Raw genomic sequence first — 67767 nt, forward strand, 5'->3', positions numbered from 1 at the left:
CAGGCCCGGAAATGGGACCTGTCCGATTTACACGTGGCGCCACAGACCCCCAGGAAAGGGGAAGGCCTTGCCGTGACCACCACCCACTGCTGGGCTGAAGATCTTTCTCCGGGAGGGGAGGGGAGAAGGGGAGAAGAGGGATTTCATCATCTCCACCCTCCCCCCGTCTGTGAGCAGGAGGCCCCCCCGACCTCCTCGCCCTCCACTCATGAGGTGAAGCTCTATCATGATTTCCAACCAACAGCCTCCCGGGCACAGGGCACAGCTCGTGCCAAGGCCCTGGGGCAGGACCTGCGTCGCACAGTGAGGAGGCCCACGGGGCTGGAGCGGAGTGAGCAGGGGGAGGGCGGGGAGGGGACGGAGCAGGTCGTGCGGAGCCTTGGGGACTCTAGGAAGAACTTGGGCTTTTACCCCCAGAGGGGCGGGAACCCTGGAGGGCCCCGGTTGGAGGAGGAGGTGTCACCGGACTGGGCGTTCACAGGCATCTCCTGGAGGCCGCTGGGAGAACGCACTGACCGGGCCGAGACCGGGCTCAGCTCTGTCCCGCTCGCTGTGTGTCCCCGGCAAGGGGATGCCCTCTCTGGGCTCAGTTCTCTTATCCAGTAAGGAAGGACCTAAGGCCGCCTTCCTCCCGACGCCAGGGCGGGAACCCTGAGACCGAGCTCGGACAGCGCTGTGGCCCCAGATGCCGGCCGGGCGTGGGAGCTGCTGAGTTCCTATTTTGTGGTGCCCGGATTCTGCTCACACCTCTTCCCCGAGGTGGGAGGATGAGGTCAGCCGCGCCTCAGCTCTGGCCCCGATGAAGTCACCGAGTCGGGGGCGGGGAGGGGGGGAGGTGCGGGGACAGCTGTGGAAATAGATTTGCCACCTGTGCCCTGCGGCTCCGGGAGAGGCAGGAGGAGCAGACCGTGGGGATGTCACATCTCGCTGGCGTCAGCCGCGATCCCCAGCACGCCCCGCGGCCCAGGAGCTCCCTCCTATAGGAAGCCCTCCCAGATTGCCTTGACCCTTTGGGGTTCTGCAGGAAGCAGTCCGGGGGAGGATCTCAGCGAGAGTGAGGACCCCAGGGAGGCTGGCCAGACCAGCCGTGAGAGGGAAAGATCGAGGGGCAGGGCAGTGGCCGGACGGCGAGGGAGCGTGCTGAGCGGGGCGGGAAGGCAGGCAGGCGTGGGGCTGAACTGCGGCTCAGACTCTCTCTCACCTGCTTTGTGTCCCCGGACGAGTCTTTTCTGGGCTCCACTTCCTCAGCCACAGAGTGGAGACTCAAGTCTCCTTAAGGTGCTAACAACCATCAGTAAGCCCCAGGGAGGGACCAGCCGTGAGCCAGGCCTCCGAGGCCAGAGCGGGGAGAGGGTCCTGTCATGGGTTTGTGAGAGTACTGGGGGTCATAGATTTGGGGACGGGCGCCTGGGGCTCTGAGGACCCCAGAGGAAAGAAGTCCTCCGACTGGGAAGCGACGGCCAGTCTGAGACAGACGGCAGAGCTGGGCCACAGGCGGGGAGTGAGTCCTGAGGCTCTTTGATCAAACTGTGCCTGAAACCCTCAGACTTTCAGCCTCTGGAATCCGACGTCTGGCAAGGGCATCTCCCTCACTGCCCTTCCCCTGCGGACGGTGTGGAGGCGGGGCTGTGAGTCAGGAAGGAAGCTGCCTCGCTCCAGGACCTTGGGACCTGCCTCGCTCGTAGTCCCTGTGTATCTTCATGCCCTAATGGCCCCTGCCCTGGGAGTGTCCAGCTTCGTGCTGCGAGATCAGGGACCCAGCATGACCTCGTCCTCCAGAGCTGGGCCTCGTGACCTTGGGGAAACAGAGCCCTACACAGATGCTGCCAGCCAAGGAAGGTTCCAGAGCTCAGGGAGCAGTTTATCTGTGAGGGTCCCAGGAAGCTTTGGGGAGGTGGGGCGTGGGGTTTTGATGGCTGGATAGGAGTTTTCCAGGAGAAACCAGATCGGCAAGGGGAAGGAGAGTGTTTCAGGAAGACGGAAAAGCTAAGGCTTGGACGTGTGAAAACAGCAGTTAGCTCATAATGCCTGGGTGGGTTGGAGCCAGTTGGGGGGGGGGTGGCCGCTGGCAAGAGATAGACTTTGAGTTACAGGGTCCACAGGGATTGTGAACATCAGGACCCGAGTCTTAATCCCAACACAAAAGGGAGCCACATAGGAGTTCTGGTGGGTGTAGACCCCTACTAGGAATCCGTAATCACTTCTTCATTCAGCGAGACTTTCCCAGTTGGCTTTGAATCCCTGCTCGGCTGGCAGCGAGCCTCTACACCAACCACTAGCTCTCTCTGAACCTCAACGTTGCCATCTGGAAGCTGAGCACCTACTGTGTGCCAGCCCTGCACTGGCTGGCGGGGCAGCTGAGGACGGTCCCTGCCCGCGGCAAGCTCCCGGCTGAGACATGGGGACACCGCTGTCTTGATGAATCCGCCTGGTGACCGAGTACCGTCGCATCCGAGGCTCTCTCCAGGTAGAACATTCCAGAACCCCGTCACCCCGAACTTCCCTCGCACCTTTCCAGTCACCTCCAGACCGCTGGCTGCGCGGGGCCTGCCCGCCCGCCCCTTTTCCTTACCGCTTTGCCCGGAGGTCTGTTCGCTCCCCAGGGGTCATGTTTAAACTGTTTTTAATGCTTATTTCTTTATTTTTGAGAGAGAAACAGAGTGAGAGTGGAGGAGGGGCAGAGAGAGAGGGAGACACAGAATCCGAAGCAGCTCCAGGCTCCGAGCTGTCAGCACAGAGCCCGATGCGGGGCTTGAACCCACGAACCAGGAGATCAGACGCTTCCCGACTGAGCCCCCAGGCGCCGCTGTGCCGGCTCTAAGATACGCCCACGAGTTCTGTGACGCCCCTCCGGGCTCGCCCTCCTTTGCGTGTGGGCGGGGCTGAGTGACCTGCTTCTAAGGGAACATGGTGGCAGCGCTGGAACCCGGAGGCACGTGGCTCCCTCTGCTCTCTCGTCCTCACCGCCCTTTCTGGGGCAAGCTGGCCACCGTGTGGGAAGGACACTCAAACAGACCGCGTGGCAAAGAACTGAGGTCCCCAACCAAGAGCCAGCACAGGACAGTGTGGACACGGGTCCACGCCCGCCAGCACCTGACACACCCACGTGGGACCCCGTGGCCACACCGGCCTCATGCTCGTGCCACAGCAGAGGAGGCTGAGACAGTCAACGACAGAAAGGACCCAGCATCAACGGCCCAGACCGGGGGCTGCGGGAGGTCTGCGGGTCCCAGAGGAGCGCCAGGGGGACCTCGTGGGGTTGGCCGTGGGGATAGAATAGCGTCCTTTCCCTGAGCCTCAAGAACAAGTTTTCTCTCCCATCCAGGTGCTCCCGCCTCCACCGCTCTGGCCTCCGTCGCCCAGGCCGCCGTCCCTCGGCCCAGGGGAATGCCAGGCCTGAGGAGGCTGGAGACCCCCACCCGGACGCCAACCGCTCCGGCCACACCAGCCTTCCTTGCGTTGGATCCTTGCACGCACCCTGCTCTGTGTCACCACAGGACCTTTGCATATGCTCTTTTCTGTCTGACCTTTCCTCCTGTTTCACCTCGCCTCACGGAAGCCCGCGTATCTGATGAGTCTCAGCTTTTGTTTTTTTAATGTTTATTTAGCTTGAGAGAGAGAGAGAGAGAGAGAGAGAGAGAGAGAGAATCGCAAGCAGTCTCCGTGCTGTCAGCGCAGGGCCCCACACAGGGTTCGACCTCACAAACTGTGAGATCTTGACCTGAGCCGAAATCAAGAGTCAGACACTTAACTGACCGAGCCACTCAGGCGCCCCGTGGACCTCAGCTTGGTCGCCGTCCCTGAACACCTGTCTGCGCGCCCCCAGCCCCGCCGGCCTCCCTGGCAACGGCACGCACGGTTCCTGGTTCTTCGCCTTTTCTCACTCTTTTGGCCTGATTTTCATTTACAGGAAAGTCACAGCGATGGCGCAAAGAGCTGTCCTCCGGGCCTGGCTCCCGCTGATGTCGGCAGCGTCCCCAAGCACAGCCCGGGGCCCGCTGGGATCGCTCCGTTCTCCCGCTAAAAGCCCTGGTATCTGTCCCGGGGTCCAGCTCAGGATCGTGCGTGGCCCCCGAGCTGTGGCTGCCGTGTTTAAGTGACCGCCCCCTTGCTGTGTCCTGTGTCCTGGGAGGTCCTGGGAGAGGCAGCTCCCTGCAGGTGGCGAGCTCCGTGTGTTGGTTCCCTGGTCCCCGCCGCCCAGGCTGGCGCGTGGTCTGAAGCACGCGGTCAGGAGGCCCCCGGGCTGGGAGAGGCCGCCGCCGCGGCTTCTCGGCCGGGTTCCCGGGACACCGGTGACCTTGCACTGCGGGTGGTAACGTGCATGCTGTTTGGCCCGGCCAGTCCCTGATCACCCACAGTTGAGCGAGGGAGGGCCATCGAGCCCAGCTGGCGTGGGGACACCGTCCTGCCGGGAAGCAGGTGAGCCGAGGGGACCCGCCTGTAGAGACAGGGCTGTGGGATCCCCGGAGCCCGGGGTGAGGAAGGAGGCGGGGAAGTCACAGCCAAGTTTGCCTCACACCTGCGTCCGGACTCTGACCTTGGCCCTTCTTTGCCCCCGCCTAGTCCTCAACGCCAGCCATCTCCCCGACAGCTGGTTTTCACATCTTGCCAGTGACTTCCTCAGCTGCCTCTGCCCCCACTACCACGGCCCGGCTCTGCCTGCGGCCTCTCTTCTCAGGACCCCAGCGCCTCCCCCTCCACCCTGTGGGGCTCGGTTCGGGCAGGGCATCACGGGACGCCCCCTCTCTTTCCCTGTACCTCCTCCTCCCTGGCTACCAGCCCCCGTCTTGCCCACTGCTGTCTGCCCCATGCTGGCGACTAGACGAGTTTCCCCATGCCCTAATCTCTCTCGGGCTCTAACACCCTCCATGGCTCCCTACCGCCCTCGCGGTGAAGTCTGGAATTTTATACCAGCCTTTGATGTCCCGAGGGTCCCTGTGGTCTGATCAGGACACACTGCCTCCTGTCAGCCTCCAGGACGTCCCGCCCTCTGTGCCCTTGCTCCTTTTCTGGAGTGCCTTTCCTTCAGCAACACCTCAGCCCTTCCCACAATGCCTCTGTGCCCCTGCTCACAGCCTGGGAGCTCTGGGCCCGGGAAAAACCCGCCTCAAGGACTAGCTCGTGCTGGGCACCCACAGCGGTGTAAGCACTTTCCTGCACCCCCCTGCCAATCTCTGCCACTGCGCCCAATGGTGGATATCGGGGGCCTGATTTACAGATGAGGAAGCAGAGGCTCAGGGAGGACCTATGGTTTGCCCATGGTCCGCATGCCAAGAATAAAAGGGGCACTCGTTCCTGCCTCCTCCCATGGCTGACTCCGGCTCTTCCTTAAAGTCTCAGCTCACTTGTCACCTCCCCCTGGAAGCCTTCCTGGATCTCCTGTCTGGGCTCCCAGGCTGCCTGTGTGTCCCCGTCACAGCCCAGGGGCTGCTGCCTGGCCTCTTGGGGAGGCAGTCAGTTTATTCCAGAGCGTGATGGGGAGGGGGTGGGTGGAGCCTCACGCCCCGCAGCAGCAGGTGGGGGCGTCCCCTTCTGAGCCACCCGCATCCATGTCTACACCCGCGGCTGGGCTCAGCACACGGCTGCTTCCCACACGTAGGCGACTGACACTTGTGTAAATAAGTCCTCCACGGCTCTGCAGTGGGGCGGCGGAGGCTGGGAACTGAAACCGGTTTGAGGACCTTCCCGCCCCACCTCCCTCTGCCTTCCGTTAGCGCCCTGTGACCCTGACCCGAGGCAACCCCGCCCGTGACCCGGGGTGAAGACAGCGCCCCCGCCTGCCCCCCCGCCCCCCGCCCCGCGCTCAGTGCGCGCGGAAAGGTGCCTGAGACCCCGGACCCGGCTGCCATGGGGGCAGCAGCAAGGCTCGCCCCCTCCTCCCGTGCGCCCCCGGGCCTGCCCACTGTCCTCCCCTCCGGAGGGGCCTTGGGAGGGGTCTTTCCGGGTAGGCGGGCGGGCTGGGGCACTGAGGGGTGGCGGCACGCGGGAGTTACCCCCGGGCTTGGGGCGCTGGGGGGTGCCCTGGCCCCCGAGTCGGTGTAAAAAGCGCCCGGGCGATGAGGGGAGCCTCCGGGAGGGCGCGGAGGGGCTCGGGGGTGCTTCTGGGAGCACCGCCTTCCCCAGCTCGTCCCCCACGTCCGGAGCCCTCGCTCTGGGTCACAGGCCCAGCGGGGTGTGAGGCCTGATTCCGGCGTGCAGGCGACGCTGGAGGCGTCTAGGGTGACTTGGCCGTGGGGACCCTACCCCTGCACGCAGTTCCCTCGCGCCCCGGCCGCCGCCGGGTCTGGGGAAGGGGAGGGCACCGAGGCTCGGGCTGCGCGCAGAACGCGCCCCCTGCCGGACGCGGCCAGAATCCGCGCAGCGACGACCCAGGCGCGCGGGACAGAGCCCCTGTTCCCGCTGAGCCCGCGTCCCTGTCCCCGCTGAGCCCGCGCTCCCGCTGGAGCCCCGAGCTCTGGGCTGAGCTCCGACACCCGCTGAGTGCCCCCTGACCCCAGCAGAGCCCGGCCCTGATAGAGCCCTTTATCCCGGGCTGAGCCCCCGTTCCGAATTGAGTCCCTGACCCCGGGTACAGCCCCTGGTCTTTTACTGTGTGCAGATACCCCCCTCCCAAGTTGGGGAGACCAGTGATATGGGGGCCACCCGGAGGATCTGTACACGTTACAGAGAATCGTACTGCCCCAAGTTTTGATCCGACTTTGGTCACGATCTGGGATGGGTCACTTGCTTCCTCTGAGCCTCCCTGTCATCGATCTGTGAAATGGGACGTTTGCAACCCAACGCAGGGTTGCTTTGAAGTTTTGGTGAGTTAATCTATGTCCAGCGATGAACTTTAAGCCAATCAGTGACTAGCACATAATAGGTGTTCAACAAAAACTAGTGTGAGGGGCGCCCTGGTGGCTCAGTCCGCTAAGTGTCTGACTTTGCCTCACGTCATGATCTCAAGGCTTATGAGTTCAAGCCCCGCTTCGGCTGGGAACCTGGAGCCTGCTTCAGATTCTATTTCCCTCTCTCTCTGCCCCTCTTCTGCTCACACTCTGTCTCTGTCTCTCTAAATCAACATTAAAAAATTAAAATAAAATATCCAATTCACTGGTTTTGGTATATTATTCGTTTTTTAAAATTGTGGTAAATAAATATATTATATACTATATATGTTATAAAGTGTATGATTATAACCATTTGTATGTGTATAGCTCAAGGGCATTAAGTGCACGAACACTGTTGTAGCGGCCATCTAACCACCGTCTTCAGGCTTCCCCAATACCCCCAACACGCTCTGTGTGCATTAAACACTGACCATTCTCTTCTCCCCATTCTCCTCCTCAGCTCAGCTCCACTCTCCGTCTCTACGGATTCGCCTATTCTAGGTCCCTCAAGAAAGTGGCATAAAGAGGCCTCTGGGTGGCTCAGTCGGCTCAGGTCATGATCTCACAGTTCCTGAGTTCGAACGCCATATGGGGCTCCGTGCTGACACCCTGGAGTCTGCCTGGGATCCTTTCTGTCTCCCCCTCTGTGCCCATCCCCTGCTCATGCTCCTGCCTCTCTCTCAAAATAAATTCACATTAAAAAAATTTTAAGCAGAGGCATCTGGGTGGTTCAGGCAGTTAAGCCTCCGACTTCGGCTCAGGTCATGATCTTACAGTTCATGGGTTCGAGCCCCACGTCAGGCTCTGTGCTGACAGCTCAGAGCCTGGACCCTGCTTTGGATCCTGTGTCTCCCTCTCTCTCTGCTCCTGCCTCGCTTACACTCTGTCTCTCTCTCTCTCTCAAAAATAAACCTTAAAAAATATTTAATAAAAATTTTTTTTCAGATAAAAAAAAGAGGTCATACAATACTGAAGTCCTATACCTAGCATCTTAAACTTCTGTTTAAGGTTCATTCGTGTTGTGTGTGAATCAGAACTTCCTTCCTTTTATGGCTGACTAGTATTCCAGGGTGTGTTTGGACCATGTTTTGTTTACCTGTTAATCCGCTGATGGACATCTGGGTTGTTTCCACCTTTTGGCTATTGTGAATAGCGCTGCTCGGAACATTCGTGTGATTCTCTGTTTGAGCCCCTGCTTTCCACTTCGTTGGGGAGACACCTAGGAGGGGGTCTCCTGGATCAGATGGTAATTTCGCTCCGTGAGGACCCACCAGACTTCTCCACTGCGTCTGCACCATTCTTACATTCCCGCCCACAATGTAGGAATGGTCTAATTCCTTCACGTCCCTGTGGCCACGTTTTCTTGGTGCTCATTGAAGGGCCTGGAGCCCTTCTTACTCCCACATCCCGGATTGGGAAAAACAATGCCCTGAGGGGTCAACTCGTACAGGCAGACTGTGAAAAAGCCGAGTTTGCACCTGCCTTGGTCACACTCCACCCATGCCCACCCCGGACTCACGGACACGGTTTGCTGCTGTTCTTGGATCTGCCTCTGTGGTCTCATGAGCCGCTCTGATGAAAGAAGGGGTCTCCACCGTTTGGGGCCTGGGCTTGAAGAGCGGGGGCTCCGGCGGTGGGTCTCGGCTGGAGCAATTCTGCCCTCTAGGGGCCACTTGGTATTTTTAATTGATTGGCTGATTTTTTAATTGCCACGGTGGCATTTTTAATTGTCAGTATCTGGAGGTGGGACAGGGGGCTCCTGGGGACCAGTGGGTCGGGCCAGGGATGCTCCTCAGCCCCCACAGTGCCCAGGACACGCCCCCCCGCCCCCCCCCCCCGGCAGGAATGCAGGACCTGAGAGTCAATAGTGCAGAGAAACAACCCTGGATTGGGCTAGAGCAGGGCCTGCCTGAGGGCAAGAGGGGGTGGGACCAGCATTCCTGGGTTTGAATCCCGATCTAGCCACCTGCGTCTGTGTCGTCAGGCAAGTCGCTGTCCCTCGATGGGCCTCAATTTTCCCTCTCCAAAATGGGATAAGACGCCATTTCATTTATTTTTGCCTCTTTCTGCGCCAGGGCTCTGTGTGTCCCGTGTGGTCACGGCGGGCATGTCACAGACATGTGTTGTCTGGCCTCCCCTGGCCCTCGCTGGGACTGGGACCCAGAGTTGGGATGCGCAGAGGAAACCGCGCAGCAGGGGAGCTGGGAGCCGCCTCTGGGCCCAGTTCCCAGGACTCACAGCTGCATCCTCCTGCGGGGGCCCCAGCTGGCCCGGCCGCGTTATCCGCTGGTGGCCCAGGCTCCTGTGCGCTCTGCCGGCTCATTCCCACGGAAATCGAGGCTGGAGCTAGGAGCCCCCTGGTGGGGTTTCCAGGCTCTGTCCACCCAGCCACTGGCCCAAACCTCACCGGAGCCCAGGAAGAGTTATCTTCAACCTTGGGTCAGATTCAGCCTATCTGGGGCTACAAGAATCTACATTTATTTTATTTTATCTTATTTTTAATGTTCACTTATTTTTGAGACAGAGCTAGACAGAGTGAGAACAAGGGAGGGTCCGAGAGAGAGGGAGACACAGAATCTGAAGCAGGCTCTAGGCTCTGAGCTGTCAGCACAGAGCCCGACGCGGGGCTCGAACCCATGAATTGGGAGATCATGACCTGAGCCGAAGTAGGACGCTCAACCCATTGAGCCACCCAGACGGCCCAGGTGATTCTGATATAAAGGCGTCCTCGGGGACGTACTGTAAGAAACGTGCTTCGGCCCAAATTCCAATTACCCAGGTGAGTAAAGTGAGTCCCAGAGGAAGGAAGGGGCTTGCCCAGAGCCAGAGCTGGTCTGCTTTTCTTTTTCGGCTCTCAGCCTCTCCGTCCCCTCCCCACCGGGTCTCTCAGTGTTTTTGACTCAGGATCTCCTTCCTCTCCTTTCTTTGGCTCACTCGCCCCCGCCCCACTCCGCATCCGGCCCATTTTCACGATTCCGGAGGAATCTCCCCGCAGCTGTTTGGTCCCGCCCCAGACCCCGCCCCTCTGGATGAGTTGCTCCCATTGGTCTCTTCATACGTTGCCCTCTCTTCCATTGGCTGAATTTACGTCCTTGGCCCGCCCTCACCGCCGGCCCCTCTCCCGGCCTTTCCGCGGGGGCGGGGGCGGGGCGGGGCTATGGGGGCGGGGCCGAGCTTCCCGCCCCGCCCCGCCCGTCCAGTCCCTTCTCAGTCCTCCCGCGCGAGTCCCGCGGCCGCCACAACTGCCTCTCGGAAGCGGCCGAACGGAGCCTCGACGGTCGGACTGACGGACAGGCCCCGGAGAGTAAGTGAGAGAGCGATGCCGGGGCGCTCCCCACCTCGGGGGCCATCTGGACGCCCTGTTTGTCTCGCCCCCATGCCCCTGCCCCTCCTGCCTGTATTCCTGCCTCTGTTTCTTCCTTTACTCTGTGTCCCTGTCACCCTCTTGCTGGATGGGGTCGGAGGAGGCAGACCGGGTGAACTGCCCTGCCTACCATGAGGCTGTGCTCCGAGTCCAGGGTCCCCTCGCGCCCAGGGGGACTCTGATGGACTCTGCCCCTTTCCCAGTGCAGGGTGCCAGGGGCCCAGGCCAGATTCCAGAGTTGGGAGGCCATTCCAGGTGGTGGGCAGCCTGGCCAAAGGTGTGACGATGGGCATGAGTGTGGCTTCTGGCTGGTCCAGGCAGCTAGAAGAGTCTTGGCTAGGCCCACCCACACTGGCCACCTGGGAGCTCCTCTGTGGCCTGAAGCTTTGGCCTCAGTTTTGTCAGCTGTGAACTGGGATGGTAGCCGCCATGGTAATTGGCAGGGGACCTGACCCAGATCTGCAAGCACCACCACCTCCTCTGCCCTGGGGGCTTTTCTCCTGAGGACTGACAGTCCCAGCTGTAAACAGGCCTCTGAGCCCAGCTTGGGGGGCAGGCGGGGGGGGGGGCGAGGGGCGAGGGGCTTGGCGGGGTGAGGGTAGTTCAGCCTCGTGGTTGTAGGGTCTAGACCTTGGAATTAGACAGATAGGTTCCTGCTCTGCCTCTGGCCTTGGGATCAGAAACAAGTGATTGGATTCTCGGAGCCTCAGTTTCTTTTCTGTGAAATGGGAAGGACCATAATTTCCGGCGGGGAGAGGGCCGCTTCCAGGATTAAGTGGCAGGAACGTGGGTCTTGGTGTCCCCTCCTGGCCCTCCTTCTCTGCCCCTCGCTCACTCGCTCTGCTCCAGCCATACCAACCTCCACGTTCCTCCAACACGCCAGACGTGGTCCTGCCCCAGGGCCTCTGACCGGGCTGCTCCTTCAGCTGCCTTGCCAGGTCCGTGGGCACCAACTTTAAAACATAACAAGTTGCCTAGATGGGCTGGGCCAAGGGACTGCCAGGCTAGGGCTGGGCGGCTGGGAGGAGCAGAGAGGGGCCGGCCCAGGGACGCTGTACCTATGGAAACCGGAACAAAGCCCCAGCCACACAAACACCTGGGCTGCGTTTTTCTCCCTGCTTGACCAGGCCTGGTGGTCTGGAATGCTGCTGGTGGGTGAGTGCCCAGACCCCTGGGGTGGGGGTGGGGGAGTGCTCCTGGGGGGCTTGAGCCCTGCTCTGACGAAGGAGGGAGGTCTGTAAGCAATAGATGAGTCAGGCAGGTGCAGATTGGAGGCCCCGAGGTGTCCCCTCCCGCTCTGTGGCCTTGGGCAGGTTAGATGCCCCTCTGGTCCTGTTTCCTCATCTGAGGTCTGGGGAGGAGGGAGCCTTTCAGTTGCTCAGTGATCCGATGCAGTGGGTTCCAAAGGCTCCAGCGCCCCTGCCTGTCCCAGGGGGCCAGGAGAGGGTGCCTGAGGACACAGCTCCAGCTGCTGACGCCGGAATGTCCCCGCGCAGAGGCAGATGCTGAATAATGACTGAAGAGTGTCCTGGTGTAGCCCCAGGGATTAGAGACTTAGAGGTGGGGGTCCTAGAGATGGACAGGCCAGGGCCAAGTACAGGGGAACCTCCCCTGGGCCCCCCCACCTGAGTCTTCCTGGGAGTCCCACTGGCTGAGCCCTTGGGATCTTTTTTTTTTTAATATTTTTTAAATGTTTTTTATTTTTGAGAGACAGTGCAAGCAGGGGAGGGTCAGAGAAAGAGGGAGACACAGAATCAGAAGCAGCTCCAGGCTCTGAGCTGTCAGCACTGAGCCCGACGCAGGGCTCGAACCCACGAACCGTGAGATCATCATGACTTGAGCCAAAGCTGGACGCTTAACCGACTGAGCCACCCAGGCGCCTTGCCCTTGGGATCTCCTGAGGCCCCATTGTCCAGCCCTCGATTTCCACTTCTGTCCAATGGGTTGGTGGAAATTGGGGAGCATTTCCCTGGGGGAGCCCCCCTCTAGAGGGGCTCATGCTGCACGACTATGGGGCCTTGGGCTGTCTCCATCTCTCTGTGGCGTCAGTTTCCCTGGCTGAACAGTGAGGCCCTCGTATGAGCTCTTGGACTTTATGCCTCTCTGGTGCTGGGAGGTCATTCATGCATTGAACAGGCTCTGAGCACCTGCTGTGAGCCACAGGCTGGCGCCAAGCCGGCGCCCTCCCTCAGCTGGCTCTCAGCTGGGACATGGTGGACCCGGAGGTTCATCCAGAAATATCCTTATGCTTAGTTGTAGCTGCACGAAGATGATGGAGAGACAGACGGATGGGGTGTGGAAATTAGTTTAGGTGGGGGGTGTGGGAAGGACTCCTGAGGAGGTGACTTTTGAGCTGAGGCCTGAGTGGCAAGAAGAAAGCAGTCATGTGGAGCCCTGGTGGGAAGGGCTTTCCAGTCAGAGGACACAACCCATGCAAAGGCCCTGGGGCAGGCCCAGGCCTGGAGTCTTGGAGGAAGAGTGAGGAGGCCCAGGAGACTGGAGCAGAGTGAGTGAGGGGTGGAGAGAGGGAGGAAGGGCCGAGAGGGGATGGAGGCTGCGGCAGGTCCCGAATCGTCCAGTGGGCAGTGGGGGAAATTTGGGTTTTTATCCTGGCAGAGGACTGGGTCCTGACTCAGATGCGCACGGGCGCCCCCTGGTGGCTACTGCAGGGAGACCTGATGGGGAATTGTGAGAGCAGGATTCTGGAGAGGAAGGGCCCTGGGCCCCAGGGACCAGCTCAGACTGCAGAGAGGGGAGGAAGGTCTGCGGCCAAGGCCACATTCCTGCCACAAGACCCTGAAGTTGCCTCCACTTGCTGCTAAACAGGGGGCTGTGGTCTCCCAGCACTCATGCGTGGCGCCCAAGCTCTGCTCCTGCGGAAATGTGGCTCCCACTGCTGCCCGCCCTTGGGGAGGCCCCCCGAGGGCCCTGGAGAACCCAGTTTGAGAACCACGGGGGCCCCAGAACCCTCAGAAGCAGATTCCCTTCTTCCTTTTGCTGCATTTAAAACGGGCGCCAAGTGTGAGGTCCGAGCAATGGCTGGTGCCAGCCTGACGCAGTGGGCGCCATCGTGCGGGAGCAGGGTCGGTGGGGGCATGCGCTGCTGTGGACGGAGGCCTGGGCCCCTGAGGCCACCGCGGGCCACCATGGCCAGGGCTGGGGCCGGGGGGGCGGGGGCGGGTGGCGCCTGGCCCTGTGGAGCTAGTTCATCAATTATTGACACCCTTTGTGTAGGGACATGAAGAATTCATGCAGGGGGCCAGGCTGCGTGGACCCGGGGCCGGCGGCAGCTGGCTCGTCCAGCTCCCGGGGGCCACTTGGGGTGCCCGCAGGAATTTACGGTCGGATCGTTAAACACAGCCGTTATGACACATGCAGACTGTGACCCTACAGTTAAATATACAGTTTTATTCTTATTTTTTTAATGTTTATTTATTTTCTTGAGAGAGAGAAAGACAGCGCGAGCAGGGGAGGGTCAGAGAGAGGGAGACATAGCATCGGAAGCAGCTCCAGGCTCTGAGCTGTCAGCACAGAGCCCGATGCGGGGCTCGAACCCACGAATTGTGAGATCGTGACCTGAGCTGAAGTTGGCCATTCCACCGACTGAGCCACACAGGCAGCCCTACATTTTTTTTTTTTCTGGAAAGCTAGTGGTTAAGGATTTTTCAGCTCATGTCTAATGGGAGGTGACACTCACGAAACACCTCTGGGGCAGTGAGGACCCTGGAACGTTGAATTTCCTGCCCTGGGACATCCCTGCCCCCCCACCCCCACCTCGAGATTCCCGTCCTCCCAATACCCAGGGAGCAGAACCGAAAACGTGTGGGCTGAGGGGCCACCGCAGTGGGACTGTGTCCCAGGGATGTGTGGGTGGGCCACACTGAGCTCAGGTCAGATGGGGGAGGGCCAGGAGGAGTTCCCCCACCCCCATTGCCCGGAGCCCCCACCTAGCAGGGCCTGGACAGCGTTTCAGCATCATTTCCCGCGAGCATTACCTACCTTTGGGTTACGTTCAGTAGTTGATTAGTCATTCGACAGCCATATGTTGAGAATCCATTGGCATGCAGGGGCCGGGTGCCGTGGACCCCACCGGGACGGGTCCTGCTGTGGTGGCCCCGAGCCTCGCTAGGAAGCCTAGGGCACGAGTCAGTAGGCCGGTATGACAAACAGTCACGAATAAACGGGTGAGATGGGGGAGACCAGCCTCTGTGAGCAGGGGGTCCTCTCTGCTGAGGATGCCCCTCCCCCGCCCCAGGGGCCCCCCCGTACACGCGGGGACAGTGAGGAGGGGGGTGAGGCGGGAGCCGGCTGAGCGACAGAGAGACTGGGGGACGGGGTCGTGGCTGTACCGGGGCAGAGGTTGGCCCGGCTCCTGAGTGTGGGACCTGAGAGGATTAGCAAGAATGGGGTCCACTGTGGGGGCTGGTGTGTGCCCTTGGCCTGTCCAGGGAGGCTCAGGTACAGCCCTGCCTCCGGCCTCTGCCTCTGCCGGTAACAGATGCAGGTTCAAGGTCAGAGTCAGCTGCCAGCTTGTAGGGCATTTGGAGTGTCCAAACTGGGGACGAGGACAAAGTTTGGAGTCCAGATGACAAAGTGGGGCTGGCAGAGGAGGACCGGGCTCTAGGTTTCTGGGGAAGTGTGGGGGCAGGGCAGGAGTCAGCAGAGCCACGGACCCTGTACCTGGACACCCATTTCATAGATAGGAAAGCCGCACTCAAGGGCACGGGGCCTGTCTGCGGCCCCAGTGGGGAGGTGTCTGGGCTGCGGGAGGACAGTGGCGTTCAGTGTCCTCTAACGCACCAGGCACAGTCCTGCCCCAGGGCCTTTGCACCAGCTGTTTCCTCTGCCCAGCTCACCTTTCCCCAGACCTTGCCCTTCCAGGTCCCAGCTCCGGCCACCCAACCTCGGGAGGCTTTCCTGACCACCCTGGCCAAGTCACCTCTCCGTGGCTGTCACCACCCCCCTTGGCCCTTATTTCTCTCTGAAATTATGCTGTTTGTTTTGTGTTCACTGGTTTCTGGTGTCCCATCCTTCCGGCAAAGTTAGAGGCCATTTTGGAAATTTGGAAGGCTTGCTTTTTGCTTCTGATGAAAACAGGATGTCTGGCATCTGGGGGCAGGGACCAGAGGCATGAGGCATCCAGCCACGCGCCTGGGGCCGCCCCTGGGCCCCACAACCTCCTAATGTTCTGCCTAAAATATAAATCGTTGAGTGGGGTTTTGCAGTTTTATTTTTTATTTTATTTTATTAAAAAAAATTTTTTTTTCATGTTTTATTTATTTTTGATACAGAGAGAGACAGAGCATGAGAGGGGGAGGGGCAGAGAGAGAAGGAGACAGAACCGGAAGCAGGCTCCAGGCTCTGAGCTAGCGGTCAGCACAGAGCCTGACGCGGGGCTCGAACCCACGAACGTGAGATCCTAGGTGGAAGCCGGTCGCCTCACTGGCGGAGTGCGCTAGGCACCCCTCAAGGACGGAATTCTTTCTGATCAACCATGTATCACTGGGCGCCCGGATGTGACTTACAGACCTCAACTTGGGCAACCCTTTTATTTTTGTCTGTACCACCACACGGGCCAGGAGTTTTAATCCTGATAAATGTATTTACCATTTAAAAAACGAGGCATAAAATGTACATAGGAAGGGGCAGAGGTATATAATATGTACACTTCATATGTACATACACTGAGTGTGTGGCTTGAGACATAACCCACATATAAAACTCACTACTTTAAAATGTTCACCTTGGGGCGCCTGGGCGGCTCAGTCGGTTAAGCCTCTGGCTTCGGCTCAGGTCAGATCTCATGTTCGTGGGTTCGAGCCCCGCGCCAGGCTCTGTGCTGACAGCTCAGAGCCTGGAACCTGCTTCTGGTTCTGTGTCTCCCTCTCTCTCTGCCCCTCCCCCTCTCATGCTCTGTCTCTCTCTGTATCAAAAATAAATAAATAAAACAATAAAATGTTCACCTTCCAGAATATTCCCTCTCGCCAAAATGAAGCCCCGTCTCCATCAGCCATCACCCCCCACCTCCTCCCCGGGCCCCCACAAGGGACCCTTCCCAGCCTGGATGAACCTGTTCTGCACGGTCCCGCACGTGGACTCCCACCCCGCGGGGCCTCCCGTGTCCGGTTCCCTCCCGGAGCGTCATGTGTCCAGGGTCCGTCCGGGGGGCGGCGGGTTTGGGCGCCTCGCTCCTGCGCGAGCGGAGGGACGTGGGCGTGCGCGGTGGGCATGGTCATCTGTGGATGCGCTTTGTCCCTTTACCCGCTGATGGACACTTGGGTGGACTCCACTCTTTGGCCACGTGAGCTGCGCTGCTGTGCACAGGTGCGTGCAAGACGTGTGTTCTCATGTCCTTCGGCAGACGCCTGGGAGCGGAATCGCTGGGTCACGTGTAAGTCTGTGCGTGTTTGCGGAACTGCCAACACCCGGTGCCCCATTTCCCACTCCCACCAGCCGTGTCCTGGGGCTGCGGTGTCGCCACACCCTTGCTGACCCTTGCGGTTGTCTGGTTGTCCGCGGCTCTGACAGCAGCCCTGCCAGCAGGGGGGTGGGGGTGGGGGCGGGGGTTGGGGGGGCGTCGTTATGGTTTTCCTTGCAGCCAATGGTGTTGAGCTCATTGACCATTTATGGATCTTTGGAGAGAGGTTAGAGGAGGGTGTGTGCGTGTGTGCGCACGTGTGTAATCGAGATACGATTCACACGCGATAAAACGTACCCTTTCAGAGTGCAGTTTGCTGGGGTTTAGCATAATCAGAGCCGTGCATCCAGGAATCTTGACGGCTTTTTACATTTGTCTGAACATCTTCTACAAAACATGGGGTTCCAGGCCGCTTCCCCGATCAGCCTGCCTCCATACCACCTTTATCACCATCTACTCCATATATTTTGTTTAAAAATATTTTACTGGGGAGCCTGGGGGGCTCAGTCGGTTGAGCCTCTGAGCGGCTCAGGTCATGATCTCACAGCTCGTGAGGTTGAGTTCCGCATCGGGCTCTGTGCTGACAGCTCAGAACTTGGAACCTTCTTAGGATTCTGTGTCTCCTCTCTCTGCCCCTTCCCTGCTCCCGCTGTGTGTCTCTCTCTCCCCCCGCTCTCAGAAATAAACATTAAAAAAATTTTATTAAGTAATTTCAACATCTAAAGTTGGGCTTGAACTCACGACCCCACGATCAAGAGTCGCATGCTCTACCGACTGAGCCAGCCGGGTGCCCCCCACATTATTTTGCTAATGTCGAGGTGGCCTGGCTCTAGAAGGCAAGGACGGGATCTCTTTTGGTCCTTCTAGGATCCCCAGTGTCTGGGACACAGTTGGTGCTGCATAAATGCTCATAGTGTGACTGCGTGAAGGTTCCAGCCACGCCCTTGATCCTCTAGCAGGGGCTTTTTCAGCTCTGAGGACAGCGAGGTATTCTGGCATTTGGTCAGGGACACTGACCCTCTGGTCCCCAAGCGCCTCGGCAGCCGCTGGGAAGGTGCCGCCCCAGAAAGGCTGCCAGGGCACAGCCAGGCCCCCTCCTGGCTTGCCCCCCACCAGACCTGGGGAGTGCACAGGAAGGAAGGAAGGCCGGGTTTATTTTCGTCTGTGGCCAGTCCCCCGGGACGGCAGTCCTCTCCCTGTCTGGCTGCTTGGATGGGGGGTTCCTGGCAGAACAATGGGTCGGGGAGGCGGCTGCCGCGCAGCCGGGCTGGCCCAGGTGTCAGCAGGTCTGGGGACTGTCAGCCAGGGCTCCCTTTTCCTTCTGGGCTTATGAGGGCGGCCCTGCTGGGGGCCCAGCTCCCCTCCTGAACCAGCACATTCCACCTCAGGACCTGGCAGATCGGAAAGCCAGGACCAGGGACAGAGGGTCCCTCCCAAGGGTCACACAGCAACCGAGATAGGCCGCAAGACCAGGGCTCCAGGGCATTTAGGGTCCTGGTACCTGGGCCTCATGCCTGGACTTAGGGGACGGCCCTGTCCTCTCCGAGCCTCAGTTTGTCCATCTCTAAGCTGGGGAGACCAGACCCAGGACCTTGGGGTTCCTTCTTGTTTGTTCGTGGACATCCTTTCCCTCATGCATTCAACAAACACGGGGCCCCAGGCTGAGTGCCCCGTCCCTGCCAGCACAGTCAGGCCAGGGACAGGAGCAGTGAAACCAAAGTGTGCAAGGCCAAAGTGGAGCCCGCTGGCATGGCCCCGGGACCCGCCAGGCACCTGGCCCAGCCTGGGACATCCAGGAAGCCTTCCAGGAGGAGGCAACAGTGACAGAGATTTGGATGAGTAGTTTACAGGATGAGTAATAGGGAGAGGAGGGGCTCTGACAGAGGGAACAGGATGGAACATTCTAGAGAAACTGGTGGGAAGGCATCTGGAAGGCACAGGCACCCCTTGTGCCAAGCAGTGAGCTTCAGGTTGCTGCTCTTTTTCGAGAGTCTCATAGAGAAGTGGGTCTGTGCGTTGGGGGAGCTTGAGTGGCAGAATTCTAGGCCGTGGCATCCAGCATCTTGCCCAAGGGAAGCCCGCAGCCTGGGTGGGGGCGAGGGGGAGAGCTTGGGACGGGCCCCAAACTTCTGCCCTAGGGCAGAGCTGGTTCTATCTCTTCCCCATTTTACAGGTGGGCAAACTGAGGCACGAGGCGGTTATGTTGCTTGGCGGAGTGGTCAGGCCCAGGAGCAGGCCCTAAACCCGGGGCTGGATTTGTCACTGAAACAGCTCCCGGCCCCCAACACTCAGGGTGACTTGCAGGCGCCAAGCGGGGAAGGTGGAGGGAGTTAAGCGCACAGAGGCAGGCGGCCGCATGTATTGCTGTGTGGCCTCGGGAAAGTGGCTCAGCTCCTCTGAGCCCATGTGATTTCTTCAACAGACCTACGGCCAGCCTAACGCGTGGCGGATATGATGAGCCGGTCCCAGGCTGCCGGCACAGGGCCTGCCACGTGGGGCTGAGTCAGGTGCACCCCTGCTCTGGCCCAGGCCCGCAGAGCCCTGGGCGCTGGTGACTGGTGTTGGGGGCAGGGGAAGCTCTCCAGTCATCCCGTGGCCACCCTGACCTCTGAGGGCGGCACAGGAGGAGGGGACTTCTCTCGCTCTGAGCTCGCACAGAGACGGCCTTTGTGGGGGCCCTCCGGGCTGAGTGGGCACCCGTGTGGCATTCCTGGTCCGGCCGGCCTGGGGCTGGGATGGGGGTGGCTTCCACCAGCGCAGAGGGCAGTGGGTGAGGGCCGGGGGTGGGTCTCAGGCTCCCCTCATTCACTTTTCCGGCAGCTCCAAGGACCCCTCCCTCCCCTGTGAAGCCCGGGGCAGGGGTGGAGCAGCGCCAGGGGCCCCGTGGGGCCCAGAGGACGCGCCTTACCTTCAGTGTGGTTGTTCAGGGATGGCTTCCTAGGGGAGACAGTATCCAAGCTGAGCTGAGGGATGTACCTTTGAGAAGAGCCAGGGCTCAGGGGCCAGGGCTTTGGGGGATGAGTAGGAGTTCACGGGCTCCGGGGGCCGCGGCCTCTGACCTCCCTCCGCCTCTCCTCCCGCCAGGGCGGATGGACGGCTTCAGCACCAAGAGCCTGGCCCTGCAGGCGCAGAGGAAGCTGCTGAGCAAGGTGGCGTCCAAGGCCACGGCGGCCGTGCTCATCGACGACACGAGCAGCGAGGTGCTGGACGAGCTGTACCGCGCCACCAAGGAGTTCACGCGCAGCCGCAAGGAGGCCCAGCGGATGGCCAAGAACCTGGTCAAGGTGGCCGTGAAGCTGGCCGTCCTGCTCCGCGGCGGCCAGCTGGGCGGCGAGGAGCTGGCGCTGCTGCAGCGCTTCCGCCAGGGGGCGCGCCGCCTCGCCATGACGGCCGTCAGCTTCCACCAGGTGGACTTCACCTTCGACCGGCGCGTGCTGGCCGCCGGCCTGCTCGAGTGCCGGGACCTGCTGCACCAGGCCGTGGGCGCGCACCTGACCGCCAAGTCCCACGGCCGCATCAACCACGTCTTCGGCCACTTGGCCGACTGTGACTTCCTGGCCGCGCTCTACGGCCCCAGCGAGCCCTACCGCTCGCACCTGCGCCGGATCTGCGAGGGCCTTGCCCGGATGCTGGACGAGGACAGCATATGACCTCCGGCCCCGGGGCCCCTGCAGGGGGCGGGAGCGGTCCTTCGGGTCCCTCTCCTCTCCCGCCGATTCTGTCCAGATCCCTGGGACAGGTGCCCGTCCCGCTAGCCCGTTAGAGGCAGTGGTTTTAAGGACTCTTGTTGCTTCCCCTCCCGCTGCGCCTCCCCACACGCCCCAAGACTACTGCCCGCCCAGGCCCGCCTGACCGGCCCCGGCCCCCCTACCCTCCCTTGACGCTTCTGAAGGCTGGCACTTGCCACCTGATGATGTTAACCATGTTCCCTGTTCCTTCCGACGGGGTCACAGCGAACCGGAAGGGAGGGAGTGTTCTGGGGGGAGCTGCAGCTCCCCAACGTCTTTGGTTGGAGTTCTGGCTCCCAGGCCCGCGGAATGTGACCCGTGTGGATTCAGGGTCCTTGCAGATGGAATTGGTTTAGAGGACGTCTCACTGGGGTGGGGTGGGCCCCTGATCCTGGTAAGAAGGGACATCTGGACAGAGAAGAGGGCCGTGTCTGCGCGCCAGGCAGCCTCCGGAGCCGCGAGAGCCGCCTGGAACAATCAGAAGGAGCCGGCCCAAGGGACACCCTGAAGGACGTCCGGCCTCCGGCGCTAAGAGCGGGCCGATCCCTGCTCTTTCCCTGGGGACTGAGCGCAGGGAGCCAAGGGAAGCGCTGGGGTGAGGGCCATGGGTGGGGTGCCCCCTTTAGGTTGCCGTCACCGCCCTACCTCCCACGTGGGAGGGGACAGGGAGCCCCCCAAGCGCAGCCCGAGGGGACAGCCTTCGGAGATGCACACCCGTTTGAAAATGATGATTTCATTTGGGTTTGGTAGGAAACAAATGACCATTTTTACAAGACCCCCGAAAGCAAAGCTCACCACACTGTGGCCTTGGCGACGCCCCCAAAAAAGGCGTGGACTCTCACCTCGGGGCCCAGATGGACACGCTGGGTGCGGGAGCGATCTGTGACTCTTGTGGGTCGGAAGGGGACATGTGGTTTAATAGGCTGCAGAAGGCCGTGTCGGGGCCGGGAGGGCGGCTCCGGGCGCCCACAGGGGACCAGGGGACTGACGTCCCGTGACCGTTTTTGGAGTCAGGCCAGTTGGGCGAAGCCTTCACACAGGCGGCCTGCAGGCCTTTCTCGACGAGGTGGGTTTGGTTGGCATTAGTTAGAAACCAGGACGTTGCACATACCAACGTAGATTCGGAGTCTTTCTCGAAAACTTGGCCTGAGCCTGCACCGCCCGCGGGTGCGCCCACCTTGGCCCAGCCCTCGAAGGTGAACCTGCCCTCCCATCTTCCGTCAAGAGACAGAGTTCACATTCAACACCGAACGTGTGTCCTGAGGACCCAAGAAGCCCCAGAAAAAACCCTCTGTCCTCGGCTGAACACATCAACATGCAGAACGCTTGTACCTGGGCCCTGCCGGCTGTCTGGCCTGCTTGCCTCTTTCCATAAAGTTGAGATTTAATTTCCAAAAACCCAAGAGCACTCACTGCAGAGCTCTTGAAATAAAAGCACCCGTCTCTTGTCGGCATTCTGGGCGACTGGCGATCCAATGGCCGGTGCGGACGGCTTTCCCCCGGCCTCCAGGGGCTCGGCCTTTTGCCTTTCACTTGTGTGTGACGTCACAGGACGGCTCCGCGCCGCCGCGCGCCCCGCCGGGTCAGCGGCCCCCGCTGGGCTCGGTTCAGCACATCACGAAGGCAGCGTGGCCTCCTTCTCTGGCTGCCTGAAAGCTACACGCGGACGCACGCGCATGGCCCGCAGGGGCAAGGAGGGGCGGGTCCGTGTCCAGATGTCCTGCCGTGTCCTGTGCACTGCACCCTGATGACCCCCGGGAACTCAGATGCGGCCGGGTGTCCTGGGCTGACCCCGAAAGCACAGGTCTGGCCCATGGGACCCTCAGCGACCCGGGTGTGAAGTCACTTCTGCCAGTTTCCTGCAGCTGCTGTGTTTGTGCAGGAGGTCCCGGGCGGCCACCCTCTCTGGGGTCCTGTTGAGGTTCACTTGGTTTTTCAGTCCATCGAGCCTCAAAGCAGGAGCGGCAGAGGCTCCCGGGCCTCGCTGGGGTCCCTGGGACACCCGCAGGGCCCTGCGCTCACCAGACCTCCAAGCCCATCCGTTCTTGGGCCAAGTGAGGCCCCTGAGGTCCCCCTTGGTGCTCTGCCCTGGAACAGCGGCTGTCCGTGCTCCCACACTGAGCTCTGAAACCGCTCCTCACACGGGCGCCACCGTAAGTGTTGACAGGGTGACGGTGCCATGCCGGCACCTGCCTCTTCTCGGGCAAGTGGGGTCCCCGCAGGGCTCAGGCCGGCCCGAGGGAGGCCCGGCGGGTGAGAAGTGAGGACGGCCGGCACGGTGACCCTCGGCTCACGAAAAGATGCTGTCAGAAGGCGGGCTGAGGGGCAGGCGGGTGCACTCTCCCAGGCCGCTGTAGGGGCACCTGGGGGTTGTTTATGCTCCCCTGGGCGTTCGTTGTGGTGGCGTTGTAGGTCGCCAAGCTGCCATCCACAGGATTAGGTGAGTCACCACTCCTGAGTGCCGACCCTCCACCGCCGGGAGGACTGGGGGGGGATCCAGGAGCAGGGCCTTGGCCAGGTGCCCTGGGGCAACTCGTGCCCGGAGCCTCTGCGTGCCCGGACTGTGCAGGTCGCCTGTCTCCAAGGGGCAGGCAAACGGTGGCCGCTGGGCCTGGGCCTTGCCCCTGCCCCTGGGCCCCCAGCCCTGAGCGCCCCCGACAGGCAGGCCCCACGGCCAGGCCTGTCCAGTCGCCAAGTCTGTGCGGTTGCTCTTCAATGGCCTTATTTATTTAAATATGAAAGAACACTTCATCTCCTCCGCAGGCTGGAGGAAGGTCCCCTGGGGACACGAAGAAAGCAGACAGCTTCCCAGGGGGTGAGCTGGCCTGCTCCGCAGGGAGATGCACTGGCTCCAGAAAAGCCAGGGTCCCCTTGGGGGTCCCCCACCGCGTGCCCCAGTGGGCACGTGCCCATGTTCAGAGGCCATCAGCCATCAGTCCCCCCTGGGAGACAGGAGACGGGTAAGGCCCCAGCACCCCCAGGGCCCGGCTCCATCGGCGGACATGGGGAAGAGCCTCCCTCAATGAGGCTCGCGGTCACAGCTCGCTGCGGGTCGCCTTGGCCACAATCACCAGCTTGGACAGCTCGGCCTTGAACACCCCGGGCCGGTGGGAGACTGCAAGAGAAGAAGCGCTTGGATCAGACGCTCTGGGGCCTGGGCCGGCCAGGGCGCAGCCCCCTAAGCGGACCAACAGGGAAAGTTCCTGGCCCTGATGTCTACTGGGTGAGGGTCACAAGAGAGGAGAGGCTGCCCTGAGGGGGCAGGGCTCAGGCAACTTCGGGGTGGAAAGGGCCGGTGTGTTTCTGCCACAGCAAGAATGCAGGGTGGCTGGGCTGCGTCACCTCCTGGCAACGCTGCCTGAGGCCCGCCTTCCCGCCAGCAGCCGGGAGTCTGGCCTCCACCTGCTGTCCCCCAGGGCTCAGCCCTGCCCTTCTGTGATGCGCCCCGAGGCCGGGCCCTACATCAGCCCCGTCCCCTCGGTCCTGTCCGAGACCTCTACAGCCCCACCCTCTCCAGGGCCTGCAGGTGGGACAGGGCTCCTCCCAGACCCCAAGCCCCGCTCATCACACCCCCCTACCCTACCCCACGCCCGGTGACGCCGCAACCACAGGGGTCCTTCACCTCATCTTTCCTGCCCCTCAGGACCCTCGGGGCTCCCCGAGACACGGCCTCACTGCCATGTCCATCGTCCGAAGCACTCACCCACCCAGGGCTCGGGCCCTGCTGCCCCGCACAGCGGAACACGGCTCAGGACCCCAGGGGCTCCCCAACCTCAGAGGGAACCCCGCCTCCCCGTCAAACACGGTTCCTAGCAGCCTCGACGCCTAGCTGACACCTGCTGCTTGAAAAGCACAGGCCTCTTCCTGGTCACAGCCCAGGCCGGCCAGGCTGTCTGGGTGTCACAGGACCCCATGCGGTGGGCGAGCCCACCGAGTGCCCCCAAGGGCCACAGGGCCCGGAGCCGATTTTCACGCCCTCCGTTCTCTGGCGGGGGACTGGCGGGGGCGGCCGGCGTCATGAGCTCAGGGCGGTCTCTACGTTTTGAACAGCTTTAACAAAGAACCGAAAGGGAAATGGTATTCTATGACATGCAATTCACATTTCCGTGTTCACACAGTAAGGTTTTATTAGAACACAGTCATGCCTACTCACTGACCTGTGGCTCCTGACCGACTGACCACCTTTGCCCTCCCAGAGGCGCCTACCCAGGACGCAGCCCTTTCGGGAACCGTCCACAGACGCTGGGCTGCCACCTGGGGCGCTGGGGGCGGCCTCCCCTCCTCTGACGGGGCCGCTGTCAGCCCGTCCCCCACCTTCTCTGCTGGGTACCTGGGGCCTATCTGCACAATCCATCCTTTTTTTAAAAAATGTGTTTTTTAAATTTATTTATGGTGGGGAGGGGCAGAGAGAGAATCCCAAGCAGGCCCCTCGCCCTCCGCAGAGCTCCACGTGGGGCTCAAACCCGCACACCGTGAGAGATGGGGACCTGACCTGAAACCAAGAGTCGGTCACTTACCGACTGAGCCCCCCCCCCCCAGGCGCCCCCACAACCCATCCTTTCATACCTGCTGTTTTGGTCACTTCAAATTCCTCGTTTTTCAGGGGGACGTCGCTTTCTCTTTCAAACGCAGCTTTGGACTGAAAAAGAACCAGCGGGGAGTTTCCTAAGCAGGACCCGCTCCGGTCTGCTTCCCAGAGCAGCACAGGCCTAAGGTGCCCGCTTCGCCTAAGGGGCGCCTGAGGCTCTTCCAAGCACGAAAAAGAACCCAGAGGCGCTGGTGGTTAATCCACTTAAGAGATTGTCAACCGGCTTAAAGTGTCTGCCTTCGCGGACCCTCCGGAAGGGTCTCCTTCCTCTCCCCCTTCGGCTCACGCACAGGACGCAAGCACGGCAGCCTCCTGCCTGACTCAGGTCTCGAGTCAGCTGAACACGAGCTTTAAAGTAAGACAGGGGGCACCTGGGGGGCTCGGTCGGTTAAGCGCCCGGCTTCAGCTCAGGGCATGAGCTCATAGTTCGTGGGTTCAAGCCCCACATCGGGCTCTGTGCTGACAGCTCAGAGCCTGGAGCTGCTTCGGATTCTGTGTCTCCCTCTCTCTCTGACCCTCCCCCACGTGTGCTGTGTCTTTCTCTGTCTCTCAAATATAAACAAAAAACATTAATAAAAATAATTTTTTTTTTAAATAAAAATAATAAAGACAGACAGGGCCCCGGAGAGCAATGCGACGGGCGGCGCGTCAGCGCCCCAGCTCTGCAGTCAGGCCCCCACGGGTGGGAAGGTATTCCGAGCGTGGGATCCAAGGCCATCAGGAGCCAACTTTAAGAAGAGGAGATTGTCCCCAGTGACCCTGGGACCCTGGGTGGGCCTTCGGAGCAGGCTATCCCGCAGACGTGCCCACATGCCAGCTCTCCCCCCAGACGTCAGGAATGCCTGTCCCTCCTGGTCCTGCTTCTTGGACCCATAAAGTGGTTTTCCAACTGTTTCTGACCCAAATGCAGAAGCGGGGGGGGGGGGGGGGAGCAGGGGGCTCTGCAGTGTGGCCCGCCACCGGTGGGGGCCATGGGGGTCAGGAGGGTGGCAGAAGGGGCTGCCCGGGCCACGGACCACAGGTCACAGGAGCCAAGGCACGCGGGGCCCTCGCCCCCCGAGTGAGCACCTGCCCGCGCCTCTGGGCCACACCTGCCCTTGCTATCCCTGCTGGTGTCCCCAAGCAGAGCACCCAGGGCTTGGGGAGGGGCCCCTCCCCCCAGGCTTCCTGTTGGCCTTGCCAGCGGAGGGCACCCGCCAGAGACGGGCGGGTGGGAGGAGGGGAGGCCAGGTGTCCACACCCACCCTGCCCCCCGGGGGTCTCGGGGTCTCCGGCCACCTCCAGGCCCAGAGACCGGGTGGCACCTGTGTCCTCACGGCGCCCACCTCACCCCCCCACACACACGGCCCACACTCACGTAGGCCATGCCGTACTCGATCTCGGCGCCCCGCACCTCCGCCTTGAACTGCGTGAAGTACAGGTAGGACTTGCCCTGAGGCCTGCAAAGGAAGGGCGGGCTCAGCCTCTCCTCCTTGGGGGACTTCCCTTCAGCTCATTTCGGGACAAGCCTGTCTCTCCTTCTGGACCCAAGCTGTTCTGGGGCAGGAACCCGTCTGTCCGTTCACTAAATGTATTGTAATCGAGCCCCAGAGGCATTCCAGGCCCTGTCGGGGACCAGGGAATGGCGGGGAGGACAGGAGTTAACTAGGCAAGGGAGGGAGCAGGCTGCGCTGGGCGGAGGGAGGAACGGAGTGGGGGGCCAGAGCGGTGAGGAGCCGAGAGAGGGTGCACCAGGAGGGCGGGCGGGGGGCTCAGGGGGCCTCCCAGATTCTCTGAGCCCTGGAGGCTGCCCAAGGGCCTGATGGGTCAGCATCTGAAGCCGGGACGCCAGCCCGTTCAGGCGTGACCTCTTGCTGCGAGGGGACAGGGCCGCTGCTCACGTGCCCCCCCCCCCCACCGTCCCCCGCGACGCTTCTAAGGTCTCCTCTCAGCGGGGCCCGATTAGGACGCCAGGCTCCTGGGCCCTGGGGCCTGTGCCTGTTGCCGACAGCTGGTCCGCAGTGGGGGTGGGGGGCCTCTCCTGACCCTGCCTAGCGGGGACCTGTGGTCGTGGGCGCCCCCCACCCCGCAGCAGGATGAAAACACTCCACGTCCTTTAATGCTGCTGCCACGGCCCCCACGTATCTCCCGTCTGCATATCCGTCCCCCACCCCACCCCACCCCCGTGCTCACCCCCGCCCGGACTTCTGCGAGTCCCCCAGAGGCCCTGCACTCTGCAAGACCCAGAACCAGCCTGAGGAGTCGGTTCCAGGCCACAGCGCCCAGGGCAGCAGGGACAGAGGCGACACGGCCCCGGCGTCCTACCCCCTCTCCTGTCCCTTCTCAGGTGGTGGCTTGCTCGTGCAGCACTCCAGACCCAGGGTGACGACGGGGGCGGGGGGGGGGAGCCCGGCCCCTCCCCACCCCCTCTTGGCCTCAGTGTCCCCCCCCCACCGACCCCCTGCACGGTGGCACCCCCTGCTGTCTGGTCTGCACCTGTGTGACATCTGCCCCCAGCCTGCACACCCTCCAGGGGGAAGGAGCCCTTCACCCCTGCCACCCCGCCCGCCTGGGGCCCCAGGCTCACCTCCAGATGGTGCAGGTGAAGTGCTGGCTGTCCTCGCTGATCCCCAGGCTCATCTGCCATTTCTGGGGACAGAGGGAAGACACAGGTCAGCGCTCGGCCAGCGGCCTCACGGCTCACGGCACACTCGGGGGGCTTCAGGTTCACCCCTGCTTCTGCAGTCAGCGAGCCTTCCCTGGGCGCCCCCCCGCCCAGCCGGAGCCTGGCTCAAGCCCGGGGACACAGTGATGGTGGCCACGTGTCCGAACCCAAGGAAGGCAGGGCACCAAAGGGGAGCCCCAACATCCACTACGGGTTTGGACCTGCAAGGATGCGGCAGCACGGGGAGAGGCTGTAACAGCTGTCCCCTCTGGTGGTGGCCGTCACTGACGGGAGGCCGTGCATGGGGGGTGGGGGGGAGGGGAGTTAAAATCTGCCTTCTGCCCACTTGGGCTGTGAATCCAAAACTTCCCTAAAAAACAAAACCTATCAAAAAAAATAAGACCAGGGAGGCCTGGGGGGGGCTCAGTCACGTAAGCGTCAGACTTCGCCTCAGGCTATGATCTCACGGTTTGAGGGTCTGAGCCCCGAGTCAGGCTCTGTGCTGGCTCAGAGCCTGGGGCCTGTGTTCAGATTCTGTGTCTCCCTCTCTCTTGGACCCTCCCCTGCTCATGCTGTCTCTCTCTCTCTCTCTCTCTCAAAAATAAATAAAACATTAAAAACAGGAAAAAGAAAAATAGGAACGCAAATAAAAGGCAACAGTATACGCATGCTTGTTGAAGGAGCAGAGGCAAGACCGTGACGCCCATGGTTACGTGGAGGCCATGGGTGGGTGGGGCCCGGACCATGGAAGGCACCAGAAAGCTGTTTTATGTTTTTTTGTTTTTTTTTTTTCTTTACTAACATTTACTTATCTTTGAGGGACAGAGGGAGACAGGGGGAGCAGGGGAGGGGCAGAGAGAGAGGGAGACACAGAATCCGAAGCAGGCTCCAGGCTCTGAGCTGTCAGCACAGAGCCCGACGCAGGGCTTGAACTCACGAACTGTGAGATCATGACCTGAGCCGAAGTTGGATGCTCAACCGACTGAGCCCCCCAAGTGCCCCCATGTTTTTCTTTTTGAATGACATGCATGTGTTAGCTTTTTAAAAATCCAGTTAAGAAAAAAACCAAAAATCTGGGGATGCCAGGGGGGCTCAGTCGGCTAAGTGTCCGACTTCGCCTCCGGCCACGACCTCGAGGTTCGGTCGGCACAGACCTGCAGCCTCCTTCGGATTCTCTGTCTCCCTCTCCCCGGCCCCTCCCCGCTCGGGCTCGGGCTCCGGGCTGGTTCCGGGCTGCCTGCAGCATCTGTATCTCCTGCTAGTGAGACGAGAGTTTACAGCTCCCTCCCTGGAGCAATAGCAGCCCGGGCACTGGCATTCCTCACTGAAGGTCAGGCTTCTTCATTAGGGAGAACAAGGCCATGTTTAGGCCAATTATGACGGGAGTAAATGGCCACCCAGATGCCACCTGTCTGCAGCATGCGGGTGGGGACTGCGGTTCTGGCGAGACAGCTTCCGGCCGAACCTGTGGACGCAGCAGTTTTTCCCTCTGGACTTAAAAGCACCTGCCCAGGGGCGCCTGGGTGGCTCAGTCGGTTGAGCATCTGACTCTTGATTTAGGCTCAGGTCAAGATCGCAGGGTTGGGGGATCGGGCCCCACACTGGGCTCCGCACTGAGCATGGAGCCTGCTTAAGATTCTCCCTCCCTCTCTCCCCCCGCCCACTTTGCCCTTCTTCTGATCACACCCTCACTCTGTCTAAAATAAGGTAAAAGATGATAAACAATGTGAAAAGCACCTGTCCACGCCTCCGAGGCCTCTGAGCACCCGGGTCTGGTTTATTGCTGTGACACACAGGTTTGCCACAGCTCTGAAAAGGTTCTTTAAAATGGTGTAACTATTTAAACGTTGTTTTAAAAAAATGAAAGCAAACCAATTTAAAATCAAGAGCTTCTTTTTTTTCATTTTTTAAAATTTTTTTCTGGGGCTCCTGGGTGGCTCAGTTAGTTAAGTGTCCAGCTTCGGCTCAGGTCATGATCTCATGGTTTGTGGGTTTGGGCCCCGCTTTGGGTTCTGTGCTGACAGCTCAGAGCCTGGAGCCTGCTTTGGATTCTGGGTCTCCCTCTCTCTCTGGCCCTCCTCTGCTCACACTGTCTCTGTCTCTCAAAAATAAATTAAAAAACATTAAAAAAATAAAGTAAAATTTTTTTCTAACGTTATTTATTTTTGAGAGAGTCAGAGCACGAGCAGGGGGAGGAGCAGAGAGAGAGGGAGACACAGACTCTGAAGACAGGCTCCAGGCTGTGAGCTGTCAGCACAGAGCCCGACGTGGGGCTCGAACCCACCAACCGTGAGATCACAACCTGAGCCGAAGCCGGACGCTCAACCGACGGAGCCCCCCAGGTGTCCCAAAACCAAGAGCTTCTAAGCAGTAGGGTCACCATTGCTTGAGTGACCCTGTGGCTATGAGAACTTGACTGTGGTCCCGAGGCTGCAGGGCCCGGGGGCGGGTGGTGAGGCGCATGTCCTGGGGCCTGGTCAGTGCGGCTCGGGGAACGGGGCGCAGAGGGGGCTGCATGCAGAAGAGGTCGAGCCAATGGTAGCTGCTGGTGGTTTTTATTCCGACGTAAAACAGCAGACAGGGGCGCGTGCCCGTCCTGACGACGGTTCTGGGCTCTGACGCACGGTTCGATTGCACGTCCCCCACCCCGCCCAGACAAGACACACAGTTGTCTCCCCGACTCCCCCCTGCCCTTCCCTCGGCAGTTTACCCCTCCCCACAGATTCCTGGTGGCCTCCGACCTCATCCCTGTCTGCGTCCGAGCTGGGCCTTCGCAAAGCTGAGGTCAGGCGGGATCCGGCAGAGCGCCGTCTTGCGCATCTTGCGTGTGTCCAGTCGGCATGCGCCCGGACGCCCACCCGCGCCGCTGCAGGGACCGCAGGCCACCCCCCCCCCCCCCGAGAGCTTTGCTGAGAAACGTTTACATACTGTACCCTTCGCTCTTTTAAAGCCAACGAGTCTGTGTTTTCCAGCATGTCCAGAGGTGTGCATCCCATCACCATGATCTAGTTCCGGAACATTCTGTCTCCCCAGAAAACAACCCCATCTCCCTCAGCAGTCACCACCCCCATCGCCTCCCCAGCCTCTGGCACCCGGAACTCATTTCTGTGTCAGCAGATGTGCCTGTTCTGGATGTTTCACTTAAATGGAATCATACACTCTGGGGCCTTTTGTGTCGGGTCCCCCCCCTCCCCGGCACCCCCGAGCGTCGTGTGCTCAGGGTCCGTCCACGGGCCAGCGGGTGTGGGCGCCTCGCTCCTGCTCGTGGCCGAGGGGTACTGTGGACACACTGTGTGCAGCCAGTCACCTACGGATGGACACGTGGGTTGGCCACGTGAGTCCTGCTGCTGTGAAGGGTCACAGGAATCACCGGCGGGCATCACCTGGCGAAGCGCCCGGCTATAGGGCTGCTGTACATGGAACTTCGTAAGAAACGGCCAGTCTGCGTCCCCGCCGGCCACGGCCAAGCTCCCCAGCTGCCGGGCAATTAGCAACTATGGGCAACCCTGGATCTCAGGTCACCTGACCTCACCGGCCTCCCAGGTGACCCCCTGCAGGAACAAACCCTTATCAAAGGAGCAAGCACTGGCTGCCCTCCCTCAGAGGCCCCGGGTCGGCGACAGCGGGGCACCTGCACACCCACGCCTGTCACCACGGGTCCTGCTGGGAGGCGACCAGGCCCTGTGGTTTCTTCCTGCTGCTGGTGACCCCTCTGCAGAAAGGCCACCACGGCCTCCCGGACTTCCGTCCCGGCTGCTCCCAGGGCCATCTCCGCCGCGCTTCCCGTGTGGCACGAGCCAGAATCCGCAAAGCATCTGGAACCATCCCCGCACGTCCGCCGAGGATCTGCCCAGCTGCTTGCGGTGAGCCGGACGGCTCATGGGTCCTGGGGGGCCAGCCATGTCCAGCAGCCACTGAGCACCCGTCAGGCTCGCACAGCGCCCCCCTCCCCGGTTCCCACGGCTCCCGACGGCCGCTGACGGATGCAGTCCACACCCAGCACACCTGCGTTTCTTGGGCGGTTTCCATCCGGATGAGCCTCTTCCAAAACCAATGATCCAGCCCACTGTTGGAGTCCTAGCTCGTGACCCGGTGGCATTCCAGCACAAGGCCCCAACCCACAGGCGCCCCAGCCCAGTGCCCCCGGGGCTGCCGCAGACTGTCCCCGTCTGAGGGTTTCGTCGGGGGTGGGGCCGGGGTACTCTTTTCCCAGTCGCTGGCGTTTCCAGCGCAGATCAGTGGTTAGGGGTCCGTGTCCTGGGGACCGCGGTCACTTCCCAGCTGGGGGAGCCCGGGCCTCCGTGGCCTCGTGTGTGACACTGGGTTGCGACAGAGCAGTCTGGGCTCCTGGGACTGCGGAGAGGAAGAAGTGGGGCGCACGGCACCCGGGAAGTGGCGTACTGCGCTTTACTGTCCCACAAATCAGTCGTCCACACGACAGAAGAGGCCTCCAAAAGGCTGCCCCGCGGAACAGGGCGCACTGGGGCTAGTTCTGAGTGCCCGGGGTGAGCTGGACTGAGGGGCTTTGGGTCCCCGTTAGGAGGAATGCGCCACCACTCGGCCACACGCCATGACGGAGTGGACCGCCGGAGCAGCAGCAGGCCCCGCGGTGTGGGAGGAAGGGGCGGGCAGTCACAGGACGCCTGGCGGCGCGGGGGAAGGGACATGCCGAGGCCAGGGGCCACCAGCTGTTTGCGTCACTTTGTGAGAACACGGTCACCAGGCGTCATCTATTTACAAGTACGACAAGACGTGTCTAAACTAACCGAAGGCACACTTGCCCAGCGGTTTCCAACGAGGGGTAATTTTGTCTTTCAGAGAACAGTAGGCAATGTCTGGGTGTCCCAACCGGGGTACCCCTGGCAGCGAGTGGGCACGGCCCAGAGGCTGCTCAACGCCCTGGTGCCAGAGATAACGCGCTCAGCGAACAACCAGGCCCCGGATGTTAGCGGTGCCGAGGCTGGGGGACCGGGGGGCGGGGGAGACCCTTGCCCAGGTGGACGTGCCGTCCGAGCTCCAGGAGACCGTCAGGCTCGCGAGAGGCTCCCAAGCAGCCCCCGTCTCCGGGACTCTGTGCTGTCACGAGACACAGTGCCACAGACTGTTCTGGAAGGTGAGCGTGATTCCCTAACATCTGGTTGGCAGGGAGAAAAAGCACGATTAGGAAAACAAGATGTAGGTTACTCATTTTTATACCAACGATAATTTCGTCCCTTTCACTTTTCGTCTGTCTGCGCCTCCTCCCGAACGCGTGGGCGCTCCCTCCTGCAGAAGCCAGCACTTTCTTCTCGGGCTTCACCTCTGTGCTGGTCCGACCGTCACCGGCGGTTCTGTGGTCTGGGGCTGTGGGCGCGACATCCCGGGGCCACCGGAGCAAAGTTCCGTGCACCCACTTCCTACAGCCACTGCGAGGCGCTCCCTCCCAGTTCTGGGGCCAGAGGTGCAAATCAAGGTGTCGCCGGGCCGTGCTGCCTTCAGAGGCTCTAGGGAAGGATCCGCCTGCCTCTTCTGGTTTCTGCTGGCTCCAGGTGTCCCTGGGCTTGTGGCCGCGTCCCTCCGTCTCTGCCTCTATCTTCACATGGCCTTTTCCTCTGAGTGTCTTCGCTTCTATCAAATCTCCCTGGAGCGTCTCTTATAATAGAAGCTGTCACTGGAGTCAGGGTCCACCGGGAGAACCCAGCGAAACCTCTCCGTTGCAGAATCCTTAACATACGTCTGCAAATATCTTTGCTTTTCTTCTAGGGGCGCCTGGGTGGCTCAGTCAGTTAAGCGTCCAGCTTTGGCTCAGGTCATGATCTCGCGGTTTGTGGGTCCGAGCCCTGCATTGGGCTCTGTGCTCACAGCCCGGAGCCTGGAGCTTGCTTCCGATTCTGTGTCTCCCCCGTCTCTCTCTGCCCCTCCCCTGCTTGTGCTGTCTCTCTCCATCTTTCAAAAATAAACATTAAAAATAAATTAAAATAAATAAATAAGGTTAAATTCACAGGTTTCCGGAATTAGGAAGGGAACATGCCTTTTGGGGGGCCCCACTCAACTCACGACCCCGCGTCATAAAGGACCACAAATTTAGCAGCTTAATTGCACAGCCTACTAAGCACCGCTTACCCTGACACAGACGCGGGGTCTGGGCTGAGGGGTGTCAGCAGACAGCACCCCCGTCCGAGGCTTGGACTCCCCTTCCAAGACACGTGCTGGTGGCAGAACTCAGTTCCTGGGGCTGGAAGCCTGAGCCCCGCCACCAGCCAGCCGCTGCCCTCAGCTCCAGGAGGCCACCTGCACCCCGTGCCTTGCGGTCCCCCCACAGCCAGCAAGAGGGACTCACGTACTTCCTAAGTTTGGAATCTTAATTCCATTCCTTCTAGACTTTTGTTCACTCTGTGGAATTACAGGAAATCTGCCATCGCTACTGAACTTAAACATTATCTTTCATTGATGAGCCAAGACCCGATCCATGAGTGTGAGTTAACCCAGGTTAGGACCCAATTCTACCGTCCCCTGGAGAGCATCTATCACGACGTGGAATTCTGAACAACTCACCTCGTTCGTCCCTCCTTGAGAAGCGTAGGTGAACGCGCATGTGTATTTGTCCTGGAGGCAAACGGAAAGTGGAAAAAGGCCTGTTAGGAAGTGCTCACGGTGGGGTGTCCTTCGGAGCTCCAAAATCAAGATCTGGCTCTGGAGCTGCCTGGGGGGCTCAGCCGATGGAGCGTCCTACTTTAACTTGGGTCATGATCTCACGCTTCGGGAGATCGAGCCCCGCACTGGGCTTGCTGCTGTCAACGCAGAGCCCGTTTTGGATCCTCTGTCCTCTCTCTGCCCCTGCCCCCAACTCATGCGCTCTCAAAATAAACATTTACATATATACATATATACATGTATACACATACACACATATATGTATATAATTAGAAAAAAAGAAAATCCGGCTTTTGAACATCTGCACTAAGAGAAAGGAGGTAGAGTCAGATTCCTGGCTTGGAGCCCAGCCCCACAGGGCCTCCCAGAGTCCACAGACCTAGACCACCGCTGCCTGCCTCCCTGCTAGAGAGCTCCAAAGTCAGGACAGACAACCCACGGGGGGCAGGGAGAACAGGAAAGGGGAGTCCCGCACCCTCCAAGCACCCACCCATCCAGGCACATGGACTTCGGAAGCAAGGACACCAGGAGGCTCATCTCTGCAATGCTCTGGGGCCTCAGACTAAGTGAAAACTTTGCAGAGACTGTTTTCCTCATCTGAGAAATGGTCTGAGCAAATGAAGCACCTGGCGCGCTTCCTGGCTCTAAGGAAGGACTCAGTTTCTCGCAGCTGTTTATAACTTGTAACCCGGAACACGAAGACGGGAGGGGGGCTTCTCCAACAAGCTAAGGGCAGGGCCGGGCGGGTGCCCCAGGCTTGCGGACTGACCGGTAAGGAGGGCCTAGCCTCACACTTCAATTAAAGTTGGTAGAGCTTGTGCGATGGAGAAGAAAGAGCAACGTCTGTCCACTTCCTCCCAGGTCCGAGCTGCAGCGGGGCTGAGCCTCTGCAGGGCTGGACGTGAAACACCCCTAAGCCTCCTGTCCCCGCCAACTCTGGGCCGGCTCTGCCCTCTGATGGCCAGGACCCGCCTGGTCTGGGAGTTAGGGCTGCTCGCGCACGCCGGGCATGTAAGAGGACACAGGGACCGAGGCTAGTGACCCACCCCCTCAAAGTCGCCAGAAGGCCCCGCTCCCGTTAAGTTCAGCCCCATCTCAGTACGACCGCGCCCCCAGAGTCCCGACCCAAATCAGGCCCCGCCCCTGGAGGCCCTAGCCCCTTCTCAGGCCCCGCCCCCACCGGCGCCACCGCTCGTCTCCGGGGCGGCGGCGATACGTACCCCTGGGCCCACGTTCTGGGAGAAAGAGTGCACGACGCCGCCGGGTCGCACGTCAAACGCCACCGTCGTGGGCTCGGACACCGCCTCCCCCGGCCTTAACGCCACAGCCGCCAGAAGCAACGCAGCCCACAAGCTCGCGCCTTCGCCGTTCGTACTTCTGCTGGGCGCCGCCATCTTGGGCTCGGATCCGCAGGGCAGGGTGGCGACGGGACGCGGCAAGGGACACGTGGGGCGAACGCCGGAGGCCACGTCGGCGCCGGCGCGGCCACGTGACCAGGCGCGCTCCACCCCCCCCTTTCCGGCTTTGGCCGCCATCTTTGGGCGGGGCTTGGACTTCCAGGGTGGGTCCCTGGTAGGTGTGGTCGTGGACTCCCTTCCTGCCTCAATCCCTAGCCTTGTGATCTACCCTACGGCTCTTCCAGTTCCTAAGTGTAGACGGAACGAGGGAAATGGACGATGGCCGTTGAGTAAATACCTCATCATTGTTGCAGCGAAGATCCCTGGGTGGATCTGAAATTTAATAACGGGAAATCTCATTTGGCATGAACTGGGGAGGCCGGCAGGGAAAGCTCTGCACCCTAGGACTTCTGTTCAGTTGCAGGCCCAACAGGAAATCTGGCCCTTGCAAATCCACAGTATGTTAGCCGCTACTGCACAAGTCCAGCAAGGGAAAGTTTCCCCTCTGCCCCGCAACAGCCCAGCCAATGAGAGACAGGCACGGTCAGCCAATGAGAGATAGCCACAGCCCAGCCAATGAGAGGCAGCGACAGCCCAGCCAATGAGAGACAGTCACGGCTCAGCCAATGAGGAGCCACCACACCTGGCACCGCCGAGGTAGGGCCATGGACTTTTTGGTTTAGAACTTCCTCTTTTAGATAGTTCTTCGTTCTTATGTAAAATAATATTCCTCTTCCGCGTTCTGCAGATTGCCCTATGGTTTTGCCGTAGTTTGCTTGTCCCACGTTGCAATTATCTGCCATCCCTGTTTTTACTGGTGAAATAACTTTTATTTTTTAAGATTAATATCTAAAAATTAGTGGGGAAAAGTCTGAGAAACAGGTTATTTCCATGGTCTCAAAGCGTACCTCTCCCCATAGTTATTAGTTTAGAGAGGGGAAAATAGTGACGTTACCATGAAGACACTATCTTTAGCCTGGTGATCAAAGTTATCGTCGCGGATGAGGCAGCAATGTGGAGCCCCTCACGGGATGCACTGAGAAGGGCATTTTCAGCGGCACCTCTCGGCTTCCTGCCCCAAATGCATGACTTCGGTCTAATTATGAGCAAATATCAGACAAGCTCCCAAGCTGAGGGACACAGCACAAGATAACTGGGCACTATTCCTAAAAAACACCATGAGAGACAAAGGCCAAGGAACCATCACGGAATGAGGAGACCAAGACAGCAAAAGGCAACGTGGGCTCCTGGATCAGCTCCTTGTCTTAGTTGGTTCTCTTCTAACAAACACACCACAGTCTGGCACCTCGTAAATAAACACACGCTTATTTCTCACGGTTCTGGAGGCTGGAAGTTCAAGATCAAGGCAGCGGCACCTTGATTGGCCCACCTCCCGTTTCACAGGCAGCCCAGTGCTGGTACCTTCATGGTGCTCACAGGGTGGGAGGCGCAGGACGCTCTCTGGGAACTCTCTTATGACGGGCTCCTCTCATTCGTGGGGACTCCACCCTCATGACTGAACCGCTCCTGGAGGCCCCACCTCCTAACACCATCACCTTGGGCATTAGCTGTCACCTAGCTGTCACTGTGTGAATTCTGGAGGGACCCGTTCAGTCCATAACGACCCTGGGCCGCAGAAATGGCCTCTACCTATTAGATACTAGTATCGTGTTGCTGCTAATTTCCTGGCTTCAGTGACCTGACCACGGACACCTAAGATGTTCACGTGAGGGGCGCCTGGGCGGCTCAGTCAGCTAAGTGTCCGACTTTGGCTCAAGTCATGATCTCACAGTTTGTGGGTCCGAGCCCCGCGTCAGGCTCTGTGCTGACAGCTCGGAGCCTGGAGCCTGCTTCAGATTCTGTGTCTCCCTCTCTCTCTCTGCCCCTCCCTTGCTCATGCTCTCTCTCTCTCTCTCTCTCAAGAATAAATAAACCAAAATAAATCTTAAAAAGATGTAAACAAGAAAAAAGATGTTCACGTGAGAGGAAGCTGGGCCAGGGGCATCTAGGAACTCTGTACTATTTTTGCAGCTTTTTTTGTCAGCCTAAAGTTATTTCAAACTAAACTAAAAAGAAAACAGTTCCTGCCTCATGGGGTTGTCAGGATAATCAACTGAACACAGGCAGGTGATGTTTTTACAAGGACTCTAAATCCTAGCTCTTTTTCTCCAATTTTCTTGGTCATACATCGCTTACGTTTTCGAGAAAATGCCACAGTGGCGAGGGCCAGAGTGTCCCGAGTTAGATTTGTTTCCCTAGTCCTTCCTGACTTGGAAGAACAGAATCTAGAAAGAAAACCTTACAAGTTACCCCTAACTGAGCTCTATTGCAAACTTTTAGGGCCTCAGGGTTGCCTGGAGGGCTCAGTCGATTAAGCATCCGTCTTCAGCTCAGGTCATGATCTTGCGATTTGTGGGTTCGAGCCCCACGTCGGGCTCTGTGCTGACAGCTAGCTCAGAGCCTGGAGCCTGTCTTTGGATTCTGTGTCTCCCTCTCTCTCTGACCCTCCCCTGTTCATGCTGTCTCTCTCTCTCTCTGAAAAATAAATAAAACATAAAAAAATAATCTTTTTAATAAAAAAAACTTTCAGCGCCTCAGACACAGAGAGTGAAGGCCAATTTCAGGGAGGTTGGGAGGATCCTCGAGCAGGCCTTGAGCCAGCCTCCAAAACTGATGCCCTCCAGCCATGGGCAGCCTGTCCTAACTCGGGATTCCTGTTTGCATGAAGAAATTTCTTTCTCCTTGTAGCTGCCTGCTCTGGACCCTTTAGAAACGGCTTCATAAACCGATTCCCTTTCTGTGTCCTACACAGCACAGTTCCGTTGATGTCTTTCTCATTACCTCCCCTGCCGTGTTTGACCTTCAGGCAGTCACTGAAGGATTCAATTAGCGGCCAAGAGCGGTTGCTAACAAGATGCTTCAATGGTGACCTGTTTGAGAGTCCTACTGAAGCGAGGTAGGTTTGCATGTGCGTGTTTTTCCTTTTGGCCTAAAAAAAAAAAATCATACTGGAGAGATTAAAATAAAAAAAATAAACATCATTCCAGAGATCCTGCTTTTTAATCATGACGTGAAATCTAGCAGTGCTTAAGGAAACCATTTGATGATACAAATATCAAGGGACAGACATCGGTCTCTCTGTTCAGGCCACCATAAACGGGGTGGACGTCACAGGGACGCACGGAGGAGCTCCTTTCTGGAGAACAAACGGTTTTGTGTTATGGTTGGGGTGTTGGTTACAGGAATCTATACAGGCGACGCAAAGGAAAAGACACACATACACCCGCTCACCAGCGAGCACGTGTAACAGCTGATATAATCAGGCATAGAGTCTGGTTAATTGCATTGGACTCATGTCAGTTTCCTGATTCGGACAATGGACGGAGGTTAGGGAAGATGTGAGCTGTGTGGAGGGTACCTGGGACTCTGTACTATTTTTATACCTTCCTATGTGTCCATGGTTAAAGGTTTCATTCTTGTTTGTGTTAAGATACCATAAACCTGTCTGATAGACAAATGACGAACTGGGAAATCTCTGCCACCGACAGGACACAGGCCTTTCTGTCCGTCGCGTATGGGTTCTTGCCAGTTACGGAGGAGAGGAGCTTTTCCAACAGGAGAGCAAGCAGGCCTGTGCACCGGCAACCCCACACCGACCCGGGGACCCTCCCGGGGACAGGCCCCCCACCAGCGGTGGAGAAAAGCGACCCCCGTGTCAGCCTGGAAGAACAAATGCCTCCACCTGCCACCTCCGCGGCTGAGACTTTGTGCCAGCAGACACCTGTCCTCTTGTAGCTGGCCTCCACCCCTCCTTGCTTCCTGTTGGCACCCCCCTAACACTTCCGGGGCTGTCAGAGTAGGACTGTGACTGACTGCAGTTTGGCCGGTGGCAGCTGTCTCCCGAGTCTGGGGTACTGACTGTGCAAGGCAGGGGTAGAAGGTTCTGACCAAGAGTTCCTGCCTCGAAGTGCAGCTGCCAAGGCTCCTGGAGCACACCCAGCGTCCTCTCCCTCTAGTTTCTGTCATTTTATGACTCATGACCAGTCCCCTCCTTCACCTTAAGTGAAAAACTATTTGTTCCCCAGACTGATTTTAAACCATTCACTAGCTGAGCTTCACATGGGAAGGTCGACAACATAGTTCAATTTGCAAGTGGATGACAAGGGACTGATTGCCTTCATATATAAAGAGTGTCCACAAATCAATGAGGCCAATACATCCAAAGAAAGGTGGGCAAAATGATCACTAGTAAACAAGTATCTCAAAACATGAAAATACTGCCACACAGAAAAATGACAGTGAGATGCTACATTTCACCCCTAAGATTGGCAAAGATTAAAAAAAAATTGGTAATAGGTAGTGCTGGGAAAGAAATGGAGAAACAGGCATCCTTCACCCTTATTGGAGAAGTTTACATTGAGGTGTTCTCTTTGGAAGGCAATTTGGTAATATTCCGTGAAACTAATCGAATATGCCTTTTGATGATTCTAGGAACTTGCCCCTATAAACTCAAGCAAATGCCCAAAGTATGTATAAGGCGGTTAAGTACCACTTATACAGGGGGTTGGCCAATCGCAGACTGTGGGTTAAATCTGGCCAGCTGCCTGGTTTTGTAAATAAGGTTTTATTCCCTCATAGCCAACCCCCCTCATTTACATGTCATCTGTGGCTACTTTTGGAGTAGGAAGAAGAACAGAGTAATTGCATCCCAGGCCCTCTTGCCTGCAAAGCCTAAGATACTTACTCCCTGTCCTATTCCAGAAGAAGTCCCTTGACCCCCCTGATTGATACTTATTCAGATAAAATGCCCAGAATAACCCGTTAGCCCTTAATAGGTGCCTGGCAAATAAGTTCGGGCACATTCTTGGCAGGAATAGAAATCAGGTATTAAAAATAGAAAATGGGATGTGATTCTCTCTGGAGGGAAAGTATCTTTTCTCTGCATATCCTCTTGCACTGAAGTTTTATTATTTTTTAAGCCATTTAAAATAAAATTGGAGCTTCCCAAAGTATGGAGAGGGTGCAGGCGCAAGGAGAGGTCGTCCTGCTGTTGGGAACGCAAGTACCAGAGTGCCATGGGCTCGGGCAGTCTCCGGTCCCTCTGGGTCTGGGCTGCGGGGAAAATCGTGAAGGGATCAGCCCGCCCTCCTCGGTAGGCCTTTCCTGACCCCTCCCCCCCCCAACCGTGGAGGCGAGTGCAGGCACAAAAGGAAGTGAAGGCAGCCAGGGCAGAGGGACCGCGGAGGGGTGTGCACCTTGGCTAACGCTGTTGTCCTGAGGAAGCCCGGGCTGGGCCGGGCGGGCCGGGCCACCTCGGGCTGGGTCCCTAGGCGACTTGCGGCGGCTGCATCAGGACCCCGGGGCTGTCCTCTCCAGACCAGGCCGGTGTGACGGGCAGCTCTCGGCTCGGCGGGCTTCCGGGACCGGCCGGGCGGAGGCCCCGCGGCTGGGAAGGAACCCGAGGCGGGCGGGCGCGGTTCCCTCCGGAACTGTTTAATGAGTCTACTTCTTACACGCATAATTATAAAAGAATAAGAATCGACAAAAATATTTTCTTTCCATAATATGTAGAGGTGGTTCGTATCTGGTGGGGTTTTCCGTTTGTGGGGGGTGGGGTGTTGTTTTTTTGCTTGTTTTCCTTCTTGCCCGGGCCCCCCATCGGAAGTCCTGGCGGGGAGGGGGAGGGGAGGAGAACCCTGAGGCGGGGCGGCTCCTTCCTGAGCCCAGAGCCCCGGGGTGTGCGCTTCTTCGGAGCCTGGAGGAAGGGAGCCCGCCGGCCGCTGGCGGAAGACCCCATCCTCGGACTAGGCACCCTCTGCTCGGCCTTTGAAATAATCGTCAGAAAAAAATGCTCCCCCGGAACAAAACATGAAGTGGGCGGGTCTGGGAGGAAAGGCAGTCGCAAGCTTCCGTGGCCGTGGCCGCCACCGCTGCGGGCCCAGGGCCCCTGGGGAATGGCCCATGACGAGGCCGAGGCCGGGCCCTCCCAGTGTCTTCGCCCCCCTCCCCGTGCCCCGCGGAGTCGGGGCTCCGGGCCACGCGGAGAGGAGGGGATGGCTTGAGGACGTGCCTCTGGACGTGGGCCTCGTCTCGCCGTCGTGGCCACGAGAAGCAGCAGGCAAAACAGCCGGGAGCGTTAAAACGATAAAAGGCAGGGGGCAGCGAAGGCGGCGGAGGCCCCAGGGCTGTCCAGCGGGGGCCGAGGGAGGAGGCAACGCGGGGAGGGGCCTTCAGGGGGCCACTCTGCCCCTCCCGGCCGGTCCCCCTGTGGTGGCCGCAGCGAAGCCACTTGTGCTCTGAATGCGCAGGCCCCGGGCCTCGGGGGCTCAGAGGTATTCCTGTAGAAAGTGCAGCAGCGTGACCTCATAGTGCTCGCCGGACTCCGGGCAGCGGATGCTGTGTCTCTCGTTGGGGTAGATCTGGGGGGACAGAGAAGGCAGGGCTGGGGCACGGAGGGACTCCGCCCAGGTGCTCGCCCACCCGGGTTCTGGCCCTGGGCTCCTGGGGGGTCATGGGTGGCGGGAGGAAAGAGCAGGCCTGGGCTGACGGCCGGTTCCAGTCCTCGTCCTCCGGCCTTGTGCTGCGGGACTCTGGGCAGGTGACAAGCTCTCGGACGGCAGCCGCACCGCACCCCCCCCCCAAAAACCCAGATGAAGAATTGGGGCCTCTGTAGGTCCTTTCAAGGGCTCCCCATGGGCAAGTTTCTCCCCCAAGCTACGGGAGGCCCCCCCAAACCTGGGGAGACGGAGGGGCGCTGCACCAGTCTCAGGGGATCACCTGCTGCTGCCCACTGGTTCACCGAAAGGCCACGTTAGAACTGCACAGGCTGTGGCCGCCAGGACAGGCGTCCGCCCCACGCTGTCCCACCACCCACGGGGGGGTTATCCCCAGAAGGGGCAGTGACCTGTTGGTGCCAAAGGGCACACCTAAGGAATCCCCGTGTCCCTGAGACCTGGTGGGGCTGACGTCCAGGCCCATAGGGGGATGGCGACGGGCCTTCAGGTCTTGTTGCTGACTATGAAACCAGGGTCCTGTCCCCCTAACAGGTCTCAAACTGTGGGTGTTCATGGGACAGGCTTGAACCCTGATTCAGACTCTCCCAAAGTCCCCAACCCTGGTCTCAAGCTGGACAGCGCTGGCTCAGGTGTCAGGGCCAGGCCGCCCCTTCCTGCCAGCAAGGCGGGTTTGTGAACTGAACTATTCTTTCCTCTCCAGGCCCATGACCACCAGCCCAGTTCACTGTTCTAGAATACATCTGAGTGCCCAGAGCTCTCCCCTCCTCCTCCCTTGCCTTCTTTAATCCAACCCTGGATGAAGCCCAACTCTGTGGTCATATTTTCCTCAGCTCAGAGCTCTGCAAGGACTTGCCAGCCTGGCATCATGACCCGCCTCCCCCGTCCCGTTGTCCCCACAGCCTCGTAGGCCTCGTGCCTTTCCCGCTGTGGGCACCAGCACGCCTGTGACAGAGCCTTCACGCTATCCCGGTCCTGGCTGCCTGATCATTTCTTCCTCCTTTTGGCTGTGAGGGCAGGGAGAAGAGTCTGTGCGGCTCCCCGCTGTGCCCTGGGCCTTCGACAAGGGTGCTGGGTGTGCCGCCAGCCTCCCCGTGGAACAAGAGAGGGTGCGCTCCACCTCCCTCAGATGCTGGCTGGCTCCCACCCCCAACGGAGTGTCTCCACTCACATCCAGCGTGTCACCGGGGCCCAGGGACACAGGACCACGGGCCCACCCTGTGTGCTTAACACTCTCCCGAAAGAACCCATGTGGCCTCGAATGGGCAGGCAGGGGTGTCCTTCCCGTTTCACAGATGAGCAGGAAGGGCCCGAGGTCGGTGACCTACCACCTGCGGCCACACTCGGCAGGGGAGCGGCTAGCACGGCACCGGCTCAGAATTTTACCCTCAAATAGGACGTTTGAGGGGGCGCCTGGGTGGCTCAGTCGGTTAAGCGTCTGACTCTTGATTTCCACTCAGGTCAGGAGCTCACAGTCATGAGATCGAGCCCCACGTCGGGCTCCTCGCTGACGGTGAAGCCTGCTGGAGAGCCTCTCTCTCCCCGCCCCTTCCCTGCTTGTGTGCGCACACGTGCACACTCTCTCCTCGCCCCTTCCCTGCTTGTGTGCGCACACGTGCACACTCTCTCTCCCTGCCCCTTCCCTGCTTGTGTGCGCACACGTGCACACTCTCTCCTCGCCCCTTCCCTGCTTGCGTGCGCACACGTGCGCGCACTCTCCCCGCCCCTTCCCTGCTTGCATGCGCACGCGTGCACACTCTCTCTCTCCCTGCCCCTTCCCTGCTTGTGTGCGCACGCGTGCACTCTCTCCTCGCCCCTTCCCTGCTTGTGTGCGCATAAGTGCGCGCACTCTCCCCGCCCCTTCCCTGCTTGCGTGCGCTCGCGTGCACTCTCTCTCTCTCAGAAAAAAAAGACACTGTGGGTACATCCTGGCCCAGCCTCACCCTGATTGGCAGCTGCCTCTGGTCGGTCTGCAAGGAGCATGTGCAGCAGGGGGGCCTCCCAAGAGCGACCTCTGCCTCTGTCCCCCCCACCCTGCGACCCTCAGTTTCCCTATCTGTTTAACTGGCAACACGGCACTCCCAAGGACGGGGCGTGTGGTGGCATCTGGGAGGCAGAAGCACGGGGGAAGGCAGCCTGTGATCAAGTCTGCCCCTCTCACCTCCCAAACCCCTCCTGAGCCTGCGGGCCTCCAGCTCCCCGCCAGCCCCTTTCCTGCGGGGACAACGTCCCTCTGGCTCCCACGGGCCCCTGGCCACAAGGCAGCCAGAGGCTGGCCAACACCTCTCCTCACCCTTGGATCAAAATCCAGCCGAGGCCCCGCCCCCAACACAGAAGCTCCACCCAAAGCCACACCCCCGACCCCGCCTTGGCCCCCAACTCCTCTTCCGCTTACTCCATCCTCCCTGACCGACAGTGTCCTGTGCCTGGGGTCTGACCGCTGAACCCCACCCCTACTCTAGCTCTCAAATGACCCCTGTTCGAGGACTCTCCTCCGACCCCAGCCGCACGCAGAGGGCACTGAAGGATGTGGGGGGCGCGGGGCCTGGGGAAGGTTGGAGGAGGCCGGTTTGGGGCGGGCACCCACCTGGAGCTGGTAAGGTTTTCCGGCTCGGATCAGCTGGGAGACGAGGAAATTTGTGTGGAAAAAGTGCACGTTCTCATCCAGGAAGCCGTGCAGGATCAGCAGGCGGTTGGGCCTGGAAGGCAAGGCTGGGTGAGCGTCTACGGGGGACCCTCTCACACACGGGGTGGCCAGGAGAGGGCAGGGGTGTGGGGACACAGGCGGGTCTGCACACTCCCACTCCCTTCCAGGCAGGGAGGGGAGAGGTGTGGGCGTGTGCTCTGAGCTACAGGGAAGGTTCTGGAGCAGTGTGGCCCCCTGGCACTGCGGGATGATGGAATGTTCTAGATCTGCCCCACCGAATGCAGTCATCACCAGCATGACTGCAGGTGGCCTCTGAGCACATAAAATGTGGCAAGAGTGGCCGAGGAAGGGGAACTTAAAAAAAATGGATTTATAAAAATAATTTATTGAAGTTCACATAACCTAAAAATACCTCATTTTAAACTCAACGATTCAGGGGCATTTGGTGCGTTCCCCACGTGTGAACCACCGCCTCCAGTTCCAGCCAGCCCCCCCTCGGCCCCACAGCCACCAATCTGCCTCGACGCACTTATTCGTTCGGTGGCTGTAGGGACACCTGGGTGGCTCAGTCGGTTAAGCATTCGGTGGCTGTGAACTAATGTGAACTTAAATTCAGTGACCGCACAAGGCTCATGGCTTCCGTACTAGACGACACGGGCCCAGAGCACTGGGGTTCCCACGTGGCCGTCCCCAGGGAGCCCGGGCCACACTCCAGACCAAGGCGAGCAGCCTCACCAGCACCGGGGGCCCAGGCGGGGTCAGCCTGCACCGGCCCTAAAGGCGTGGGCACAGGGCAGCCCTTGGCCGGCCAGAGCCACACCACAGGGCGGCGACATGGTTCTTCAGAGACGGAGGCCAGTGACACGGTGCGTCTAAGCCGGTCCCATGGACCCGGATGTTGGAACCACGTGGACTCATGTCCTGAACCACCGCATGTCAAGCCCCACAGGATAGAGACTGGTCAGCTTCAAGACCGGCCGCTGGCCCCCCTGGCGGGAGTGCCTGGGGAGCGAGGGAGGCCTGTGCGTGCAAGGCACCGGGACTCTAGGCCTTTCTTCCTGTCGTTCTAGGGCAGGGCCGAGGCCTTCTCCCTCCAAGAGCACCTGGGGGCCGGCCAGCCCCCGTGAGGAGCAGTAAGAAGGGAGGCCCTCACGGGGGCATGGGCACCAATGTGGGAGGGACCGTGGACACCCAGCTTCATGGAGGAGCAGCCTGGGGGGGGGGCTCGGTGACCTGGAGGGCCGGGGCGGGCGGGGCCTTACTCATTGGGCAGCTTCTCCACGTGCAGAGCCACGGACCCCGCCTCGTAGCCAAGTTGGTTGTTCTCTGGGACATCCATGTAGCGCTCAGTGTACCCTGTGTCGTAGGCCATCCAGACGGTGACCGGGGCGCCGGCGATGGCCACCTGAGGGCCACAGTGGACAGAGCGTGGTTGGAGAGAGAGACAGAGGTGGGGAGAGGGAGAGGAGAGAGAGAGACACACACAGGTCAGGTCTCCGGAGCCCTCGCCTGCCTGCCGCCGTCCCGGGGCCTCCCCCAAAGGACGTGAGGAGTGGACATGCACAGGGGGTGGGGGGGCGGGGCCCTCAGACCGTGGGTCCCCGTGGATCGTGGATCGAGCGCCGTCGAGGGAGGGCGGGTGAGCTGAACGAGTACGTTCAGGCCGGGATCGGCCCCTCCCTGGTCCCACCGCCTTCCTGCCTCCTCCTCCTCATCGCCGCCCCGCGGTGCCCTGACAGCGCCACCGGCCTGGGGGCCCCTCCCCCGACGCTCGTCACACCATGCCCCACCTCTGCCCATCCGAGGCCGGGGTCCCGGGCTCAGCCTCCCACAGAGAGCTGCTGGTGGGGTTTTGTGCAGCCGGATGCCATCCTGGGGTCAGCAGTGGCGGGCAATGAGGAGGGGGGCTCGGCCCCACGGGGCTGCTGCGGGGAGAAACAGCCACGTGGCAAGGCCCCTGCCGGGTTGCCTCTCCGGGTGGGGGGTGGGTTCCGAGGGGCACAGGCGGGTGCCGGCACACAGGACGGGGACGGGGCGCGACCCACCTTGAACACCTGGGGTTTATGGATCAGCCCCATGAGCGACAGGAAGCCTCCGTACGACCACCCGTGGATGGCGACCCGGCTCAGGTCCACGAAGCCGTACTTCTCGGCCACGAACTGCAAGCCCTCGACCTGGTCCTCGATCTCCACCTGGCCCTGGGGGGAGGCCGGGCACCGCTCAGAGGACTCCTTCTGCGTGCACGCCCCGCTGTCCACCTCTGCCCCTTGTGGACCGGAGACAGCTCGCTGGAAGCCACCCGTCTCCAGACCCTGTTAGAACCTGCTCTCTGGGGTGGTGGCCAGACAGGCCCAGCACCAACCCTGCCCTGCCTCCTCCCCGCTGGCTCTGAGACAGTCACATCCGTTCTCTGGGCTTCGGACCCCTCATCCCTAAAAGAGGATGTCAGCACAATAGGGCCCGTTTTACAGCGGGCACAGAGTGTGGATGCTGAGTGTCCTGCACTCAGAGGGTCCCACCTGCTAAGGGCCCAGTGAACGTCACCCTCATCATCTCCATCCTCATCACCACCATCATTCCCATCATCACCACCGTCTCCAACCTCTTCCTCATCACCAACATCCTCTCCATCATCCTCTCCATCATGACCTCCATCACCGCCATCATCCCCATCATCATCCCCATCATCATCTCCATCATCACTGCCATCATCTCCATCATCACCACCAGCATCTCCATCACCACCATCACCTCCATCATCACCTCCATCATCTCCATCATCACTGCCATCATCACCACCATCTCCATTATCACCACCATTACCACCATCACCTCCATCATCACCACTATCATCTCCATCATCTCCATCACCACCACCGTCTCCATCACCATCACCACCTCCATCATCACCTCCATCATGTCCATCGTCACCATCACCACCACCATCTCCATTCTCATTACCATCATCTCCATCATCACCTCCATTTCCATCATCACCACCACCATCTCCACCACCATCATCTCCATCACCTTCACCATCACCCTATCATCATTCTCACCACCACCACCATTAGCACCACTTCCACAGCCACCAGTCCCTATCTGGTCTGGCCCTTGGGACTCCTGCTGACAGAGCCTGTACTGATGTGTGTGGCTCATCTGGGCCTCAGGCACCCGGTGGGGTGTGTGCACACCTGCCTCCCATGGGGTGCCGCTCAAAGGAGAGCATCAAAGTGGACACCTTCCTTGGTTCTAAAAGGTCACCCTACTTGTGCCTGGCACCCCAGCCAGGTCTCCCTTCAAGGAGATGCTCCAGGGCTGCCCCCAAGCCCCAGGGCTCCCCGCACCACACAGAAAGGCACGGAGAGACCGTGAAGAGATGTTACCATCTGGTTCTTCAGGGCGCCTTCAAACCGCAGCCCCCGCTGACACGAGCCCCGGCCATCAATCACGACCACGGCATAGCCCAGGGACGCCAGCGTGTTGAGCCGCAGGTACTTGATGCCTTTGAAGGAGTTGTTCACCAGCTGCACCTGTGAGGGGCGAGGAGGGGCACGGGGCTTTGGACAAGTGGAGAGGCATCCAGTGCGCGGCTCCAAGCAGGAGGGGCTGACGGGCCAGAGGCCGGTGGGACGGGGCTGGGGGTCTCACGGCCTTGTCGAAGGTCCTATATTTTACTGTGAAGGCTGTGGCTGGCCCTGGAAGGGTCCCAGCCACGGGACGTGGGTCAGATGGGCCCACTCTGCAGCACGCCCATGCTCCGGACGTGCACCGACAGCAGAGCCGCGAGAGGCCCCCTCCTCAGCCGGACCTTGGCCGCCAGCGGCCCTGGAATCACTCCCTGATTCCTCAGCCGCAGGCTGCGCCCTCCTGCTCTGCGCTCACCTCTGAGAACACAGACAAAACTGCCGGCGCCGGGCAGCTGCGTCCCCGCGTGACCTCACTTAACCCAGTTCCTCGGTTCGGCCCTACTGGTGTTTGGAGCCTGATCACGGGGTGGGGCGGGCATGTCCGGCACTGCAGGGACGGACTGTTCCAGCCCCTCCCCCCGAGCTGTGATGATGACGAGTGTCCCTAGACATCGCCAAGTGTCCCCTGGGGGACAGAACACCCCCCCCAGGTGGGAACTGCCATCTCAAGAGGGACCCCAATTCCAATATGACTGCTTGGGCCTTTCTTGTCCCTTTCTTGGAGAACTGGGCCTGGAGCCACCTCTGTCCCCAAGCTGGTGACCAGGGGGGAGAGTGGGTCACTGTTAGGCAGATGGCTCAGAAGAACACATGGGGGCTAGCGGAGTTTTCCAGAGGGACAAGGAAGCACCGCAGGTGAAAGAGGAAGGGGGCCATATTGCGGGGGGAGCAGAGACCCAAGGACCCTGTGCAGTCCGTGGGGAAAGGGCCTCCGTGTGCCAACCCTTCCTCCGGCCTGGCTGGTGCTCAGGTCCTGGCACAAAGGAGGGGGTGGGGGCAGGGCTGGCACCCACCTGGGGGCCTCCATACACAAAGAGGACAGTGGGGTGCTTCTTTCCGGGCTGCACGGAGTGTGGCTTGTAAATCATGCCGTAGAGCCGGACATCCGACCGCGTGTGGAAGTGGAAGATTTCCGGGGGCACGTAATCCGGGGGGCAGCCTGCAGAGACAGAGCGGCTGTGGCTTCTGGGCCACGGGGAGCCCACGAGGCACGCTGGCCGAACCCATGCCCCCGCCCGGCCCTCCGCTGCCGAGGGGGAAGGGAGACCCCACGCTTTCTGGGCTGCAGTCACAGCCCGAGGGCCGGAGGGGGCTCGGGGCCCAGCAGCAGCCCCCCAACGCCCTGTGGGGGTGTCAGCCCTGCCCCTGAGATCGGAGTTGCGGCCAGTTTTATCTTGCGCTTCTCTGCTTGGCTCCCCAGCCATGACAGTGAGGCAAAGTCTTTACGCTTGTCTCAAAAGTTTATTTAGATAAATAGAGAAAGTCAATTTGAAAAGAAAATGAGGAAACTGTTAGCGTAGGTTGGGGGGTCGGGAAACGATCTGCATAAAGGGTCAGATGGTGAATATTTTTGTTTCTGTGTCTTAACTACACAGCTTTGTTGTTGTGGCACTGAAGTGGCCACAGACAGCACCTAAGTGACCAGAACGGCCAGACCGAGCTGGTCCCCGAGCGTGATAACATAACAAGATGCTTTCCAGCTGCAAACGCCAGAGATTCTTATTACCTAGAATGTTCTGGAAACCTCCCAAACGGCAGCTCTGGGGTCAGGCACGGTGTCTGTTTTAGTGAGGGGCTCCCGTGTGCTAGGTGAGGTATGGAACATGCGGCTTTCATCCCAGGGACCCAGCAGGGGGTGTCTGTGGATCCCCGCAGCCGCCAACGGGCCCTGGGGCCACCTGAGCAGGGCCCTGGCTGCCCCACGGGCACGCTCGTGCCTGCACCCCGGCTCCTCCCACACACAAAGGCAGCGGGACGTGTGCCCCGCCCAGGTGCCCCCCGAGACAGCTGCCCGCGGGTGAGGACGCCCCACGCAGGGCCTCCCCGAACGTGGCGGCTGGTCGTGAGCAGAATCCGAGCCCTGTGCTGTGTCCTCTTAAACCAGAGCACAGAAATCAGACACCGTCCGGGGTGCAGGGCCCCCAGGACAGTCGGGCTGGGCCCCTCGCAGCCTCGAAGCTGCCAGAACGGGCCCCTCTCATCAGTGTCATCTAAGGGCGTACATCCCGTTTCACAGGTGAGCAAGCTGAGGCTTCTGGCGGGGGGCGGGGGCTACTCACTGGCCGCCTCCATCATGCTGGCCCAGAACCGGGGCTGCTTGTGCAGAGGGTCGTCATCGGGGCCGCTCAGCTTATAGACGTGCACGCAGGGCGGCGTGCCCACGCTGCTGTAGTGGCTGATGAACATGTCGAAGTTCTGCAGGAGGACGGGGCACTGAGCTCCGCGCGGCACCGGGTCCCTCCCGCCCGGCCCCCCGCCACCGCCTGCTGCCTTCGGCCTGCGCAGCCACGTGAAGCTTCCGAGTCCTCTGCTCCCGTGACGTGGACACTACCACCATCACCCCCGTTTCTCAGAGGAGCAAACCGAGGCCCAGAGGAATCGGTCCTCCGGCCAGGGACACCCCCCTGCCCCCATTGCTGGTTCTACAGCCGGCAGATTGCTACCAAGTGCTCGCCCTGGCCGGGAAGTAGCCCCCCGCACAGTCACTGCCTGACCTTCTAGCACGTCCCCAGGGGCTAAGGCAGGGTGCGAGAACGGGGCGGGGGGCTAGGCGAAGGGACACCCACCTGGCTCATGGAGCAGCTGTGGGAGAAGCCGGGTGTGGTCAGGCGCACGATCTCGCCAGCCGACTCGTAGCTGACCACGTAGAGGTGGTGCTCCAGCGGCGTGTCCTTCGTGCCTTGGAAGTACACCAGCTTGGTCTCCTCGTTGACCCAGATCTGCGGGGGCACAGGGGCTCCTCGTGAAGCAGGCCGGCCCGGGCCCTGATCCGCCCAGGCCTTTGCTCCCGGGGCGGCTGGGGGAGGGGCCGGACGCCCCGCAGAAGGGCCCAGGCCCTGCTCCCTGGCCCCCGGGGGATTCGTCCTCTGCCCGGTGTCGTTAGCCCACCAGCAGGAGAAGAGCTCTCTGGGAAGGAAGCACCTCCCGGACCCGGCAGGGCAGGAGCGGGCGGCGGGCTAGCGGAGCTCACCGCGTGTCCCCCTGGGAGGACTTGAACTCGGAACGCCAACCCCAGACACAGGTGCAGGAACGGAGGGCACAGTGCCTGGGACAGAGGCCGAGGGAGGGGCTGGCCTTGCCCGAGGGCCCTCCAGTGCCCGGCCCTGGCCCCCGAGGGGTCAGCCCACCCTTGGGGAGAAGTGGCCACCCCTGCCCCGCCTGCTTCCTGGGGGCCCCCCCCCCTCGGCTCCAGTGTCATGTGTACAGGCCTCCGGGAAAAGCAGGAAAGGGCCCTGTTCGGGGAACAGAAGGGCCGCGACCTTTCTGGGGCCAACCCGGCAACATGGAGGCAAAACGTGAAAAAGACGTGTCCTCTGATGCAGCAGCTATGTTCCTGGGAAATGTTCCTGAGGGCTTTGCTGTGTGTTTTTTTTTTCTAAATGTTTTATTTATTTTGGAAAGAGAGAGAGACAGCGTGAGAAGGGGAGGGTCAGAGAGGGAGGCAGTCACAGGCTCCAGGCTCTGAGCTAGCTGTCAGCACAAAGCTTGATGCGGGGCTTGAACCCACAAACTGCGAGATCATGACCTGAGCCGAAGCCAGACGCTCAACCGACGGAGCCCCCCGGGCGCCCCTGCTGTGTTCTTAACACTAAGGAAAAAAGACAACAACTTGAAGGTCCAAAAGGACAGATCGGCTTCAAAATTATGGCACGGTTCTCTGTGGCCATGTACAACCGTATTTCCTAAAACCAACAAAAACCAACAAAAAACACCCTACGTAGCCCCTAACACAATGTCCTGTGGAGCCGCCTGGGGGCCCCCGCATGGTCAGTCACTTCCGAGGGGAAGGGGTCACGGGGGTCATGGTACTCAGAACTGGACAACGAACTGATGCGTCCGTTGTCTACTTGCTTTCAAAGGAGACGCAGGTTTTCTAGAAACGGAGGACGTCGCTGGAAAACCCCCAGCCCCGCGCAGACATTTGCCGGTTTTGTCACAAGGGCCACGTGGGAAGATGCACATGAAGGGGGCGCTCAGACCTTCCGAGGTCCCGGAATGCGTGGGCGGGGCGGTGCACGCAGAGCCTCCAGAGGGGCCGGCGGGGCTGTTCTTCCCCCTTGTACGTTTCAAAACGCTGCTGTGTTGTCAACTATACTTTAGTTAAAATAAAACAAAACGGGGGCGCCTGGGGGGCTCTGTTGGCTGAGCATCCAACTTCGGCTCAGGTCATGATCTCACGTTTTGTGGGTTTGAGCCCCCGTCGGGCTCTGTGCTGACAGCTCAGGGCCTGGAGCTGCTTCGGATTCTGTCTCCCTCTCTCTCTGCCCCTCCCCTGCTCGTGCTGTGTTTCGGTTTTTCTCTCAAAAATAGACACTGGGGCACCCGGGTGGCTCAGTCAGTTGAGCCTCTGACTTCAGCTCAGGTCATGATCTCACGGTTCGTGGGTTCAAGCCCCGCGTTTGGCTCTGTGCTGACAGCTCGGAGCCTGGAGCTGCTTCGGATTCTGTGTTTCCCTTTCTAGCTGCCCCTCCCCTGCTCGTGCTCAGAGCGTCTCTGTTTCAATAATAAATAAACATTAAAATTAAAATAAATAAATATTTAAAAATTCTTCTTTAATAAAAATAAAATAAAATAAAATGTTCCCAAGGCTTCTTTAAAATTTCTGGGTAAAAATCCAGGTGAGCAAACCCAGAAACGCCCCCAGTGGTAGAGAAAAGGGAGACCTCTGGCTGGTGGGTACGCCAGGCGGGGCACTGGGGACTTCGAGTAACGTTCCAGTCCCCTGGGGGGACATTTGGCAATGTCCAGGGACATCTGTGGTTGCCACACCTGGGGTGGGGGGGCTTCTGACACCCCACAACGCTCAGGGCGCCCCGATGTGGGTAGAGCTGAGGGACAGAGACTTGCCGTCAAGACGAGCAGACCGGAGTGCTCCAACAGTCCCATTTTACAGACGAGGACCGTGACTGCTAGCCCCCCGCCCCCGAGGGCCAGGCGGTGCTTCCTGGCAAGAATCTACCGCAGCAGAGCAGGCGGGGCGGCCCTCGACCTTCCGACCTCGCCTCCCGAATAAGATGTGAGTGAGATCTGACAGAATCAGGGCCCTGCCTGCATGGTGTCCCCACTCGCTTCCTTTCCAACGATTCACAGGGACGTCTGTCCAAGTCAGGGAAGGTGTGGACAGGCTCTCATCAACATCCGTGTCTAAGGGACCCGGACCTGCCCGTCACTCGTCACTTGGTCACTGAGGTGTTTACTGACCCCTACTGCCCACGGCGCGGGCAGCCCGTGTGCTAGCGTCTCCCGAACCCGCCTGCGGCCCGGGAGGCATTTATGCTGGTGTGGGGGAGGGGCGCAGGAAGTCGGATAAGGAGCTCTCCCCAGCGGGGCGCCTGGGGGCTCGGTCGGTTAAGCATCCGACTCCCGCTCAGGTCGGGATCTCACAGTTCCTGGGTTCAAGCCCCGCCTCGGGCTCTGTGCTGACAGTTCGGAGCCTGGAGCTGCTTCGGATTCTGTGTCTCCCTCTCTCTCTGCCCCTCCCCCACGTGTGCGTGCTCACGCTCTCTTTCTCTCTCAAAAATGAAGTAATAAACATTAAAAAATAAAAGAGCTCTCTGTGTCACATTTGGAATTTTGTAGAACTGGACCCAGGTGCGGCAGACTGGGTCGGAGGCAAGGCCTGGCGTGTCCCCGGGGGCCACAGGGCAGTCCCACCGCAGGCCAAGCGGCCCACAGGCTGCTCCCCCAGGGAGACGTGGGTTCACGGAGCGGGAGAGGCTGACGGGACGCGACGGGTGCCCAGGGGCGAGTGGAGCGGAGCAGGAGGAGGGGAGGAGGAGCACAGGCGCGGGGTTCCGAGGGCCGCTGAAGCGTGCGCACACGTGTCTGCGCACGTGTGTGTGTGTGCACAGCGCGCGTGCAGGGCCGGCGGGGAGGGCTGCCAGGGGGGCCGGTACCTTGGAGCCGTGCCTCGCCAAAACCTCCCACTCGCCACTGGTCAGCGCGGTCTCCTCCTTGACGGGGCATTTAAACTCATCTGCAAGCAAGGAGAGCAAGAGGTGAAGGGGGTCCCGGGAAGCCGTGAGGGGCACCGAGGCCCAAGTCCACTGGAGCCGCCCTGGAGCCCAGGCGACCCGCCGGATGGGAGGCGGGGCCGGGGGCCACCCCCCCCCGGGGGAAAACCAGACCTCGGAATTTAGAGCCCTGGGCGGCCCAAACCCTCAGCTTCTGGACGGTCGGCCGGCCACCTCCCAGAACACGTTAGGTTTTGGGGAACGAGACCTTGGTTAGAACACTTCGGGCGGAGGCTGGGCTGGGTTCCTCTGACCGACTTTTGGGGGGTTTTTTGTTTTGTCCTGTTCTGGTGCATCTCACTCCTGAATTCCCACCGGGTAAATAACTACGGGATGCTAGTTAGCACGTATCACAAATTTATTTAAACAGTTCACGCGGATGGCTGTTTCACACTGTGCCCGCCTGACACAGGCCCGGAAGACACCAGCTCCTGGTGCGGCGATCTGGGCCCAGACGTGGGTCCCGGCTGGACCTGGGAGGGAGGGACGCTCCTCCCGCAGCCCCCCCTCCCGGAGGCTGGCCACGCTGACTTCTTGCTCCTTCAGACCCCTACCGGCGCCCATTCTGCGACGGGCCCGCAGCGAGCAGGTGCAGGGCTGCCGTAGGCGACCTGACAGCTGGCCGTGTGTCGCCCTCGTGGCTGCCGCGTCCCTTCGGCCTTCCAGGTTCAAGGCCGCACTTCTCAGTGCAGCGGCCACAGGCCACACCTGCTCGGCCCTCTCTCGAGGGATCCCCTGCCGCCAAGGTCACCTCGTGCGGCCTGGACACACCGCTCTTGCCCGGGTCCCCACTTCTGCCTGGTGCTCCAGGCCCCTGGCTTCCTTCCTCTTCCCCAGGACCCCCGAAGCGACGGCACCTGTAGAGAACTCCCGCCACCTGGTCCGAAGCCACTGAAGTCTTGCCTTCTCGGCCGCCTGCTCCCCAGGCAGGCACGGGCCATGTGAAGGTAGGTGTGAGCTGGGCACCAGGCAGGCCGTGCAGGGTGGGTAGGAAACCTGGCGTGCCCACTGCCAGGGTGGGAGGTCCCTGAGGGGCACCTGCCGCGGGCTCCGCCCACTGACTGCCCCAGGCTGGAGTGAGGCTCCCGAGGGAGGGCTCCAGAGCTTGGAGCAGCGGGTGCCAGGCCGAGTCAGAGGGACAGATGGTGCGGACGTGCCGCAGCAGGGAACCCGCCGCTAGGACCCCCCGAGAGGCAGCAGTGACAGGTCCCTGAGAACAGTCACTCCTCCGTTCCCGTCTCACTCGAGCCCCGCCTGTTCACGGCATCTGTTCCTGACGCTCGGGGGCGGCGCCCTGGATGCCGGACACTCCCAGGCCTCGCTCTCCTTGGGCTCGGCCTCTACACTGGGGGACTCCGAGCAGTATCTGGGGACATCGGGGGCTGTCAGGACCCTGGGGCTCCTGGCACTGAATGGGCAGGGGTCAGGGATGCGGCTCTGCCCCTAACAGAGCCCGGGATGCCCCCACTGAGGACCACCTGGCCTGGTGTCCACAGCGCCCAGCGGGGACGGCTTGAGGAGCTCTGCTGGCTCTCAGCCAAGGCGACCTCCGGCCTCCGGAGCCCTGCCCCGGTGTGAGGACACCCGCCTACCCTTTGCGGGTAATCAGTCCATTCCCTGCAACTCCCTGCAGGCAGACCTGCCCGCACAGCATGTCCACTCCTGGGCATGTCGGCGTGAACACATCCGAGCCTCAACCGGACGTCTCCCTCCTGAGTCTGTCCCTCCCATGCTCTGTCTCACGCTCACCCTCCCGAACCCTGCGAGGCTCCTGGGCCTTTCCTCTTTCTCTCTCAGCCCCTGCATCCGATCCACCAGCAGAAGGCTGACTCGGAGGCCAAAGCGCATCCAGAACCGAATCTGCCCGGGCTCGCCCAGCCTGCTGCCGGGACCCATCACTGTCCCTGCTCCTCACCCCTGGGCTGTCCTCCATGCAGCAACCCCAGGAATGGGCTTGACACTCATGTCAGATCCACGGTAAAAGCCCAAGTCCTCCCTGAGGCCCTGAGGCGCTGTGTGACTGGCCCGGCCCTCCCCTCCTCCCTCCCCTCCTCCCTCCCCTCCTCCCCCCCAACTCTTCTCCCCACCAGTCCAACAGGCCAGGCAGCCACTGCCCCAGGACCTCTGCACAGGCCATGCCCTCCAGCTGCAGTGATCCGCACAGCTGCCTCAGCCACCTGCTCCAGGTCTCTGCTCATGACACGTTAGCAGAGACGTCCCCCTGACCCCTGTGCGAGAAGGACGCCCTTCACTCTCCAAGCTCTTGTGCGGCTCATCACCCCCGAGGCGGGCTCTTCACCCAATTCTGGATGCTTGCCCGCCTCCCCCACTAGAGAGTTCCACAAGAGCCGGGATTTCCTTTCTCTTTTTAGCATCATGGTCCTGGCACCCGGAGCAGGGGGTGGCCACTTTTCATATAAAGGGCCCAAGAGCAATGTTTTCAGCTTTACAAGGTGTCTGTCACACTGTTGTCACCCTACTCAACTTTGTCATCGTGGCAGATTAGCCACAGACAATCTGTAAATGAATGAGCGTGACTGTGTACCAATAAAACTTTATTTGCAAAAACAAGCAGTGGGCCGCATCTGATCTGTGGCTGTGGTGTGCTGACCCCTGGTGGGCCCGACATGCGGTAGGTGTGAAATAAATGCTACTGATGGGCCGAGCTACCAGCTGGCTGTGGTGACCCCCGCCAGACCGGGACTCGTGTTCAGGAAAGGCTGGGTTCTCGCTCCTCCCGCCCCTCCGCCCCCCACTTCACCGACTGGTGCCAGCCAGACGGTGTCAGGCAGGCTTTGCTCACCTTCCCTAGGGCTGAGGGGCTCACTCCAGTCGTAGCCGCTGGGCTTTAAGATGGCAGTGACCTTGTACAAGTGGCAGAAGCCAGTCTTGCACTCGTTGGCGCGGATGAAGCAGAGCTCGCCCTCTCCCTCCGACTGGGGGAAGGGGTAGAAGATGTCGTGAACCTGCCGGGCGGGGGAGAGTGCGCATCAGGAGGCGGGGCGCCGACGGGCGGCCGGGCTCGCGTGGAAGCCAAACTCACGGGCGGACCCCCGCCCCGCGGCCCGCCCAGCTGGGGACGCGGGGCACCCCCGCACCCTCCACGCTTACGTTGATCCACACATCGGTGACCTCCTCGTACACCATGTACGGCTGGACGTCCCTGGGCACCGCTCTGGCCAAGGCCACGCGCTCCTCCTCATTCTCGGTGACGGGGATGAACAGGGCGGGGGGCAGGAGGACGAGCTGGAGCCGCTGCTGGGGCCGGTCCAGGAGCATGGCCCAGGCGCTGGGACAGCGGGGAGAGACGGACGCCGGGGCCTCAGGGCGCAGCGAGGGGAGCCGGGCAGACGCCTCCCTTCCCCCACGCGTGGCCTCAGGACCCCCCTGCCTTTGGCGGCCTGGCCTGCGCAGGACCAAGCGGCCCCTCGGCACACGACGGGGTCTCGGCGAGCGCGTGCCCGCCGCAGCAAACCAGAGGCGGCGCGGCTCTGCAACCCCACCGTTCCGGAAACAGCTCGTGTCATTAGGGCCGAGAGCAGCATTTCCAAAACGCTCGGAGGCCCAGCCAGACCCTCGGCCCACACGCACTGTCCCGTTTCCTGTTTTGTTCTGAATGATCAATATACTTCTTTTTTTTTTGGAAGTGAGTTATTTATTCTGTCAAACACCACAAGTCCTTGAGGACTTGGATAGAGGCAAGCAAACAGCTCCTTAAAAAAAAACCCCGTCGGGGGAAGGGGGGAGCGCAGCTGGCTCAGTGGGTGGAGTGTGTGACTCTTGATCTCCGGGTCGTGAGTTCAAGCCCCATGTTGTGTAGGCATTGCTTGAAAAAAAATCCTATTTGGGAGCTACTCTGTCATTACATTCTGTCCTCAAACCAACTGTTTTGAGGGGCGCCTGGGGGGCTCCGTCGGGTGAGCGCCTGACTTCAGCTCAGGTCATGATCTCACGGTTCGTGGGTCGAGCCCCGCGTCGGGCTCCGAGCTGACAGCTCAGAGCCTGGAGCTGCTTCCGATTCTATGTCTCCCTCTCTCTGACTCTCCCCTGCTTGTGCTCTCAAAAATAAATTTTTTTTAATTTTCTTAATTAAAAAAATTTTTTAATAAAAATTAAAAAATAAATAAGTAAAAGCAGCTGTCAACCCTGCGACGCAGCCCCAACTCCACATGCCACCGAGTGTGGCCCATGCCCGTGAAACGTCACCCGGGAGCTGCAGTGCGGCTCTCCCAGCGCCTCCGTGTGTGACGGGACACCCGCCCCCCTGGATTTTCTGACCCCCGACCGCTGAACAAGCATGAGAGCCACCCTTGGCTCCTGGGCCAGACGGCAGCGGGTGGCGGGCGGGCGGCGGCCTGGGGCCCAGCTACGGGCAGAGGGGCAGAGGGGTCACCGGGCGGGTGACCGGGCGACACTCACTACTTGCCGTCCCGGGTCCAGCCGGCCCTGGCGATGTACTCGGCCCTGGGGAAGAGCGTGCTGAACGGCTGCACCAGCCCCTTCTCCTGGGTCGCCACGATCTGCAGGGAGAGCAGACTTGGGTCGCGCTCGGGCCGGGCCACGTGCTGCCTGGGAGGGAGGGATACCGGGTCCCCGAAGTCTCTAGGTTGGGGTCCTGACTCCGGGGCCTCAGAAGGGGCCGTATTCGGAAACAGGGTGGCCGCGGGTGTAATCAGGTAAGGCGGTGCTGGAGCAGGGCACCCCGTTTGTCAGGGGGAAGCGTGGCCTGCGGTGCCAGGCAGAGGACACCCGGTGACAAGATGCAGGGAGAAGGCAAGGCGGGGGGGCCAGGGACAGAGCCCCTCACAGCCTGCCCGCACCTTGCGACCAGACGTCCAGCCTCTGGAGTCAGGGGGCAATACGCTTCTGCTGTCTGAGCCCCCCGCACGTGGGACTCGGTCAGGACAGCCTGGTGGCTGCAGACCTCGGGCTCTGGTCGGGGCTGTCACCGCAGAGCCGGGCGGCCTTGGGTGACACAGCGCCCAGCTCCCGAGGACACCCCGGCCCCACAATCGGGCCGGGACCCCGCTGCTCTGCTGGGCCAAGAACCACTTTGCTGGCAGGGGCCTCAGCGAGGCCGCCTGACGTCGGGTCTGTGCAAAGTCTGCCAGAACGTTCTGGTACGGGGCGCAGAGAGGGTTTGGTTAGGGCCTGATCATTCCCACACCAAAACCTAACCCCCAACCATGAAAATAAGCGCATTTTATCTTCCGCCTTTCTGGAAGCCTCACACGGAACGGCGCCGTGGCCCAAATCTGCCGGACCTTCCGTGGCCTGAGTGCTCGCAGCTCTGACCCGGCCTCCCCTGGGCCCTTGTGTCAGAGCCCCTCCTGGCTCCTGGCTGTGGGGTCCTGAGCACCTGCTCCCTGGGCCAGGAGGCCCCTTGCTGTGGACACGGACCAGGGACAGGGCACCGATCATCCCGGTGACGTTACAGGTGAGGCTCCGCCCCGCCCCCCACACGGGCCCCCACAGAGCTCTCCGTTCTGGAAGCCCCGGTGGGACCTTCTGCTCAAGGGCTGCTCGTCACACGGACTCCCCACGCTCAGGGTCACCCGGCGGCGGGTGAGGCAGGGCCTACCACTCGGTTTCCAGCCCAAGGCAAGAGTGAGGGGGGCGCTAGGAGGCAGGGCCAGTTCAGCTTTTGGTTGCCAAGGAGAGGCCGTGCCTGCTGGGGCCGCCCACCGTCCCCCATCCACCCCACCTACGTCGGCCCCGCCCCTCCTCACCCGGAAGCCCCTCCCCACTCACCTTGCCCTGAGCATCGGTCTGAAACTCCGCCAGCTTCAGGGCGATCTTGGGATTCTTGCTGCCTGCGGAAACAGAAGGGAGGTGAGGCCGGCAGGTGTCGGGGCGGAGGCTGTGGGGCGAGGCCCCAGGAAGGCGCCGGGAGGGGCAGGACAGGACCAGGTATCCAAAGGTCCCTCCGTGGGTGCTGGGTGCGTCAACTCCCTGGTCCGGGCACAAAGGCCCTCGAGCAGGCCTTTCTCATCTGGCCCCGGGCCCTGCTCTGTGACAACCGTCTTCACCATTTAAGAGCTCGGGCCAGACCCTGTGCCAGGTGGGAAGCTGGGTCGTGGGGGGACAAAACAGAAAGAACGTGCCTCCCTGCCTGTGGAGAGCCTGGGAGTTGGTCGCAAAGACAGGACATGTCCGCGCTAAGACCATCGACGATGTGGACAGATGTCCCACATAGCCCGGCTGGGTCCCGAGCTGCCGGGAGGCCGAGGCGCTGGCCGGAGCTGGGCGTGGGTCAGGCGCCAGCCTGCGGTCAGTCCCCGCCCTGCCCTGCAGCAGCATCCCTGAGCCTCAGTTTCCCCCCCCACCCCCCTGAACCGGGGCTTGGCATTGTGGAGCACACAGTAGGCGCGTACCACACGCCTCCCACGGGACCAAGAACAGGCCAAGTCTGGCCTGCAACGTACTTTGTGCCGCTCGCTAAGCATTTTTAAATGATTCGAGGAGCGCTGAAGTAGCGGAGAGTCTCTGTTTCTTGGAGAAACCTGGATTTCTGACTCTTTAAGAAACAGGGTGAACTCGGGGCCGCACCCTCACAGGTGACAAATACCTGACGTGCCCTTGGAGGCGGCCCGCAGCCCCTCGTGCCCCTCCTGCACCGTCCCCCCACCCCCTAGGCCCCGAGGCAGGGGGCAGGTGGCCCCTGGCCGTAGCACCAGCCCCGCTGCCTCTCCGGGCCCCGGCCCCGCGCCCGCACCTGTCCTGGGGTAGCGGTAGGAGTCCGTCTTCCTCTCTTCTAGCGCCGGAGACGGCACGTGAATGATCTCCACCTCAGACTCGTCAACCTCCTCATACAGGATCCGCAGTGTCTTGCAGCCTTCCGGACCTGGAGGGGGCAAGGGGAGCTGCTGGGGGCACCGTGCATCCCTGGGGTCACCCCGCCCCCCTCCTGCACGCACGGGGGACCCAGCTCTGCGATGGCTGGGCCCGCACAAGAGCCCGAGCCCCGGGCTAGAAGCCTGGCTCTGCTGTTGACTCTGTCACATCGCATCCAGGGCCTCAGCGTTCTTACCTGCACAATGGGACGGAGAACTGAGCTATTCCTAGCATGAAATGGCATGAGAGGCGGCCCTAGGTGGTATTGCGGGGCTGAACTAAAGCACCCTGTTGGGAGCCCCCAGCACCTCGGGACGGGCTGCATTTGGGGAGGGGGTCTGAGGGAGGAAGTCGTCAGAGCGGCCCAATGCAATCTGACCAGTGTCCCCAAACAAGAGACGAGGGCACAGACACGCAGAGGGACGACCACATGGACACACGGGGGGCAGATGGCCATCAGCATGCCAAGGAGGAAGCAGCCCGGAGACACCTGGTGGCAGACTTCCTGTCCCCAGGACCAGGACAGCAAATGCCTGCTGTCGGGCCGCCGCATCTGTGGGGCTTGGCTCTGGCGGCCCCAGCGGCCCTGGGCTCGAGGCCCTGACTCAGGCCTTGTATCCACCCGCCCCATACAGGGGACTCCTGGCCTCAGATGCTAGCAGCCAGGAAGAACGCTCTCGGGTCGCTGGGCCCAAGAAAAGCCCGATCCTCCGTGCAAGACGACACAGGAGGCGACCACGGTGTAGGGTCTGGGCAGGGGCTGCCCCAGGAGGCTGACGGCCTGGTGTCAGCGGTGGGGGGTGGGGGGGTGCGGCTTCCTGAGCTGCACCCGCACACCAGAGCAAGGGCTTCTAAGTCCATCCAGACCAGTGGGTCCCAACCCAGGGCCGTTCTGCATGCCCAGGGGTCACCTGTGGCGGTCAGAGCCCGAGGGACACCTCAAGGAGAGGTCAGGGGTGCTGCTCAATACCTCACAGTGCTCAGCGCAAAGGATGAGCCCGCCCTGGGGCCCAGGGTGCTGAGGGGGACAGACCCGGTTCTTGGCCAACAACCCCATCTTACTGACCAGGACACTTCAGGCCTGCAGGGAGCTAGGGGCTGAATGAGCTGAGCCCGGACCGGCTCCAGAGGCACGGGCCGCGGGGGAACATGCCACACGGCAGCACCCCAAGGACCCCAGCTGGGGGGAGGAGAGGTCACGGCGCTCTCCCCCATAACCTGCGCCCCTGCCTGAGACCAGGGGGCTTCGGGTGCCCCTCTGATGGGGCTTGAACGTATCGCACTGGCCTCTTCGTATCACGGGGTGTGGTGTCTTGCTTCTCTTGATGGGACGGCCATAAAGTCTTCCTCGTCAAACAATCTAGGGACCAGGTGAGTCGAACTAGAGGCAAGAGCGAACCGGAGGCGGGGCTCTGACCTCAGACGGCCTGAGCCCGGAGCCTGGCGCCCCGCGCCCAGAAGTGAGCACAACTGCAGCTCACAGGGGTCTGAAGGCCACAGAGAAATCAATCAGCAGCGCAAGAGCGCCTGATGCTGCTAGAACGTTCCAGAAACAAGTCCCCCACCTGGAGAAGATGGATTTTGCTTGACTGAATGCTGGAAGGGACAAGACACCCCTGCACTACACGGACAGAAAAAGAGAGAGATACAGAAAGACCCGCTGGTCTGGCTTCGTCCATAGAAAGGCCGCCCATCGAGATCTAAGCCGAGGCCGGCGTCAGCTCAGCTGTCACGGCTGGAACTTTCTCTGCGGAAGGACTTGGGCACCTCGGGCCTGCTGACACTTGGGGCTGGATCCCTCCCTGTGGGAGACGGCCGTCCTGGCCGCTGCACAGCACGGAGCAGCACCCTTGCCTCCTGCCTGCTTGATGCCCGTCGCCACCCCATCACGACAACCACGAATGTCCCCAGACATCACCTGGTGTCCCCTGGGAGCAGAGTCGTCCCTGGTTAAGAACCACCGAAAAACTCCCAGGTCAGAACAGGCATATAAAACGTTCGCCGTAGCACCGTTTACAACAAGAGGCAAAATCCAAACCCAGAACCGGAAACAGCCAAAGCGCCCGGGGGTGTGGAGCTAGTTAAGCGCACCGGGGTCCGTCCTCACCCCAGGGACAGTTAGCCATTAGAGTCCTCTGTGTCCTGACCGCAACGGACAGAGAGTTCGTGCCCCCAAATTCAAATGTCAAGTCCTACCCGAGGGCGCTGGTATGGGGAGGTGGGACTCCCGGGAGAGAGACCAATGCCCTCAGGACGGAGGCCCCGGGACAGCACCCTGGACAGCGCTCAGCAGACCAGGAAGTGGGTTCTCCACAGACACCAAATCTGCCGGCCCCTTGGCCTTGGATTTCAGCCTCTAGAACCTGAAGCACTAAATGTCTGTTGTTTACCAGCCACCTGGGTCTGAGGTGTCCTGTCAGCGCGGCCTGAACAGCTTGGGACACAACTATCAACAGAAAGGCTGCGGAGGTTTGGTTGACGTGAAAAGGGCCAAGGACAGAGAAGCAGGCAGGCTGTGGCCCTGCTAACAAAGGGACGGGGCGCGCGCAGAAGGGCTCTCGCAAGCGCAGGGGGGCCTACCCTCCCAGGAGGCGGCGGGGCACCACCAGTAGCCGGTGAAGCGGTCGAACTCCTCCTGGATGACGAAGGTGGCCACGCCCGCGGACCTGGGGTCATCGAGGACACTGGGCGAGCCTGGAGGGGAGACAGCCGGGTGCCGTGAGGAACTGTGGACGTGCGAGGCTGGACCGTCCCCCAGGTGAAGGCACCCAGAGCCCTGAGGGGCTGACCCGCACCCCCGGCCCCTGCCCACTCAGCCAGCCGTGACAGCTGACAGTGTCTCCAGACATGACCAGTGGGATCAGAGGCCCTGACGGGCGCAGAGCCCCACACACACGGGCAGGAGAAGCAGGGGGTGAGGGAGAGCCCAGGGAGCCGTGAAATCGGAGCCCGAGTCGGATGGCGGAGTGGGGGAGGAGGGGTCGGACGGCAGGGGTGGGGGTGGGGGGTGCCAATGAGCAGAGGCAGACCGGGCGCCTGGTGGGGCACAGGCCCCCGTGGCCGAGTCACACGGAGGCCACGGCAGAGCCACGGCAGGACCCCACAGGAGAGGGAACCCGGACGGCAGGGTCCCAGAAGGCGCCTGGTGGTCGGGGGTAAATGGAGTGGGAACGGGGGCCCTTCCGGGAGCCGCGCTGGGGGCCGGGGTGGCTGTCCGTGCGTGTGCCCGCCCGGGGTGGGAGCGCGGCCTCACCTCTGTGGCAGAAGGTCAACCGCCGCTCCTCGCCCGTCTCAATGTTGGCCACCCACAGGTCGTTATTGTTGATGAAGGAGAAGAAGGCGGGGTCGGCAGGGCAGATCTTGGGGTCCATGCGGGGCCCGGTGCACTGGGTCTTGATCTCCAGGGGCTTCATGGGGGACACCTGGGGGACACGGAGGCCCGGCTCAGGGGGGACAGGAGGCAGCCCAGCCGCCCGCCCCGCCCCCAGCCCCGGCCGGGACTCACCATGAAGCCGTTCTTGCCCCCGTCGCGGCAGTGGAAGAGGCTATTGCTGGCCTGGAAGAGGAAGAGGCCGCTCTGGCTGTGGAAGTCGTAGGAGGTGATGCCGAAGGTGCCCAGGCGCTTCCGCTCCCGCAGGAGCTCCTCCTCCCGGGAGTAGGCCCCGCGGTGTGGGGTGGCCTGGGGATGCGCAGACGGGCCGTTAGCAGCCAGAAACCCCGGCGCCCTGGGCATTCCTGGGAGGGGTCTATGCCTCTGCCGGGGGGGGCTCTGCTTTCTGCTGAGCAGTCGCTCGGGGGAGCCCCCCAATCCGGCGGCCACGCAGTGCCCAGCAGGCTCAGTGACAGGCTGCCTGACAGGCTCGGGGCTCCCCCAAGACTCCTCCTCTCTCGGCCCATCGCTGGGCTCCCTTGTGCCCACATGTGCCCAGAGAGCCTCTCCAAGGCAGAAGGGGCTGGCCCCTAGCCATCGGCACGGGAGGGGGCTGCCCGAGGTCCTTTTCCCTGGCCCCCAGCGCCCAAGCCACAGACACCCTCCTTCCTGCCGGGACCACCTCCCGTGCACCCAGAGCTGCTGGGGGGGGCGGGGGGGCGCAGCGCAGCTGCCCCGGGGCGAGCTCTGAGCGCGATGTGGAGACTTGAGCAATGTCGCCGGCAAGAAGCGCACGTTTGAAAAGCCGAACAGAACCCAGAGTGCAGTGACCCTGCCTGGTGGGCTCGGCGCAGCCGTGTGTGCGTGTGGCCACTGTGCGGTCACAACCAAGTCAACGTAACGCACAAAAGGCACCCTCGTCCCTCCCTCGCCAGCCCTCTCTTCCCTGGGGACCTGACTTGGGGTGACATTAATTATTAGCCAAGTCTCCACTGCAGGGCCTCCACCCAAGGCTGCTTCCGAGCCTTTGGTGAGCCATCGAGAAGAGGTGCTTCTGATAAGAGCCCTTATCAGGGTTGCAGGGGCCCTGGGCAGCCCAAGGCTCACCTGGAAGTGATCCAGCATCTGCTTCCAGGACAGGAGCAGCAGAGCCTCCTTCCGGACCTTCCTGGGGATCTCTGAGTAGAGGAGCGAGTTCTCGCGGCTGCCGTAAGGCATCCCTTGGGGACAAGAGAGAAAGACCAGGGTGGGCGGCCTCGCCCACAGCAGGACCAGGGTTCTGGGCAAGGGCTGGTCGGCCGTGACTCTGGCTCCCCGGGGCTGGGTCGGCTGGTTCCGCCTCCCCTGGAGGCACAGCCCTCCCCACAGACGCTCTGGCCCTGGGTTCGAGCACATTAGCAGCAGTAACGGGTCTTCGCGTCTGAGTGGTTGGGACAGAGAAGGGGTGAGCGAAACCCAACCCCCGACAGGTTAGGTTCAGGTCTCGGGGTCTGTTGCTGTTCCGGCTTTGGCGGAGGCCAAGGATTAACCCAGGGTCGGAGGGAGAGCCATCGCAGGAAGGGAGCCCGAAGCGCGCCAGCCAGCCCCGCCCGCTAGACGCCAGCAGCTGAGGCGACGCCACAGCGGTCCCCAGACGCCGCCCACTGCTCTGCTCTGCGCGGTCTGTAAGGACGGCAACTGATTCTGCGTGGACAAAAGGAGCGGGACGCAGAGGGGCACGCCACGCGGCATCCGGAACGGGTGGCTCGGAGAGACGTGGGCCGCCCCACCAGGGAGCCGCCAGGGTCTCACGCTCTGGCCTCTCGGCTGCGTCCCACCGTCAAGGTGCTGTCCCGTTCTTAGCCGCAAAGAAAGTGACAGCCCGTCTTCCAGCCGGCAGCGTCTCCAGCTCAGGGACGGCGGCAGGGCTGCAGGAGGGCCCCTCGGCCCCGGGCCCCTCCCGGGGGTGACTCAGCGCGGTGGCCTCGGCCTCCTTCCGGGAACCTCCCCGCACGCACGTGCTCTCGCCTCCAGGAGCGGGACAGGGAGGCCCCGAGCTCGGCGCCTCCGGGCCGGAGCCTGGTAACGTCTGCTGCTGTCACAGTTCTCTTCACGGACAGCTCGTGGACGCGGCGGTCCACACGGGCTCCCCACGGGCTCCCCACTTACGGGAGTGGCGCAGGAAGTTGAGTCAGTAAGAGGAGAACGTGTTTCAAGAAAGGTCTCCAGGCCAACCTCATTAAGCTCGCGGGTAGGAAACCGCGATTTCGCGGCCGAGGCCCCTTGACGCCGTGCCGTCTGCCTCTCAGCCCCAGCTCGAGGCCCAGGCCTGATGCCACCCAGTCCCTGGACGTGCTTCCTTCTCAAGTCCACGTGACACGTGGGGAACAATCTCATGGCACCTGATCCCGTTTACGTGCGATGCCAGGGGCCGGGGGCCGGAGGCAAGGGAGGGCTGCTGGGCCCAGGGTTTCTTTCCGGGGTGACGGGAATGTTCTGGAACCAGACAGCAGTGGTTGCACACGCTGTGAGTGCACTGGAAACCATGGCGTCGCCCACCTTTAAGAAGAGCGAGCTTCAGGCTCCGTGAACCCCACGTCATTGAAAAGCTGTGCGGGAGCCGCTCGGAAGGCCGGCAGTCTGCAGCCCCGCGGCATGAGCTCTGGACAGGCCGCTGTCCTCGGAACTTTCCAGGAGAGCCAGGGCTTTCCAAACAGGAAGTCAACAGAAAAGCCTTGCCAAGGACATCGGGGCCACCTCCTCTGCCCAGTGGATTAATAAATGTGGCACCCAGAGGCACAGACCAGCACATTCCCTGTGCTGCCCTGGCACCTGTGACGGTGACGCCACACGCTGGGCACAGCAGCCCGGGGTCTGATTTCTGCTGTCCCTGCCCCCCCCATCTGCCCCTGACCAGCTCCACCTCACCTCTGGGGATGGCACCCCAGCCCCCAATATCCACCGGGGCGGCGGGCGGCCCGGCTCTGCTCTGGCTCAGGAGGACACAAGAGGCCTCTCTCCCTCCCTCCCAAGGGACTCGCCGAGTTGTCAGAGGCCCTGTGTCCTCCTCTGTCCCGCACG

The 67767-nt window shown here is 61.1% G+C and overlaps 3 protein-coding genes across 8 annotated transcripts in view; 1 reads left to right on the forward strand and 2 right to left on the reverse strand.

The window, feature by feature from the left end:
• The first annotated feature begins 10074 nt into the window (after positions 1–10074).
• On the forward strand, positions 10075–21833 carry TNFAIP8L1 (TNF alpha induced protein 8 like 1). 2 transcript variants are annotated; one of them, XM_029916630.1, is made up of 2 exons: positions 10075–10173; positions 19736–21833. In XM_029916630.1, exon 2 carries the CDS (start codon positions 19741–19743, stop codon positions 20299–20301), a length of 561 nt encoding a protein of 186 aa, XP_029772490.1. In that variant the 5' UTR covers positions 10075–10173; positions 19736–19740; the 3' UTR covers positions 20302–21833. The 2 variants fall into 2 exon arrangements, with proteins under 2 accessions (XP_029772490.1, XP_029772489.1); XM_029916629.1 differs by lacking the exon at positions 10075–10173 and adding an exon at positions 11301–11388.
• A 1251-nt stretch (positions 21834–23084) lies between these two features.
• MYDGF (myeloid derived growth factor) lies at positions 23085–35678 on the reverse strand. The gene is made up of 6 exons (XM_029916628.1): positions 35465–35678; positions 34146–34196; positions 27534–27595; positions 26325–26406; positions 24946–25018; positions 23085–23494 (listed from the first exon to the last, which is right to left on the reverse strand). The coding sequence occupies exons 1-6, from the start codon at positions 35636–35638 to the stop codon at positions 23415–23417; spliced, it is 522 nt and encodes a 173-aa protein (XP_029772488.1). The 5' UTR covers positions 35639–35678; the 3' UTR covers positions 23085–23414.
• A 3004-nt stretch (positions 35679–38682) lies between these two features.
• The window catches only part of DPP9 (dipeptidyl peptidase 9), a 38742-nt gene continuing 9657 nt past the window's right edge, over positions 38683–67767 (reverse strand). For 2 of the 5 annotated variants that reach the window (XM_029915902.1, XM_029915903.1), the window contains 18 exons: positions 65815–65927; positions 64843–65016; positions 64591–64759; positions 63918–64031; positions 61219–61347; positions 60255–60316; positions 58923–59023; positions 57615–57792; positions 57307–57469; positions 54387–54466; positions 51057–51209; positions 50550–50685; positions 49284–49429; positions 48187–48333; positions 46846–46998; positions 46063–46205; positions 44741–44852; positions 38683–42060 (listed from right to left, as the gene is read on the reverse strand). In XM_029915902.1, coding sequence (XP_029771762.1) covers positions 41968–42060; positions 44741–44852; positions 46063–46205; positions 46846–46998; positions 48187–48333; positions 49284–49429; positions 50550–50685; positions 51057–51209; positions 54387–54466; positions 57307–57469; positions 57615–57792; positions 58923–59023; positions 60255–60316; positions 61219–61347; positions 63918–64031; positions 64591–64759; positions 64843–65016; positions 65815–65927 — 2366 coding nt within the window. In that variant the 3' untranslated portion in view covers positions 38683–41967. Of the gene's footprint in view, positions 42061–44740; positions 44853–46062; positions 46206–46590; positions 46726–46845; positions 46999–48186; positions 48334–49283; positions 49430–50549; positions 50686–51056; positions 51210–54386; positions 54467–57306; positions 57470–57614; positions 57793–58922; positions 59024–60254; positions 60317–61218; positions 61348–63917; positions 64032–64590; positions 64760–64842; positions 65017–65814; positions 66816–67767 lie in introns of those variants that run through there. The other 3 variants (XR_003900610.1, XM_029915901.1, XM_029915900.1) reach the window with 3 other exon arrangements.

The sequence above is a fragment of the Suricata suricatta genome, chromosome 12 (assembly GCF_006229205.1).
Source record: "Suricata suricatta isolate VVHF042 chromosome 12, meerkat_22Aug2017_6uvM2_HiC, whole genome shotgun sequence".
NCBI lineage: Eukaryota > Metazoa > Chordata > Mammalia > Carnivora > Herpestidae > Suricata > Suricata suricatta.

Coding starts and splice junctions, on each gene's coding strand:
- MYDGF (XM_029916628.1), bottom strand. CDS start 35,638: ATGGCGGCGCCCAGCAGAAGTACGAACGGCGAAGGCGCGAGCTTGTGG. Junction 25,019..26,324: donor TCGAGTACGGCATGGCCTAC/GTGAGTGTGGGC, acceptor GTTCTTTTTCAG/TCCAAAGCTGCGTTTGAAAG. Junction 23,495..24,945: donor TGAAGTGACCAAAACAGCAG/GTATGAAAGGAT, acceptor CTTCTCTTGCAG/TCTCCCACCGGCCCGGGGTG.